The 59,121-nt window shown below is 38.9% G+C and overlaps 2 protein-coding genes and 1 long non-coding RNA gene across 3 annotated transcripts; all 3 read left to right on the forward strand.

Annotated features, from left to right (window-relative positions):
• The first annotated feature begins 6,802 nt into the window (after window positions 1-6,802).
• Window positions 6,803-10,805, forward strand: LOC133612649 (induced myeloid leukemia cell differentiation protein Mcl-1 homolog). The gene is made up of 3 exons (XM_061970260.1): window positions 6,803-7,225; window positions 9,914-10,164; window positions 10,247-10,805. The coding sequence occupies exons 1-3, from the start codon at window positions 6,949-6,951 to the stop codon at window positions 10,361-10,363; spliced, it is 645 nt and encodes a 214-aa protein (XP_061826244.1). The 5' UTR covers window positions 6,803-6,948; the 3' UTR covers window positions 10,364-10,805.
• Window positions 10,806-23,072: 12,267 nt separating this feature from the next.
• On the forward strand, window positions 23,073-46,809 carry LOC133612647 (protein-glutamine gamma-glutamyltransferase 2-like). The gene is made up of 14 exons (XM_061970257.2): window positions 23,073-23,238; window positions 23,826-24,056; window positions 28,322-28,440; window positions 28,665-28,793; window positions 28,863-29,040; window positions 32,580-32,721; window positions 32,786-32,889; window positions 34,955-35,097; window positions 35,209-35,308; window positions 38,630-38,775; window positions 40,624-40,753; window positions 40,854-41,014; window positions 46,125-46,261; window positions 46,345-46,809. The coding sequence occupies exons 1-14, from the start codon at window positions 23,076-23,078 to the stop codon at window positions 46,502-46,504; spliced, it is 2,043 nt and encodes a 680-aa protein (XP_061826241.1). The 5' UTR covers window positions 23,073-23,075; the 3' UTR covers window positions 46,505-46,809.
• Window positions 46,810-55,500: 8,691 nt separating this feature from the next.
• On the forward strand, window positions 55,501-58,274 carry LOC133612160 (uncharacterized). Its single transcript, XR_009816089.1, has 3 exons — window positions 55,501-55,720; window positions 55,848-55,914; window positions 58,167-58,274. It is a non-coding gene; the product is annotated as an uncharacterized lncRNA (long non-coding RNA).
• Window positions 58,275-59,121: the final 847 nt, after the last annotated feature.

Here is a 59,121-nt window from a genome sequence, read left to right on the forward strand (position 1 = left end):
ATCATGACTCTTTTTGGACGTCGCCACATCAAAAAATCAACACAAGATGCCAAAACTGTCAGGTGCCCAGGGAAGAAAAAAGAGAAAAGAAGAGGAGGAGAAACGAGAAAAGACAGAGGTAGCAGGTAGGTAACGTTAGCCTACATGAAATTATTTGTCTGTTACAGAATGTGATAGTAACCTGGCTTTTTAGCATTAAGCTAATGTTACATGATTCGGCAATTGCTAATCAATAAATAGCTAGTTCTGTTTTAACATCGGGTTAATATTGTGGAGGGGGCTAAATTGTTATGGAAAATAATAATGAAACGTTAGGTAATTACAGTACTCCCACCTTACATTCCTCAGGGACATTTCTTTCTTTCTTTAGTTTATTTCGAACATGAACACACTTACATCATAATACATCACACAATTTCATATCATTTCAATTTACATCATGCCCGAAAAGGAGTAGGAAGAAGCAAAGCTTATTTAATCCTACCCCTTTCCCACTTCAAAGCGTTTACAAATATATAGAATCATTTACTGACCTTTTTATATAATAAAATAACATCTATGAATTAGTATACAACAGTTTTGTAATATGTAATTAATTAATTAATTCAGTCATTATTAACATACTGAGATGAAGAATATCTTATTTTCAATAAGGTTGAAAGTATTTCTCAAAATTCTTCTTCTTTGTACTCTGTAAGCACTATTATTTTGAACAACCTCTTAAACTGGATCATATCAGTACAATTTTTAACTTCTTTACTTAATCCATTCCATAATTTAATTCCACATACTGATATGCTAAAAGTTCTAAGTGTTGTACGTGCATATAAATGTTTGTATTAGATCTTTTAAGCAGGTGTTTTTTGTTTACATTGTTATATTGCCTTCTGGTTAGCTAATGTTTGCCCTGCAGGTAATCGTCACTTTTCCACCCCTTTATATATTAGGTATAGTTGTAAGTAAAAAAAAAAAGGTCAAAGACAAAGCTATTCGGGTTCTTGTGAGTATATACACTTCACTGCCGATGTGGGGGGGCGCCACCTAAAATCTTGCCTAGGGCGCCAGATTGGTTAGGGTATACCATTGCTTATCGGTATACCATTACATTATTATAGTCAGCTTGTGTTTATTTCATAATAATTGCTCGGAAATATTCATTTGTGAAATATTTGCCTAGTAAATTAGCCATAAAACTGACACATGTTTCCTTATAACAAAAATGCCTATTATAACGCCATGGTGAATTCCCACTTTTATTTTCAGTTTTCACATATACCAGGGGTCGGCAACCCAAAATGTTGAAAGAGCCATATTGGACCAACAATACAAACAAGTAATCTGTCTGGAGCCGCAAAAAATTCAAAGAATTATATAAGTGTTATACTGCGATGAGGTGGCGACTTGTCCAGGGTGTACACCGCCTTCCACCCGATTGTAGCTGAGATAGGCTCCAGCGACCCCAAAGGGAATAAGCGGTAGAAAATGGATGGATGGATATAAGTGTTATAATGATGGCAACACATGATATAAATATGCCTGATTAGCACTCCATAACAAGTCAACAATATCAACAAAGCTCACCTTTGTGCATTCACGCACAGTATAAAATGTTTGGTGGACAAAATGAAACAAAGAAGGAGTGGCATAAAACACATCTTTCTGTGGCAGCGTCGGAGAAAGTTGTACATGTAAACAAACTGTTGAGTCACAGTCCACACAACGGTGAGTTCAAGGGCCGCTGAAATGAGTAAGACAAAACAGCGCTCGCCAAATACTCTCATTAGTGAAGCAGAACACAAACATATTAAACAGTTGGCTTTCTAACAATTAGGAAGGTTTGCGTCATGTTTGTCCACCTACAGAAACCATATTACAACAAAAAATATATTTTTCACCCCATTTTTTTCCATTTCCATACATTTTGTGAAAAATGGAGCCACCAGGGCGCAGCTCAAGACTAGAGCCACGGGTTGCTGACCCCCGACATATACTAATGTAACCTGTAAAATTGTACTCTATTTTGCCCTCCATCCATCCATTTTCTACCGCTTATTCCCTTCAGGGTCGCGGGGGGCGCTGGAGCCTATCTCAGCTACAATCGGGCGGAAGGCGGCGTACACTGGACAAGTCGCCACCTCATCGCAGGGCCAACACAGATAGACAGACAACATTCACACTCACATTCACACACTAGGGCCAATTTAGTGTTGCCAATCAACCTATCCCCAGGTGCATGTCTTTGGAGGTGGGAGGAAGCCGGAGTACCCGGAGGGAACCCACGCAGTCACGGGGAGAACATGCAAACTCCACACAGAAAGATCCCGAGCCCGGGATTGAACCCAGGACTACTCAGGACCTTCGTATTGTGAGGCAGACGCACTAACCCCTCTTCCACCGTGCTGCCCATTTGCCCTCATTTTATTATATTTGTCCACTAAATGGCGCTACTTCCCAATTCAAAGACATCTTACTGAATCACCTTTTACCATTTTTCTGCAAAGGAGTCTCGTTCCTGAACTGATAGATAATTTGTCTCCAACATGTGGAATGGTTTCTATAAAATGATAACCAAATAAAAGTGTACTCTATATTCGTGTTTGTGTGTTTTGACTTAAGCTTTGTATTTTTGTCCATAAAAACAGCGGAGTTAGCAAACATTACGGCCTTTAAATAGTTAAAATCCCCCAAAAATGAATAAGAAATAATGAATAAGACAGTCTCGTTTTAAAGTAAAACACTTTAACATAATTCTAACATTATACTTTATAAATCAAAGATATTTGTACATACAATCAATCAATCAAACAGGCCAATATGCAATGCATTTTATACTGAAATTTTTTTTTTTCTCCGATAAACATTGGACTAACCTGCAAAATAAATAAATAAAAAACATTTAATTAATACAAGTTTGGCGCGTTTTAAAATTATGGGGACAAGCGGATGGATGGATATACAGTTTTGGGAAATATGAAGCCGGAAGTGAAGGAGCGCAAGTAGTATATCGTCATTGCAACGTTCTAAAATCCTCCAAAAATGAATGAAAAATAAACATCTGTCTCGATTTGAAGTAAAACACTAACATAATTCTAAAATTATACTTTATTAATCAAATATATTTGTATATACAGGCCAATATACAATGCATTTTATACTGAAATTATTGTTTTTTTCTCCGATAAACGTTGGACTAACCGGCAAAATAAATTGTATAATTTAGACTGGGTCACTTTTAAAATACATTTAATTAATACAAGTTTGACGCGTTTTAAAATTATGGGGACAAGCGGATGGATGGCTGTACAGTTTTGGGAAATATGAAGCCGGAAGTGAAGGAGCGCAAGTAGTATGTCGTCATTGTAACGTTCAAAGGAGCGCTACTGTCAAATAATGTTTTGACTTAAGCTTTGTATTTTTGTCCATAAAAACAGCGGAGTTAAGTCAACATATCGGTCTTTAAGTAGTTAAAATCCCCCAAAAATGAATGAAAAATAAACGACTGTCTCGTTTTGAAGTAAAACACTAACATAATTATAACATTATACTTTATTGATCAAGTATTTTTGTATATACAGGCCAATATACAATGCATTTTTCCTGAAATTATTGTTTTTTTCTCCAATAAACATTGGACTAACCTGCATACTTGCCAGCCCTCCCGAATTTTCCAGGAGACTCCCGAATTTTAGTGCCTCTCCCGAAAGTCTCCCGGGACAACCATTCTCCCGAACTTGTCCCGCTTTCCAGCCTTAAAGACACTGCCTTTAGCGTCCTCTCACCTGAAAAGGAGACTATTATATATGTCTCCGTTATACATAGGTTTATCTATAACCAGGGGCGCCGCTAGGGATTTTGGGCCCCATGAAAAGAATCTTTACAGGGCCCCCAACACAGTGTCATTATTTTTTCTGTATTATCATTTCATCATCATTAGGGGCCTCTCTGGGCCCCCCTCCATCATGGGCCCCTAGAATCCGTCTCCTTTACCCCCCCTTTTCGGCGCCCCTGTCTATAACCCATAAAGTAGGCAGGCACGGAGCTATTTCTCAGCGTGTGTTTATTCCAGCCGGCACGTTACTACACTGACGCACAACATCCGGATTCCCATCATGCATTGCTTCGAAACTACGGCAAGTAGTAATGTTCAAAATTTCCAGCTGGACAAACAATATTAGGGGCGTGCCTTAAAGGCACCCCCACCAAGGACTGTTTTCACTGCTGGACTCTAGAAAGAGGTTCCGCAGCCTCCGAAGCAGAACCTCCAGGTTCTGTAACAGCTTCTTCCCTCAGGCCGTAAGACTCTTGAACGCATCATAATTAAATTATCCCCTCAACTCCCCCCAAAATGGATTAACTTGTTGGAATAAAAAAGACAATATAACATACATCCATTAACGTGGATGCATGTGAAAAGTGCAATATATTTATCTGTACAGTAATCTATTTATTTATTTTTATATATTTATATATATTTATTTATTTTATATATATATATTTATTAGGGATGTCCGATAATGGCTTTTTGCCGATATCCGATATTCCGATAATGTCCAACTCTTTAATTACCAATACCAACCGATACCGATATCAACCGATACATACAGCCGTGGAATTAACACATTATGCCTAATTTGGAAAACCAGGTACAGTGAAGATAAGGTACTTTTTTTTAAATTAATAAAATAAGATAAATAAATTAAAAACATTTTCTTGAATAAAAAAGAAAGTAAAACAATATAAAAACAGTTACATAGAAACTAGTAATTAATGAAAATGAGTCAAATTAACTGTTAAAGGTTAGACTATTAGTGGACCAGCAGCACGCACAATCATGTGTGCTTACGGACTGTATCCCTTGCAGACTGTATTGATATATATTGATATATGATATAGAAACCAGAATATTAATAACAGAAAGAAACAACCCTTTTGTGTGAATGAGTGTAAATGGGGGAGGGAGTTTTTTTGGGGTTGGTGCACTAATTGTAAGTGTATCTTGTGTTTTTTTATGTTGATTTAATAAAAAACAAAACGATACCGATAATAAAAAAAACGATACCGATAATTTCCGATATTACATTTTAACGCATTTATCGGCCGATATCGGCCTGCCGATATTATCGGCCGATAAATGCGTTAAAATAAAATAGACATCTCTAATATGTATATATTATTTATATATATTTATTTATTTATATATGCACCTTATTGCTTTTTCATCCTGCACTACTTATTGCTTTTTTATCCTGCACTACCATGAGCTAAAATTTCATTCTTGTCTGTGCTGTAAAGTTCAAATTTGAATGACAATAAAAAGGAAGTCTAAGTCTAGGTCTATGTATATATATATATATATATATATATATATATATATATATATATATATATATATATATATATATATATATATATAAGAAATACTTGAATTTCAGTGAATTCTAGCTATAAATATACTCCTCCCCCCTTAACCCCGCCCATCGGCCCCGCCCACCCCCAATCTCCCGAATTCGGAGGTCTCAAGGTTGGCAAGTATACTTGCCAACCCTCCCAGATTTTCCGGGAGACTCCCGAAATTCAGCGCCTCTCCCGAAAACCTCCCGGGACAAATTATCTCCCGAAAATCCCCCGAAATTCAGGCTTTCCCACAATATAAACGGCGTGCCTGCCTAATCACGTTATAACTGTAGAATGATCGAGGGCGAGTTCTTGGTTTCTTATGTGGGTTTATTTTTAGGCAGTTTCATTAACGTCCTCCCAGCGCGGTAACAACACACAACAACAGCAGTCACGTTTTCGTCTACCGTAAGTAGTTCGTCTGCCGTAAACAGCAATGTTGTGACACTCTTAAACAGGAGAATACTGCCATCTAGTGCATTTGATGAAAGCACTTTTGTGCGTGCCACACAGCAATGCATCATCAGAGAGGGTGTTCAGCATGGTTAGAAAAATAGTGACAGAGAATAGAACAAGGATGGACAATTCAACCCTTAACTCAACAAGTATATGTGTAAATAAATGAACACTGAAATTCAAGTATTTATTTTATTTATATATGTATATATATATATATATATATATATATATATATATATATACACATACATACATACATACATATATACATATATATATATATATATATATAATAAAATAAATATATATTTATAGCTAGAATTCACTGAAAGTCAAGTATTTCTTATATATATATATATATATATATATATATATATATATATATATATATACACATACATACATACATACATATATACATATATATATATATATATATATAATAAAATAAATATATATTTATAGCTAGAATTCACTGAAAGTCAAGTATTTCTTATATATATATATATATATATATATATATATATATGAATATATGATGAGGTGGCGACTTGTCCAGGGTGTAAGCGCCTTCCGCTCGATTGCAGCTGAGATAGGCTCCAGCAACCCCCGCGACCCTGAAAGGGACAAGCGGTAGAAAATGGATGGATGGATATATGAAATACTTGACTTGGTGAATTCTAGCTGTAAATATACTCCTCCCCTTTTAACCACGCCCCCAACCACGCCCCCTACCTCCCGAAATCGGAGGTCTCAAGGTTGGCAAGTATGCAAGTATGCTAACATGCAAAATAAATTCTATAATTTAGACTCGGTCACTTTTAAAATACATTTATTTGATAAAAGTTTGACGCGTTTTAAAAATATGTTTTTTTCCCCGAAGTGGACAAGCGGATGGATGGATATACAGTTTTGGGAAATATGAAGCCGGAAGTGACGGACGGGAAGTAGTAAGTCGTCTTTGTAACGGTCGAAGTAGCGCCACTTTTAAATACATGCTCAAGCATACTCTGACGACACGAGAGACATCAACTTGTGGCAGACGGAACTTTCCTGTTTTCTTCACGCCAAGAAGAGACTATCTTAACCAACACGATGCCGAGGACAGGCCGTATCACACGGAAGGTCACGACTGGAGTTTCACGCCGTTTAACTTCTTGCGTGGGACTTTCCGTGTCGCCGCATGTTGGGCCGGGAGCCTGCGGGGATGCTGACGGCCGCTCGCTGGACAGCGACACAAGGCAGCTCATTAGCCGCTTTCTCAGCGACTTCACTGGGCTGTCCAAAGCGAGCTGGACGCCAAGCAAAGTCCAGACTTTGACAAAAAGGGTGGTGACAAACCTGGTGGACAAGCACCGGTTCGTCTACAATGGTAAGTGGACGTTTCACGTACGTTAGGTGTCGTTGTTTGAAGGTTCTCTCAACCGTTAACGTCCGTTATTAACGTCGTACAGTTAGCCTGGACGCCATTTTTAAATGTCTACTAGCCTGCTCTCTAATGGAATACTTCTGTCAGTACACTTTAATATGTATACTTAATTTCAAAGCGTGCAATTAATATTCAAATCATCAAATAGTTGCATCTTAAAGTACATACACACGCGTTAGAGGGGCACGTAAATGTGACGTCATCATGTAACTTGTAACGGAATACCCACATCAAAGAGCTAAGTAAACGTTATCTAACCATGAAACAGCCTTAGTGAGGAGCTCACAACACTGTTCAAACATTGAGCATTTGAAGAAATTGTACAAATTTAGTATTTTGGTTCAGTATAGTGAGGTCTATAGGCTTTACTTTTTATTAGAGATGTCCGATATTATCGGCCGATAAATGCTTTGAAATGTAATATCGGAAATTATCGGTATCGGTTTTTATTATCGGTATTGTTTTTTTAAAATGTATTTTTATTTTTTATTAAATCAACATAAAAAACACAAGATACACTTACAATTGGTACACCAACCCAAAAGACCTCCCTCCCCCATTTACACAAAAGGGTTGTTTCTTTCTGTTATTAATATTCTGGTTCCTACATTATATATCAATATATATCAATACAGTCTGCAAGGGATACAGTCCGTAAGCACACATGATTGTGCGTGCTGCTGGTCCACTAATAGTACTAACCTTTAACAGTTAATTTTACTCATTTTCATTAATTACTAGTTTCTATGTACCGGTAACTGTCAAAGTAAAGCCGCTGCTCCTCCACATCGAGAGGAGCCAGATGAGGTGGTTCGGGCATCTGGTTAGGATGCCACCCGAATGCCTCCCTAGGGAGGTGTTTCGGGCACGTCCGACCGGTAGGAGGCCACGGGGAAGACCCAGGACACGTTGGGAAGACTATCTCTCCCGGCTGGCCTGGGAACGCCTCGGAATCCCCCGGGAGGAGCTGGACGAAGTGGCTGGGGAGAGGGAAGTCTGGGCTTCCCTGCTTAGGCTGCTGCCCCCGCGACCCGACCTCGGATAAATGGAAGAAGATGGATGGATGGATGTTTTTATATTGTTGTACTTTCTTTTTTATTCAAGAATTTTTTTTTAATTAATTTATTTTATTATATAATTTTTTTTTAAAGGACCTTATCTTCACCATACCTGGTTGTCCAAATTAAGCATAATAATGTGTTAATTCCACGACTGTATATATTGGTATCGGTGGACATCGGTATCGATAATTAAAGATTTGGACAATATCGGAATATTGGATATCTGCAAAAAGCCATTATCGGACATCCCCAATGTATACTTATTTTCCAAAGCGTGCAATTAATATTCAAATCATCAAATAGTTGCATCTTAAAGTACATACACATGCGTTAGTGGGGCACGTAAATGTGACGTCATCATGTAACTTTTAACGGAATACCCACATCAAAGAGCGTTATCTCTAAACATGAAACAGCCTGAGTGATGAGCTCACAACACTGTTCAAACATTGAGCATTTGAAGAAATTGTACAAATTTAGTATTTTGGTTCAGTATAGTGAGGTCTAGGCTTTACTTTTTATTCATGTAAGTATGTAGAAGTGGCTGGTTGCATCAGCTCTGCTCTTTTAATGTCCTTTGATGTTTCCCTCTTACACACATGTAAGAGGGATGTGTGCTATGGCTATGAGTTGTCTTTTCCCTTGGCCTCAGTCTGTACCCCCTCTCCAGGGGCCCAGGCTTAGACCGATTTTTTTTCTCCTCCCACCCCCCATTGTTTACCTGTATCTCACCTTTTTCGTAAGGGGCGCCGGAAGTTGGCAGACCCGTCAGCGATCCTGTTCTGTCTCCCTGTAATGTTTGTCTGATCTCGAATGGGATTGTGCTGAATATATATATATATATATATATTCATATTCAATTGGATGTTTCGATTAGGGTTATTGCAGCCAATAACGATCAAGATTAGCCAATACCAATCACATGTATTTACCGGGAGGTGCTATTAACAGTTTAACAATATCAACGCAATATTTAAACATTTTCCTTATTCTTTTATTACATTTCACGGGAGCTTTTAACCGAGTTTGTAAACAAAACAAAACAGATATTTTGAGGAAAGCAATTATCAACCTAATCACTCAAGTATTGATCATGTACTGAGTCTGATACTGTATACTACCCTTGGTATTGACACCGCCAATTTATGGATCGATGTGACCTCCTCTTACGTGTTGTGTACTGACTGTGACAATACAATACTACAGTTATTATATTGTCCAATCTAATTATCCATTTGTGGTGGGGGTTTTTAAAGCCATAATAAAGGCCGGCCGCCTCACCTTATCATACATGTGATTGTTTGTAGTGTGAATCATGTGTATTAAAAAAGACAAAATATTGTGTTATTTTTAGGGTAGTGATTGTACTCACGTGAGAGTCCTTCAATGCACACTTTCCGGGATTCAAACTGTATGCATGCACAGATGAGTGGGGAGCAGTTGGTGTCAAGTTTGTGGCAGACCGCTACAAAATAAAGAATGAATGAATGTATAAGAAACACTGAGGTAATCAATACAAGAAGAAGCTACAGGAGCATGGTAATTAATAAGGTTTCCATCTCTCTTGAAGGCATCATCCAGCAGCTGTCATTGGACCAAAGAGGCAACGACATGGCCTTTGTCAGCGAAGTGTCCCAGAGTATGTTTGCAGACGGCATCACCAACTGGGGTCGCATCGCCAGCCTGATGGCCTTTGGAGCCGTGGTGTCTCTGTACCTGAAGGAGAAGGGGCGAGTGTGCTGTGTGGAGATGGTGGCCCAGGAGATCTCCTCCTACCTGCTCTCACACCAGCGCATGTGGCTGGTGGAGCACAACTCTTGGGTAAGTAACAGCAGCATGGTGTCATGTGACCTTGCTCCTCACCACTCCACAACTCATCCCATTGACCTTTTTGTCTCCTCAGGACGGCTTTGTGGAATTCTTCCAGGAAGCTGATCCAGAGTGTGCTGTGATCAACTCCCTCCTGACCTTTGTTGGAATGGCCAGTATTGCTGCTGTGCTGCTCCTTTGGTTGCGGTAAACTCTGACACTTTTGTCGCCTCATTTGGACTTTTTACAAGAGGAAAATAGTTTGACAATCCATGTGCAACAATGTTTGCGTTCCGTTTGCACTAAATCTAACTTAATACAAGATTTATTCTCAGAATGTTTCAAAATGACTGTTTGTTTTACAAAAGCACACCATTGTTTATTTTTTTCATTTCACATTATTTTTGTTTGACCAAATTCATCTTTGCACCGAAGCTAATGTAGTTTAAGATTTATTTTACAAAAGAACAGCACTTGTTATCTGTTCATTGCACCTTATATTTATTGTTTTAAAGGTATTTGCACTGAAGCTAACTTTATCTTTTATTCACAGTGTATTTCTAATGAAAGTCTATTTTAAAATTGAAATGTGCTCAATATTACTGTGAGCTTCCCTCTTAATGTGAATGAATGAATAAACTATGAAAATGAAATCAATTTGTCAGTTGTCTATCTGTTAAATAAATGATTGTAGGGTTAGTGGTTGACCCATAAACGACATCCTACTGTACATATTACTGACACTGTTAGCAATTAACTTAAAATACATATCACACCAAGCTTAATAGTGTTGTGGGGAATTAGGTAATCAGAATGATCACATATTTGGAGGAGAGATAATTGCAACTTTAGTGCAATTATTGAGTACAAATGAAAATAAGCATACTAAACTGTATAGATCACAGTTAATTTAAATTAATATAATAAAAAACAAGGGCGGTGTCATTCAAGATGAACATGACTTGAGTATATACACTCCCCCCAGGGCTGCGTCCTGAGTCCACTGCTGTTACCGTTGATGACCCATGACTGCTGCGCCAGGTCCACTACTAACCACATTGTGAAGTATGCGGACGACACGACAGTAGTGGGCCTCATCCGTGACAGCGACATGGACTACAGGGAGGAGGTGAAACATCTGGTTGACTGGTGCAGAACCAACAACCTGGGGCCGTATTTATCAAGCGTCTTAGAGTGCCATTTTACACTTAAGTCCTGAGAATTTGCGAAATTTAGTCCTACTCTCAAACTTAAGAATAAAAGCTAATTATCAACTTTCTTAAGTCGAAGAATCACTCCTACCCTCCACGATATTTAAGAGACCTTCAGAGGTGTCCTAAGTGGTTAGGAGTTGCCAGCGGGGGATGGCACTGAGGCGAGAGAGACGTGCGTGAACGTTCAGGGAGCGGAAGGATGTCCTGGCTTTGTTTGATGACGAGCAGCTGATCAAACGGTATCGTTTAGACAGAGCGGGTATTATTTTTGTCACAGATTTAATAAGGGGCGTCATCTCATCAGCAACATCACGCAGCAGAACTAAAGGTCATCACAATGCTTCGATATCTCGCCACTGGGAAAATGAATTGGAAAGAAAAGAAAACATTTATTTTTGATTCATTGCCAATATTGTTTGTTTGTTTTGTATTATTTTGTAGTTTATTGTCAAAATATACACTCCCATTGTCCACTTAAATATTTCTAAGATATTTCTTTATTCTTAGACAAGGGATTCCCTTCCGTGATTGGTCATTTCTATGGACACAGAAATGACGTCACCTAAAATTCCGTTTACGGCTCATAGTAATGTCGTAATTCAGCTCTGAGTGTGACACTTAAGATTCAGTCCTACACTTCGCTGAAAGCGTGAGTAAGACGCCTGATAACTAACTTTTAAGTGCAGCTTTCAGCGAAGAATTTCTTTACTCATAAGTCAACTCTTAGCAGACTTCTTAGGAGTAATTCTAAGACGCTTGATAAATACGGCCTCTGGTCCTGAATGTCAACAAGACCAATGAGATCATCGTTGACTTCAGGAAGCACCAGTCCAGCCACACTCCACTCTACATCAACGGCACAGCGGTGGAGATAGTAAGCAGCACCAAGTTCCTGGGGGTGCAAATAACTGACAATATAACCTGGTCCCAACACACCGGAGCTCTTGTAAAAACAGCTCAGCAGCGCATGCACTTTTTGCGTCGGATGAACAGAGCACAGCTCCCCTCCTCCCTCAGCACATTCTCCAGAGGCACTATAGAGGGCCTGCTGACCAACAGCATCTCTGTCTGGACTGGAGCCTGCAATGCCTCAAGACTGGAAGTCTCTCCAGAGAGTGGTGAGGACGTCAGGACTCCTCTTCCTCCTATCCAGGAGATCGCAAAAAGCCGCTGCCTGACCAGGGTTCTGTAACAGCTTCTTTCCTCAGGCCATAAGACTCTTGAATGCATCATAATTAAATTATGCCCCCTCAACTCCCCCCAAAATGGATTAACTAGCTGGAATGAAAAAGATAATATAACATACATCCATAAACGTGGAAGCATGTGAAAAAGTACAATATATTTATCTGTACAGTAATCTATTTATTTATATATATGTATTTATTTTATACATACGTATATTATATATATTATTTATATATATTTATTTATTTATATATGCACCTAATTGCTTTTTTATCCTGCACTACCATGAGCTTATGTAACGAAATTTCGTTCTTATTTGTGCTGTAAAGTTCAAATTTGAATGACAATAAAAAGGAAGTCTAAGTCTCTAAGTCTTATGACTACCGTACACTATGTAATCATACGGCATTCAATCATAGCTAAACATAGTCTAGTGTAGTACAAAACATATGGAGAAGTGTGTTTATATTAAATAACTGATTGACAAATAGGAATATAATATGTGCAACCAACCTTAACAGGCCTGTTTTGTAAAAGATGAAATACAAATGTGTTTGAATATATGTTATTTGGCCGACAGTACACCTTAAAAGTTTGTGATTTAAACACTATTCAGCTACCTTATCATGCAAAGTTGTTGGAGATGGAGGTTTTCTTGCCTGTGTAAGCCTGAATATAATAAATGCCTCCTCTGGTCCTAATATGACTAATTTTGCTGACTCAGGTGTGTATAAACGTATGTTGAAAACAACAAAGAACTTCCTTTTGCGTCACATTATTTACATTCCCGTGTGTGTGTGTGTGTGTGTGTGTGTGTGTGTGCTCGCGTCACTTCCTCACAAGCGTGCGATTCTGTTGGCATCTTGGTGTGATCAATATGCTGAGGTCAGCAAAAGACCTGGTTTCATTGAAATATGACTGTCAGTAAAGAGGAGGATGACCACACCCACTAGTGAAATAGTTGACAATACTTTTCCAATGAAATTGCTGTCAACTTGCATTACTGTCGTGTTGATTCATGAAATGTAAATGTCATCTGACGTTTCACCAGTAATGTTATTCATGGATGTTTATGCAATATTATATTTTACTACATAGTCATGTGCATGGAAGTTTTAACATATTTAATACTGGGGTGTCTAAAAATGACCCTCTTTATTTATTGTATTTCATTCTGTTACTAGCAAAAGACAAAGAGCGCAGACCTCCTTCAGACCCTACCTTCCAAAGATAAAGTCCTAAATCCATCTTTGTTTTCTACCTGTCAACTGTCAGTTTAGCATCTTTGTTTTCTACCTGTCAACTGTCAGTTTAGCATCTTTGTTTTCTACCTGTCAACTGTCAGTTTAGCATCTTTGTTTTCTACCTGTCAACTGTCAGTTTAGCATCTTTGTTTTCTACCTGTCAACTGTCAGTTTAGCATCTTTGTTTTCTACCTATTAACTGTCAGTTTAGCATCTTTGTTTTCTACCTGTCAACTGTCAGTTTAGCATCTTTGTTTTCTACCTGTCAACTGTCAGTTTAGCATCTTTGTTTTCTACCTGTCAACTGTCAGTTTAGCATCTTTGTTTTCTACCTGTCAACTGTCAGTTTAGCATCTTTGTTTTCTACCTGTCAACTGTCAGTTTAGCATCTTTGTTTTCTACCTATTAACTGTCAGTTTAGCATCTTTGTTTTCTACCTGTCAACTGTCAGTTTAGCATCTTTGTTTTCTACCTGTCAACTGTCAGTTTAGCATCTTTGTTTTCTACCTGTCAACTGTCAGTTTAGCATCTTTGTTTTCTACCTGTCAACTGTCAGTTTAGGCTGCTCGCCGGCTCCTCATCACCACTTCAAGATGGCGGCCCGATTTCTCGCGTCACAGCAGCCAATGCTGCGTCTACTTATAAGATGTCTATGTATAAATCAATCCACCACTGGGCCTCCCTTTTTTACAGGGTACGTGGAAGCCACGCTCACTTCCTGGGGGGTCAGAAACCCCCCTCACTTCGGGTCATAAAACAATCCCCCGCAACCCCCTCTGGCCCCCATTTTTTGGAGGTAGTCTATCTTCTGACAATTATTTATAATAAATATATATAATATATATAAATAAATAAGGGAATAAGCGGTAGAAAATGGATGGATGGATGGAAGTACATTGATATTTATTGAAACTATTTTACAATATCAATGTTAACTTGCTAAGGCCATTTCTTTTTGTTTTTTGCATAGAGACCCTTTTGTTTTTCACTTGTATCTTTGTAATTGATGTCTTTCCAGTGTGGTTCTAATCATTTTTTATAATGTTGTGAAGCAGGACATTTTTAATCCATGTTTTTTTAATTTTTATATATATATAATATGCCATCGTCCAACAAAATATGAGATGCAGGCCTTCAGTGGCCTCCAACGGCAGACTTTGGAAGTCACTGCTTCTTCTGTTATTTTGATAATAAACTGTATTTATATTATTCACATGTGAATAATGCTGTATAATAGACTGTATTTATGTTATTCACATGTGAATAATGCTGTATAATAGACTGTATTTATATTATTCACATGTGAATAATGCTGTATAATAGACTGTATTTATATTATTCACATGTGAATAATGCTGTATAATAGACTGTATTTATATTATTCACATGTGAATAATGCTGTATAATAGACTGTATTTATGTTATTCACATGTGAATAATGCTGTATAATAGACTGTATTTATGTTATTCACATGTGAATAATGCTGTATAATAGACTGTATTTATGTTATTCACATGTGAATAATGCTGTATAATAGACTGTATTTATATAATTCACATGTGAATAATGCTGTATAATAGACTGTATTTATGTTATTCACATGTGAATAATGCTGTATAATAGACTGTATTTATATTATTCACATGTGAATAATGCTGTATAATAGACTGTATTTATGTTATTCACATGTGAATAATGCTGTATAATATACTGTATTTATGTTATTCACATGTGAATAATGCTGTATAATAGACTGTATTTATATAATTCACATGTGAATAATGCTGTATAATAGACTGTATTTATGTTATTCACATGTGAATAATGCTGTATAATAGACTGTATTTATGTTATTCACATGTGAATAATGCTGTATAATAGACTGTATTTATATTATTCACATGTGAATAATGCTGTATAATAGACTGTATTTATATAATTCACATGTGAATACTGCTGTATAATCGACTGTATTTATGTTATTCACATGTGAATAATGCTGTATAATAGACTGCATTTATGTTATTCACATGTGAATAATGCTGTATAATAGACTGTATTTATGTTATTCACATGTGAATAATGCTGTATAATAGACTGTATTTATATAATTCACATGTGAATAATGCTGTATAATAGACTGTATTTATGTTATTCACATGTGAATAATGCTGTATAATAGACTGTATTTATGTTATTCACATGTGAATAATGCTGTATAATAGACTGTATTTATATTATTTACATGTGAATAATGCTGTATAATAGACTGTATTTATATTATTCACATGTGAATAATGCTGTATAATAGACTGTATTTATGTTATTCACATGTGAATAATGCTGTATAATAGACTGTATTTATATAATTCACATGTGAATAATGCTGTATAATAGACTGTATTTATGTTATTCACATGTGAATAATGCTGTATAATAGACTGTATTTATATTATTCACATGTGAATAATGCTGTATAATAGACTGTATTTATGTTATTCACATGTGAATAATGCTGTATAATAGACTGTATTTATGTTATTCACATGTGAATAATGCTGTATAATAGACTGTATTTATATAATTCACATGTGAATAATGCTGTATAATAGACTGTATTTATGTTATTCACATGTGAATAATGGTGTATAATAGACTGTATTTATGTTATTCACATGTGAATAATTCTGTATAATAGACTGTATTTATATTATTCACATGTGAATAATGCTGTATAATAGACTGTATTTATATAATTCACATGTGAATAATGCTGTATAATAGACTGTATTTATGTTATTCACATGTGAATAATGCTGTATAATAGACTGTATTTATGTTATTCACATGTGAATAATGCTGTATAATAGACTGTATTTATATTATTCACATGTGAATAATGCTGTATAATAGACTGTATTTATATTATTCACATGTGAATAATGCTGTATAATAGACTGTATTTATGTTATTCACATGTGAATAATGCTGTATAATAGACTGTATTTATATAATTCACATGTGAATAATGCTGTATAATAGACTGTATTTATGTTATTCACATGTGAATAATGCTGTATAATAGACTGTATTTATATTATTCACATGTGAATAATGCTGTATAATAGACTGTATTTATGTTATTCACATGTGAATAATGCTGTATAATATACTGTATTTATGTTATTCACATGTGAATAATGCTGTATAATAGACTGTATTTATATAATTCACATGTGAATAATGCTGTATAATAGACTGTATTTATGTTATTCACATGTGAATAATGCTGTATAATAGACTGTATTTATGTTATTCACATGTGAATAATGCTGTATAATAGACTGTATTTATATTATTCACATGTGAATAATGCTGTATAATAGACTGTATTTATATAATTCACATGTGAATAATGCTGTATAATCGACTGTATTTATGTTATTCACATGTGAATAATGCTGTATAATAGACTGCATTTATGTTATTCACATGTGAATAATGCTGTATAATAGACTGTATTTATGTTATTCACATGTGAATAATGCTGTATAATAGACTGTATTTATATAATTCACATGTGAATAATGCTGTATAATAGACTGTATTTATGTTATTCACATGTGAATAATGCTGTATAATAGACTGTATTTATGTTATTCACATGTGAATAATGCTGTATAATAGACTGTATTTATATTATTTACATGTGAATAATGCTGTATAATAGACTGTATTTATATTATTCACATGTGAATAATGCTGTATAATAGACTGTATTTATGTTATTCACATGTGAATAATGCTGTATAATAGACTGTATTTATATAATTCACATGTGAATAATGCTGTATAATAGACTGTATTTATGTTATTCACATGTGAATAATGCTGTATAATAGACTGTATTTATATTATTCACATGTGAATAATGCTGTATAATAGACTGTATTTATGTTATTCACATGTGAATAATGCTGTATAATAGACTGTATTTATGTTATTCACATGTGAATAATGCTGTATAATAGACTGTATTTATATAATTCACATGTGAATAATGCTGTATAATAGACTGTATTTATGTTATTCACATGTGAATAATGGTGTATAATAGACTATTTATGTTATTCACATGTGAATAATTCTGTATAATAGACTGTATTTATATTATTCACATGTGAATAATGCTGTATAATAGACTGTATTTATATAATTCACATGTGAATAATGCTGTATAATAGACTGTATTTATGTTATTCACATGTGAATAATGCTGTATAATACTGTATTTATGTTATTCACATGTGAATAATGCTGTATAATAGACTGTATTTATATTATTCACATGTGAATAATGCTGTATAATAGACTGTATTTATGTTATTCACATGTGAATAATGCTGTATAATAGACTGTATTTATATTATTTACATGTGAATAATGCTGTATAATAGACTGTATTTATATTATTCACATGTGAATAATGCTGTATAATAGACTGTATTTATGTTATTCACATGTGAATAATGCTGTATAATAGACTGTATTTATGTTATTCACATGTGAATAATGCTGTATAATAGACTGTATTTATATTATTTACATGTGAATAATGCTGTATAATAGACTGTATTTATATTATTCACATGTGAATAATGCTGTATAATAGACTGTATTTATGTTATTCACATGTGAATAATGCTGTATAATAGACTGTATTTATATAATTCACATGTGAATAATGCTGTATAATAGACTGTATTTATGTTATTCACATGTGAATAATGCTGTATAATAGACTGTATTTATATTATTCACATGTGAATAATGCTGTATAATAGACTGTATTTATGTTATTCACATGTGAATAATGCTGTATAATAGACTGTATTTATGTTATTCACATGTGAATAATGCTGTATAATAGACTGTATTTATATAATTCACATGTGAATAATGCTGTATAATAGACTGTATTTATGTTATTCACATGTGAATAATGGTGTATAATAGACTGTATTTATGTTATTCACATGTGAATAATTCTGTATAATAGACTGTATTTATATTATTCACATGTGAATAATGCTGTATAATAGACTGTATTTATATAATTCACATGTGAATAATGCTGTATAATAGACTGTATTTATGTTATTCACATGTGAATAATGCTGTATAATACTGTATTTATGTTATTCACATGTGAATAATGCTGTATAATAGACTGTATTTATATTATTCACATGTGAATAATGCTGTATAATAGACTGTATTTATATTATTCACATGTGAATAATGCTGTATAATAGACTGTATTTATATTATTCACATGTGAATAATGCTGTATAATAGACTGTATTTATATTATTCACATGTGAATAATGCTGTATAATAGACTGTATTTATGTTATTCACATGTGAATAATGCTGTATAATAGACTGTATTTATATTATTCACATGTGAATAATGCTGTATAATAGACTGTATTTATATTATTCACATGTGAATAATGCTGTATAATAGACTGTATTTATATTATTCACATGTGAATAATGCTGTATAATAGACTGTATTTATATTATTCACATGTAAATAATGCTGTATAATAGATTGTATTTATATTATTCACATGTGAATAATGCTGTATAATAGACTGTTTTTATATTATTCACATGTGAATAATACTGTATAATAGACTGTATTTATATTATTCACATGTGAATAATGCTGTATAATAGACTGTATTTATATTATTCACATGTGAATAATGTTGTATAATAAACTGTATTTATATTATTCACATGTGAATAATGCTGTATAATAGACTGTATTTATATTATTCACATGTGAATAATGCTGTATAATAGACTGTATTTATATTATTCACATGTGAATAATGCTGTATAACAGACTGTATTTATATAATTCACATGTGAATAATGCTGTATAATAGACTGTATTTATTTTATTCACATGTCAAAAATACCAAAGTGTTTATTGTTTATTGTGAGCGAACTGTGGTGCTGAATTTCCCCCAGGGATCAATAAAATACTTTCTATTCTATTCTATTCGTTTGGATAAAGCTGTTGATGTTGATCACTGCTTGAAAGGAAGGTTTCAGTGTGAGAGACTTCAATCAATCAATCAATCTTTATTTATATAGCCCTAAATCACAAGTGTCTCAAAGGGCTGCACAAGCCACAACGACATCCTCGGTACAAAGCCCACATGACACTTAGTGTCAAATGCAAAATAATTGCTATTTCTTTCTGTTCTCTATTGGATGTTTATTTGGCAAATGTTTTCTTATTGTGAAATAAACTATGTGAATAATTGTTTTCTGTCATTCTGATAAAGCTGATAAAAAGCAATATAGAAACGATGATGGTGCAATTAAAAAAAGAGCAGTGTGCAACGGTCAACGGCCTTTGACTCATTCCAGTCAAACCGTTTACCATAACAGGCAGGAGTGAGCACTGAGAGATAAAGTACGGTCAAATTGAAGTCATAGCCAGCAATAGTTTGGGAAATGTTTGTAAAAATAGTCTCAGCATTGAACAAATAGTGGGTGAAACTGCAAGTAGTGTTACAGAAAGGACATGACACTATATTTAAATCAACATTATGAATTGGAGGGTTTATATTAAAGGGTTTTCAAATACAGTTTTGCATAAAGTAACTGATGATTTTTTTTAAAACATTATTAGTTTAGCAAAGAGTGCGATTACACTTAAATATTTTTATGAGCCTGTGAGGCATAACACGTTTTGTTGATGAAATGATCATTTAGAAAAAAGATAAGCCTACTTACTACCAAAGAAGTACTCTATTAAGACCACACTGAAAAGAAAAAATGTATATGGTAAATGGTGTAGCTTTTACATGACGAAAGCATATTTTGCATATTTTCAGGGGAAAAAAAGATTTTGGTAGAATGAAGATGTATTTTATGTGTTATGTATTTTTGCAAATTTGCATAGAGAGACCTAACTTCACAAATATAAAGTGTTAGTTTTTTGACAGTAAAAGTGTATATTTTTAAGAGAAAAAAAATCACAATGTGTATTTATGAGAATATAAAGTTGTATATTTTTGAGAATATATTGTAATCTTTTGAAAATACAAATAATATATATTTTTAGAATACAAATTACAATAAAGTGATTTTTTTAGAATATAGTAGTACATATTTAAGAATAATTGCATATTTTTATAATAATATTGCCTATTTTTTTTATAATAAAGTTGTTTATTTTGTAGAATAAAGTTGCATATTTTTAATCAATAAAAGTGCCTATTTTTGAGAATAAAGTTAAATATTTTTCAGAAAACTAATTTAGATTTTAAGATAATGAAGTCATAATATTTTTTCTTTAAATAGAAAAGCATAAAGTTTAAGTTCAAGTCAAAGTGCAAGTTTGAAATAATAACTATAATGAATTAGTATTTAACATATGTTGATATTTTGTATTTTTAATTTTACACATGAAGTTGCATGAATAAAAACATAAAAATATACAGGTATAAATAAAAACAATTCAACAATACATAAGTGTATATTATAATATCCACATATATTATGTAATATTATAATATCCATCTATTTTTGTTTTTTGAAGGTTGCAGAGATGTGACATGAGTAGAGCTGAAGAATTATGCTAAATAAAGAAAATAATAATAAATCTAGCCCTATTATATTTTAATAAATACAAAAATTGCATTGCATTTCAAATTAAATGCAAGCAAACACACTTTAGACCTGCGGTATGTCATTTACTGTACTTTAATGTGTGTGTCTTAGCGGGGGGGGAAAAAACATTGACCCCAGTGAAGAGTAATAAGTTCTGACTAGTAGACAGCAAAAAGTAACACAACAGTAACACACCACCATTAAGAAGTGTGTCAACAAAGAGTCCAGTATGTCTGAAAAATGACCACGCTAACGCTCGTGTACACACACCAGGATGCAGATACCGGCAGAGCAGTCTTTTTGGGAAGTGATGTCAGAGGTCATGCTGGGTTTGTGTGTGTGTGGGTGTGTGTGGTTGGGGGTGTGGTAGAGTGAGGATGTTTTGGGGTGTGTGTTGTGTCATAGATGTGTGAGCTGTATAAATACTGGTAGACTGGGATGCACACTGATACAAGATACTTGATGACAACAAGCTTCATTATCTATCATGGGTGAGTATCTATCTATCTACAGTATATATATATATATATATATATATATATATATATATATATATATATATATATATATATATATATATATATATATATATATATATAAAAACAGTATATATATATAAAAATACAGATACATATATACCTGTATGTATATGTGTATATATATATATATATATATATATATATATATATATATATATATATATATATATATATATATATATATATATATATATAAGGGCTGTGAATCTTTGGGTGTCCCACGATTCGATTCAATATCGATTCTTGGGGTCACGATTCCATTATAAATCGATTTTTTTTTTTCAATTCAACACGATTCTCGATTCAAAAACCTTTTTTTTTCCCGACTCAAAAGGATTCTCTATTCATTCAATACATATGATTTTAGCAAGATCTACCCCAGTCTGCTGAAATGCAAGCAGAGTAGTAGATTTTTGTAAAAAGCTTTTATAATTGTAAAGGACAATGTTTTATCAACAGATTGCAATAATGTAAATTTGTTTTAACTATTAAATGAACAAAAAATATGACTTATTTTATCTTTGTGAAAATATTGGACACAGTGTGTTGTCAAGCTTATGAGATGCGATGCAATTGTAAGCCACTGTGACACAATTGTTCTTTTTTTTATTTTTTATAAATGTCTAATGATAATGTCAATGAGGGATTTTTAATCACTGCTATGTTGAAATTGTAACTAATATTGATACTATTGTTGATAATATTCATTTTTATTTCACTACTTTTGGTTTGTTCTGTGTCGTGTTTGAGTCTCCTCTCAATTGCTCTGTTTATTGCAGTTCTGAGTGTTGCTGGGTCGGGTTTGGTTTTGGAATTGGATTGCATTGTTATGGTATTGCTGTGTATTGTTTTGTTGGATTGATTAATTAAAAAAAACAAATTGGTTTTAAAAAAATGAGAATCAATTCTGAATCGCACATTGTGAGAATTGCGATTCGAATTCGAATCGATTTTTTCCCACACCCCTAATATATATATATTTATAAATACAGGTATATATGTATGTATAACCGTATGTTTTGACCTGTTAGCTGTCATTATGGATGTGGATCCAAAATGTCGTGAGAACAATTCAGCTCACCACACCAAGGACATCGATCGAGAGCGCTTGATTGTGCGCCGGGGTCAGCCCTTCTCCATCTCGGTGCATTGCTCCGAGTCTTTGCACCGTGACCACCACCTGGCACTGGTCCTCCATCTTGGTGAGTAGAGTCCGATCTGCAAAATATTATAGCTCTTATAGGTCTTCTTAATTGAAGATGGAACGCAGCTGCCTGCAGCAGTGAGAGTGACGCGTGCGCGAGCGCGCTTGGAGGTGCGCTCAGCGCGGCTCCCAGATGATTGCGCACTGGTGTGCGTCTGGGCCGTGACAATGAGTTGGGAAATTGTGTTGGATGTAAATATAAACGGAATACAATGATTTGCAAATAATTTAGATATAGAGATAATTCATCTTACTTAGATTTCAGTTTTTGCAGTTTAATATTTCGCAAAAAAATATGTGAAGCAGAGTCTATGCCTAATATTAGGCAAATCTGCACAGTGGTTTTGCTTACTTTGTGTAGACTTTTGTTAGCAGTGTGAACATTTACAATTTAGAGTGGAAGCAATTGGAAAAAAACTGTAATTACCTCTTGCTGAGCTTTTCTTCCTGTCACTCACACACACACCAGCCAACCTGAAGAGACCTGCTGAAAGAAAGTGTGTCGGAAGTCACACGACCCCAATGACTTTGGTCTTGTGATGTAAATACATGAACGCGTTGTCATACTTCCCATTGGTTCTTCAGGCAAGCGAGGGGAGAAGGTGATCAGAGTTGAGAAGGAGCGCAGCAGCAAAGAGGGATGGCGCTTCACGCAGGAGGGAGACCACAATGGCGTGCTGTTGACTCTACACAGCCCGGCAGACTCCATCGTCGGCCATTACCGTCTAGACATGTTGCTGATGACTCCTGATGGACGCGTGTCGGAGAAGAATGAGAAGATTGACTTCCATCTGCTCTTCAACCCGTGGTGCAAAGGTGAAAGCTGTTCAGTCTCCAAAATGTTGAAAGAGCCATATTGGACCAAAATTACAAAAACTAATCTGTATGGAGCCGCAAAAAAATAAAAGCCATATTACATACAGATAGTGTGTCATGAGATATAAATTGAATTAAGAGGACTTAAAGAAAACTAAATAAGCTCAAATATAGCTACAAATGAGGCATAATGATGCAATATGTAAATACAGCTAGCCTAAATAGCATGTTAGCATCGATTAGATTGCAGTCATGCAATGACCAAATATGTCTGATTAGCACTCCACACAAGTCAATAACATCAACAAAACTCACCTTTGTGGATTCATGCACAACGTTAAAAGTTTGGTGGACAAAATGAGACAGAAAAAGAAGTGGCATAAAACACGTTCTAGAAAGTTATACATGTAAACAAACTACGGTGAGTTCAAGGACCGCCAAAATTAGTAGGACAAAACGGCACTCGCCAAATACTGGAATCAGTGAAGCATGTTTAATACAAACAGTGTGATTTATAACAATTAGGGAGGTTTGTGTCATGTTTGTCCTCCTGAGTGACACAGCCCAGATGTGCATTTTCATCCGTATGGTGTTTAGTGATATCACTACAAAAGAAGAGCTATTAACATTACTGCCCATGAAAGAACAGACGCGAGGAGAGGACATATTTCAGTCGTTTAAAAACTTTGTGGAGAAAACTCAGCTCCCAGTGTACAAACTGATGTCTATCACCACGGATGGAGCTCCCGCAATGGTTGGCCGCTTGAATGGATTTATTGCCAAGTGCAGGCAGGACGATGATTTCCCGGACTTCCTAAATTACCATTGCATAATCCACCAACAAGCGTTATGCGCTAAAATGCTCAACATGAAGGAGATCATGGATGTTGCAATGAAGATCGCCTGTTCTATTCGCGCCAGATCTCTTCAAAGACGGTTATTTCGTGCACATCTGGAGAAGGCTGACTGCGACCACTCTGAGTTGTTGCTGCACACTGACGTGAGATGGCTTAGTCAAGGGAAATTCCTGCAAAGATTTCGAGAGCTCTGTCCAGAGATTAAGGAGTTTTTCCGTGTAGCAGCTGGACATGCAGAATACACGCAACTAAAGGACGGTCAGTGGCTGTTAGACTTGGCATTTTTAACCGATCTGACCAACATGTTGAATGATCTTAATCTAGAGCTGCAAGGAAGAGACAAAACAGTGATCAATATGATCAGCTCAGTTAATGCTTTCAAACGAAAGATGAAACATCTCTCCTCAAAGCTGCAGCGCCATGATTTGGCAAACTTCCAGAACCTGGCGTCAGAGCTGGAGATGCAAGGGAAGGCCTGTGTGCAACTTGACAGTGCACGCTACACAGAGCAGATTGACAATTGTCTGTCAGAGTTTGACAAACGCTTTCAAGACTTTTCTTTGCTCAAGCCAGTTGCTACATTCATGTGCTATCCTTTTCGGGAAGATGCTGAGGTTGATTCCCTCGCATCACAAATTGCAACACTATTTCACCTGAACTCTTCTGGAGTGGAAGATGAGATTTTGACACTGCAAGCCGACATTGAGCTGAAGTCCAGAGCTCATGGACAGTTCTGGAACTTACTCACAGAGGTAAAGTACCCCAACATCAGGAAATGTGCTACCTCCTTGACTGCATTATTCGGCTCCACTTATTTATGTGAGTCAGCCTTTTCCCACATGAAGATCATTAAGTCCAAGTACCGTTCCACCATGACTGATGAACATTTGGAAGTGTGCTTGAGGCTGGCTGTCAGCAGCTACTGACTGATTCAATTCAGTGCAAGTCATCAGAGTAAACTCGGGTAATGACAAAAAATGTACATAGTTAATTGTGTTGTGTTGTGCAATATTGGCTCATGCGGTTATGCATGTACATCAACATACATTGTTGATATAAAGAATCCTCAATATATTTAGAAATAAATATATGTTTTGCATTTTTGTAGTAGGTACATCATTTTGACTTGATCATTTTATAAGTAGCTTGCATGCTGAAAAAGTGTGAGCACCCCTGATTCTTGTATTATCATTAAACACCTTTAATTTATTAACAATATTAACTATATGTGTTAAACATGCTTGCATTATCATTAAACACCTTTAACTTGTTAACAAAAACATATATTTCATAAATAAGTAAATATAAATTATATATATGAATGAGGTAGATCCCCACGACTTGATCAATTGAAAAGTAGCTCGCCTGCAGAAAAAGTGTGAGCACCCCTGGTCTAGCCCTAAAACACAACGGCAGGGACTGGGATGGCGGGCATATCAGGAACCCCCCCGCCCGCCCCCCCTCCCCAAGTTTCTGGACGGCAGCTCTATCATCTGAACCATGCTGCTCCATATTCAATCATTAATAGAATATTCCAATGCAAGTAATTTTCTATGTTGTTTATAAAACGAAGGTCTCAGTTGGTGGTTCTAGCTTCTTACCACCACATCAGCTCAGGGTCAACAAAAAAACAAAACAAGCTGTGGGTCCCAAATGACCCCCAGCCCAAACTTTGGGCACCGCTGAGAGTTTCCCAGTAGTCATATTGTATAAACTACCCTTCAAAATGTAAAACACTGGACAAGAAGTGAGTATTTAGTGCAGGGATGTCAAACTCCTTTTCACATCGCAGTTATGGCTGCCATCAGAAGGCCGCTTTTAACAGTGAATAATTTACAAATTTGTCTATGCATTTTATTATTAAATGTATTTTTTTACGTACGCTGTAAAAAAAATAATCTAAAAAATCTGTATATTTCACAATAAAATTCTGGTCACCATGTTTTTAATGCAAAATCTACAGATTTAAAAAAAAACATATTACAGTAGATGCTTATTTACCATTTTAAAATTTACGGTAAAATACCGGCAGCTGAGTTGCCAGAATCTTACTGTAAAATTTAAGGTAGTTTGTTCAACATATTACTGTAAATAGAAAAACAGTACCACTGTTAATTTTCAATTCTGGCAACTGAGCTGCGAGTTTGTTACCGTAAAATAACTGTGGTACCATTTTTCCATTTACAGTAACAACAACCGGAAATTTTACAGTAAAAAAAAAAAAAACAGTGGTAGAGTTATTATCAATTTACAGTTTTCAATTTAATATGCTGTAAAAAAAACATCGTAATTTTAACATAACATCTGTTGTCCTTTTGACAGCGTACAATTTGATGGATAATTTGCTTTGAAACCATAAGTCAAGCAGATATTGAAGTATTAATTTTTATTTTAACAAATAAAAATGTGTGTAAACTGTGGTAATATATTATTTGTTGCAATATTGCAGAATATTAACATTTAAAAGGCATGCAATTTCATGTAGTGCATATATATATATATATATATATATATATATATATATATATATATATATTTTTTTTTTTTTTTTTTTTTTTTTTTTGTCAAAATATAAGTACGAAAAGATAAGGTACTTCATTGATGCATATTTTTCTAGGGCAGGGTTCGGCAACCCAAAATGTTGAAAGAGCCATATTGGACCAAAAATACAAAAACAAATCTGTCTGGAGTCGGAAAAAATTAAAAGCCATATTACATACAGATAGTGTGTCATGACATATACATTGAATTAAGAGGACTTAAAGGAAACTAAATGACCTCAAATATAGCTACAAATGAGGCATAATGATGCAATATGTACATATAGCTAGCCTAAATAGCATGTTAGCATCGATTGGCTTGCAGTCATGCAGTGACCAAATATGTCTGATTAGCACTCCACACAAGTCAATAACATCAACAAAACTCACCTTTCATGCACAACGTTAAAAGTTTGGTGGACAAAATGAGACAGAAAAAGAAGTGGCATAAAACACGTCTTAGAAAGTCGGAGAAAGTTATACATGTAAACAAACTACGATGAGTTCAAGGACCGCCAAAATTAGTAGGACACAACGGCGCTCGCCAAATACTCGAATCAGTGAAGCATGTTTTATATAAACAGTGGGCTTTGTAACAATTAGGGAGGCTTGTGTCATGCTTGTCCTCCTACAGAAACCAAATTAAAACAAAAATAGATTTTTTTTCCCCTCATCTTTTTCCATTTTTCATACATTTTTTAAAAAGCTCCAGAGAGCCACTAGGGCGGCGCTAAAGAGCCGCATGCGGCTCTAGAGCCGCGGGTTGCCGACCCCTGTCCTAGGGCCATATAAAATGATGTGACGGGGCCAGATACGGCCCCCGGTACTTGAGTTTGTAGTTGATTGGGTTTTGTAATTGATCTTTTAGATGATACGGTGCACCTCAGCGAGGAGAAGCTCCTTCAGGAGTACATCATGAATGAGCATGGAATGATTTACACTGGCTCATGGCACTCCATCAGAAGCATCCCTTGGCATTATGGACAGGTGCGTTGGCATGCGTGTGGTACGTCACAGCAGGGTGACAGCAGACACTGTCCACCAGATCTTAAATCCTGACAGTTGGACGGAGGAAGCTTCTGGAAGGAGAGTGTGAGAGTGGAAGCAGACCGCACAAACAAGAGCGTCACCCTTCGCAGTTAGATGGGAAAATGCTTGCTTTCCGTCATCCTCCATTGTGTCTCACACACTCACTACCGTCCTTCTGTTAGTTTGAGGACCACGTGATGGACATCTGCTTTGAAATCCTGGACAACTCCAATGATGCCTTGAAGAACCCGGAGAAGGACACGGAGCACAGATGGGACCCCGTCTATGTCAGCAGGATCATCTCTGCCATGGTACGATGAACTAAAGAACGTTTCTATCACGTAACGGAACAGATGCCTAATGTTGTGTGACTTATCCAGGTGAACTCCAACGGCGACAGGGGTGTGTTGGCGGGCCGCTGGCATGAGCCGTATTCTGACGGAGTCCCGCCTAACCGATGGAACGGCAGCGTTCCCATCCTCCAAAAGTGGAGCCGAGGCAGGGCCAGGCCGGTCAAATACGGCCAGTGTTGGGTCTATGCTGCTGTCGCCTGCACAGGTGAGTCTGAGGGCCATCACCACACCCATTTTTGTAGACATAGCACAAGCGATCGGTGAGCTTCATTGGTTAGTCTACATCAGCACACACAGCAGTGACTAGTTCAGCATGACAGTCTTTAATCTGCCGACCATTACATACCACATCAGTGATTGCTTGGACATTATTCGTTGATCTGTGTACAATTCATTGGTCAGTCTACATGTCAATCATAAGATGACATGTCCTTCATTCTACAATGGCCAGTATACATGTCATGTGATTCATTCCTACATGTCAATCATAGGACATAGGGCTGTTGATTGGTCAGTCTACATGTCATGTCCTTCATTCTTCATTAGTTAGTCTAGATGTCACGTGATTCATTCTTCATTGGTCAGTCTACATGTCACGTGATTCATTCTTCATTGGTCAGTCTACATGTCATGTGATTAACTCTTCATTGGTCAGTCTACATGTCACGTGATTCATTCTTCATTGGTCAGTCTACATGTCATGTGATTAACTCTTCATTGGTCAGTCTACATGTCACGTGATTAATTCTTCATTGGTCAGTCTACATGTCACGTGATTCATTCTTCATTGGTCAGTCTACATGTCATGTGATTAACTCTTCATTGGTCAGTCTACATGTCACGTGATTCATTCTTCATTGGTCAGTCTACATGTCACGTGATTCATTCTTCATTGGTCAGTCTACATGTCATGTGATTAACTCTTCATTGGTCAGTCTACATGTCACGTGATTCATTCTTCATTGGTCAGTCTACATGTCATGTGACTCATTCTTCATTGGTCAGTCTACATGTCACGTGATTCATTCTTCATTGGTCAGTCTACATGTCACGTGATTCATTCTTCATTGGTCAGTCTACATGTCACGTGATTAACTCTTCATTGGTCAGTCTACATATTATGTGATTAATTCTTCAATAGTCAATCTACATGTCATGTGTTTAACTCTTCATTGGTCAGTCTACATGTCACGTGATTAATTCTTCATTGGTCAGTCTACATGTCATGTGATTAATTATTCATTGGTCAGTCTACATATCATGTGATTCATTCTTTATTGGTCAGTCTACATGTCATGTGATTCATTCTTCATTGGTCAGTCTACATGTCACGTGATTCATTCTTCATTGGTCAGTCTACATCTCATGTGATTAAGTCTTCATTGGTCAGTCTACATGTCATGTGATTAACTCTTTATTGGTCAGTCTAAATGTCACGTGATTAATTCTTCATTGGTCAGTCTACATGTCACGTGATTCATTCTTCATTGGTCAGTCTACATGTCATGTGATTAACTCTTCATTGGTCAGTCTACATGTCACGTGATTCATTCTTCATTGGTCAGTCTACATCTCATGTGATTAAGTCTTCATTGGTCAGTCTACATGTCATGTGACTCATTCTTCATTGGTCAGTCTACATGTCACGTGATTCATTCTTCATTGGTCAGTCTACATGTCACGTGATTCATTCTTCATTGGTCAGTCTACATGTCACGTGATTAACTCTTCATTGGTCAGTCTACATATGTGATTCATTCTTCATTGGTCAGTCTACATGTCATGTGATTAATTCTTCAATAGTCAATCTACATGTCATGTGTTTAATTCTTCATTGGTCAGTCTACATGTCACGTGATTAACTCTTCATTGGTCAGTCTACATGTCACGTGATTAATTCTTCATTGGTCAGTCTACATGTCATGTGATTAATTATTCATTGGTCAGTCTACATATCATGTGATTCATTCTTTATTGGTCAGTCTACATGTCATGTGATTCATTCTTCATTGGTCAGTCTACATGTCACGTGATTCATTCTTCATTGATTAGTCTACATCTCATGTGATTAAGTCTTCATTGGTCAGTCTACATGTCATGTGATTAACTCTTTATTGGTCAGTCTAAATGTCACGTGATTAATTCTTCATTGGTCAGTCTACATGTCACGTGATTCATTCTTCATTGGTCAGTCTACATGTCATGTGATTAACTCTTCATTGGTCAGTCTACATGTCATGTGATTAACTCTTCATTAGTCAGTCGACATGTCATGTGATTAATTCTTCATTGGTCAGTCTACATGTCACGTGATTCATTCTTCATTGGTCAGTCTAAATGTCACGTGATTAACTCTTTATTGGTCAGTCTACATATCATGTGATTCATTCTTTATTGGTCAGTCTACATGTCATGTGATTAATTCTTCATTGGTCAGTCTACATGTCACGTGATTCATTCTTCATTGATTAGTCTACATGTCATGTGATTAACTCTTCATTGGTCAGTCTACATGTCATGTGATCAACTCTTCATTGGTCAGTCTAAATGTCACGTGATTAATTCTTCATTGGTCAGTCTACATGTCATGTGATTAACTCTTCATTGGTCAGTCTACATGTCATGTGATTAATTCTTCATTGGTCAGTCTACATGTCATGTGATTAATTCTTCAATAGTCAGTCTATATGTCATGTGATTAATTCTTCATTGGTCAGCCTACATGTCATGTGATTATTTATTCAATAGTCAGTTTACATGTCATGTGATTAATTATTCATTGGTCAGTCTCCATGTCATGTGATAATTCTTCATTGGTCAGTCTACATACCATGTCATGTGATAATTCTTCATTGGTCAGTCTACACATCATGTCATGTATTCTTCATTGGTCCGTATATTTGTCACTCATAACACAATGATTGATACTCACTATTCATTGGCAAGTCCATGTGTCAGTCAATACACATAACAGTCTATATGTCATTCAATTTACTCTTCATTGGTCAGTCTGTGTATCAATCTATATCACAAAGGACTAGTAAAGCGTATTACTCACTCTTCATTGGTCAGCGTACGATACATGTCATTAGGTCTTCATTGGCTGGCCTTTGAGTCAGTCATTACAGATAGAAACTGTTACATAACACTAGTTATTGGCTGGGCATCGCACTCACTTTTTAATTGGTCAATCTACAGGTCATTCCATTCCTCCATTGGTTACAGTCTCTGAGGAGATGCAACACTATTGATTGGTCAGGCAAATCATACGAGTCATTTAAGTGTTAATCATTACACATAATTACAGTTAAAGTACCAATGATTGTCACACACACACTAGGTGTGGCGAAATGATTCTCTGCATTTGACCCATCACCCTTGATCACCCCCTGGGAGGTGAGGGGAGCAGTGAGCAGCAGCGGTGGCCGCGGCCGGGAATCATTTTTGGTGATTTAACCACCAATTCCAACCCTTGGTGCTGAGTGCCAAAAAGGGAGATAATGGGTCCCATTTTTATAGTCTTTGGTATGACTCGGCCGGGGTTTGAACTCACGACCTACCGATCTCAGGGCGGACACGCTAATAGAGATGATAGGTCGGGGATACACTGACTCTTAGTCAGGTCGCTCTTGAGAAAGAGATGTCAATCTCAATGAGTCTTTACCTGGTTAAATAAAGGAAATTGATAGTTGATGTTCATCGGGGTGTGGATAAAGTTCCCTTCTGCTGTGTGTTTATTTACAGTGCTGCGCTGCCTGGGTATCCCAACACGCACCATCACCAACTTCTGTTCTGCCCATGACACCGATGGAAACCTTTCTGTGGATTCCCTGGTTAATGAAAAACTGGAGAGCCTGGATACGAGTGGGAAGTCAGACAGCAGCTGGTAGGTCAAGAAGCACAAACACACATCACCTAAATCTTACAACCTGTTCTAACTGCTCTGTTAGGAACTTCCACTGTTGGGTGGAGTCCTGGATGAACAGAGTTGACCTCCCAAAAGGAAATGATGGCTGGCAGGTTTTGGACCCAACCCCTCAAGAACTAAGCGATGGTACATTCCAATTATTTCTTAACTGTCCAGCACTATCGAGTAAGACGATTTGAACCTTTTCTTTGTTATTACATGTTTGTAACTTGCTGTAATGCACCTATATCAGTGACGTGCAGTCACTAGAGGCAGGTGAAGCGGGGTCTCACGTGCCATCATGGAAAGAAAAAAAAAGTAAAAAGAAAAAAATTAAATTGTTATATGTATCCAGTGGTTATACTATACAGTTATTTTCCATTTAACGTCACCAGTTTTAGATAATTTTTTATTCAAAATCGCAGAATTTTCACATTTGCCGTTCAAATACTGACATACTTGCCAACCTTGAGACCTCCGATTTCGGGAGGTGGGGGGTAGGGGGGGCGTGGTTGGGGGCGTGGTTACGAGGGGAGGAGTATATTTACAACTAGAATTCACCAAGTCAAGTATTTCATATATATATATATATATATATATATATATATATATATATATATATATATATATATATATATATATATATATATAAAAGAAATACTTGACTTTCAGTGAATTCTAGCTATAAATATTTATATGTATTTTATTATATTTATATTATTATATATATATATATATATATAAATAAGAGAAATACTTGAATTTCAGTGTTCATTTATTTCCACATATACACACACATAACACTCATCTACTGCTTTACGGTAGACGAAAAGGTGACTGCTGTTGTTGTGTGTTGTTACCGCGCTGGGAGGACGTTAATGAAACTGCCTAACAATAAACCTACATAAGAAACCAAGAACTCGCCCTCGATCATTCTACAGTTATAACGTGATTGGGCAGGCACGCTGTTTATATTGTGGGAAAGCGGACGTGAAAACAGACTGTCGACACGTCACTCAGGTCTGCCTGAATTTCGGGAGATTTTCGGAAGAAAATTTGTCCCGGGAGGTTTTCGGGAGAGGCGTTGAATTTCGGGAGTTTCCCGGAAAATCCGGGAGGGTTGGTAAGTATGAATACTGAGAAGAGACTTGCGGTGAGTCAGCAGCCAGTTGAGGCACGTCACTGAGTTGAGCCTCACCATGGATTGCGCAATGACTCGGCTAACTGCTGGCCTGCTGTGCAGTGAGACCGTATTGCTATATGAATTATATTACACATTTCCATAGTTTAGTTAGCTGAGGTATATAATGTACAGTGTATTTTGTCAACAACTGTATGTGTGTAACGTATTTCTTGTGCTGAGCAATCATAAAACTGCTGCGAAGACGCACTGTGTGAGGCTCGCAGTAATCCCGCCTCCTGGTGGTAGAGGGCGCTAGTGATCCCAGGGAGCATTTCTGCGACTGCTTGGCTGCAGAAGAAGTGACAACAAGCAGAAACAGTTAGCAGCGATTGTTTATTTTTTCCTCTCGCCTGGACTATTAACATGGAGGATTACATATCTAAAATAAAACAGTTTTCTAAACTGGACTTCCAATCGAAGCAGGAGGTAATACTTAAAGGAAGATCTCCATCGAGACAGAGAGACTTTTAAAACTGAAGAAAGATAAGGAAGACTTCTATAAACAAGTTATCAATGCTTTTGTTCAAAAAGAGCTGCGTATGGACTTCATTTATAAGTAAAGGTAAGACCATAATAACGTTTTTTTTTTAATTAAATGTGCTTTTTTGTGTGCTACAGTTTGTATGTGTAAAGTTAAAGTTAAGTTAAAGTACCAATGATTGTCACACACACACTATGTGTGGTGAAATTTGTCCTCTGCATTTGACCCATCCCCTTGTTCACCCCCTGGGAGGTGAGGGGAGCAGTGGGCAGCAGCAGCGCCGCGCCCGGGAATCATTTTTGGTGATTTAACCCCCAATTCCAACCCTTGATGCTGAGTGCCAAGCAGGGAAGAATGCTGGTATGAGCTTTTAAACATAACCCGTTAACTGCCGCCAATCAAATGGTGAATAAGATACTCTTTAGGGTTCATATGTTTGTAAATCTGACTGTGATGAAGTCAGTGCCTCACCAGCCATCAACCTCACCGACCTCTATCCTCTTTCCTGAAGTTGCTATTTTGGAATAAAGTGACTTTTTGTCACACAGGTGAGTACTGCTGTGGTCCATGTCCTGTCACGGCCATCAAGGAAGGAAATCTGGGCGTCAAGTTCGATGCTCCGTTCATATTTGCTGAGGTGAACGCCGACATCATCAAGTGGATGGTCCGGAAAGATGGTCAAAGACAGAAGGTGACTGCTTCCACTTTTTCATCAACATCCATTTACCACCAGTTAGCGTTCACAAATGTTTCACATAAACATCCGTGGCGGTAACAGCAATGATGACGCTTATTTTTACAGCTCAATGTGGACCAAAACAGCGTCGGAAGGAACATCAGTACCAAAAGTCCCTTCAGCGACCGCAGGGAAGATATCACTCTCCAATACAAATATCCAGAAGGTAAGTGAATCCAATCTATACTGAGCTAATTTTACTGCTCAAACGATCCATGATGAGTAGACCGATAAAGCATACTTTTATAGTCTTTTGAAGTATCTTCATTCATTTGTCTATAACAGTGGTTCTTAACCTTGTTGGAGGTACCGAACCCCACCAGTTTCATATGAACCCTTCTTTTGTGAAAAATAAAATGTTTTTTTTTTTCAAATTCAAGAGAAAGTTATATGTTTTTGGTAACACTTTAGTATTGGGAACATATTTTAAGTAACAAAGACTTAATTTAGAGTTATTTGGTTAGGGCCAGGGTTAGAGGGTTAGGGTTATAATAAGGCCATGCCGAATAAGGCATTAATAAGTACTTAATAATGACTAGTTAAGAGCCAATATGTTACTAATGTGCATGTTAATAAGCAACAAATTAATGGTGAATATGTTCCCCATACTAAAGTGTTACCATGTTTTTTTTACTGGTGCATAAAATGAACCGTGCATGAACATCACCTTGTTCAAAGAACAAAACCAACACAGTGCATAAACTCACAACAAATTACACACCTGCAAATCATTCTGACTTCTGCTGTTGCCGTATCCGTAATACGCCGATAGGGAGAAGTTTTTATTTACACGATGAGTCGGGTGTGTTTTGACCTCCGCCGAACCCCTGAGGCCGACTCACCGAACCCCTAGGGTTCGATCAAACCCAGGTTAAGAACCACTGGTCTATAAGGACAAACCATGTGTAGACTAGTCAATCAACCACTACAGTATCTACATATGAAATATTATTTCTATATTGGGGTATGTTTAGACAGCTACAGTGATTTTTGTTGGGTTTTTTTTAACAGAAAAAACTAGATTAACACACAAACACTTTTTATTTTGCGTACACATCATTACCTAACACCACTACACTTATATCATATTACTAGCTAGGTATGAAATTGTAGTGCATGGTTTGAGATAGGAAAAAGTAGCACCATCTGGTGGACAGATATATAAAAACTAGGGGTGTCCTGATCCAATATTGATATTGAATATCGGTCCGATATCAGCAAAAAACAAACAAAAAAAATGATATCGGCATCTAAAATCTCCAATTTAAGCTCCAGTACAAGCACACTTGCAGCGTGTTTACTTGTGCAAAGATGGACAACCAACATCTAAATGTCCTCCAATGAGTTCTCAAGTTTGGTCTTTTCTTGTATTTTAGGGAAGTCGTTTACAAAAATGTAAACATGATAAGCTATGGGCTACCAGGAGCTAGCAGCTACACAACAGCTAAGCACACAATAGCACACAAGCGAGACATACGTAACAAGTGTCCCAATTAAACAATATTGCAGTCTAAAACACAACATTTGTCAGTATAAACGGATATCAAATATCCATCCATCAATCCATCTTCTTCCGCTTATCAGAGGTCGGGTCGCGGGGGCAGCAGCCTAAGCAGGGAAGCCCAGACTTTCCTCTCCCCAGCCACTTCGTCCAGCTCTTACCGGGGGATCCCGAGGCGTTCTCAGGCCAGCCGGGAGACATAGTCTTCCCCGTGGCCTCCTACCGGTTGGACGTGCCCTAAACACCTCACTAGGGAGGTTCGGGTGGCATCCTGACCAGATGCCCGAACCACCTCGTCTGGCTCCTCTCGATGTGGAGGAGCAGCGGCTTTACTTTGAGCTCCTCCCGGATGACAGAGCTTCTCACCCTATCTCTAAGGGAGAGCCCCGCCACCCGGCGGAGGAAACTCATTTCGGCCGCTTGTACCCGTGATCTTGTCCTTTCGGTCATAACCCAAAGCTCATGACCATAGGTGAGGATGGGAACGTAGATCGACCAGTAAATTGAGAGCTTTGCCTTCCGGCTCAGCTCCTTCTTCACCACAACGGATCGATACAGCGTCCGCATTACTGAAGACGCCGCACCGATCCGCCTGTCGATCTCACGATCCACTCTTCCCTCACTCGTGAACAAGACTCCTCCACTTGGGGCAGGGTCTCCTCCCCAACCGGGAGATGGCACTCCACCCTTTTACGGGCGAGAACCATGGACTCGGACTTGGAGGTGCTGATTCCCATCCCAGTCGCTTCACACTCGGCTGCGAACCGATCCAGTGAGAGCTGAAGATCCTGGCCAGATGAAGCCATCAGGACCACATCATCTGCAAAAAGCAGAGACCTAATCCTGCAGCCACCAAACCGGATCCCCTCAATGCCTTGACTGCGCCTAGAAATTCTGTCCATAAAAGTTATGAACAGAATCGGTGACAAAGGGCAGCCTTGGCGGAGTCCAACCCTCACTGGAAACGTGTCCGACTTACTGCCGGCAATGCGGACCAAGCTCTGACACTGATCGTACAGGGAGCGGACCGCCACAATCAGACAGTCCGATACCCCATACTCTCTGAGCACTCCCCACAGGACCTCCCGAGGGACACGGCCGAATGCCTTCTCCAAGTCCACAAAGCACATGTAGACTGGTTGGGCAAACTCCCATGCACCCTCAAGGACCCTGCCGAGAGTATAGAGCTGGTCCACAGTTCCACGACCAGGACGAAAACCACACTGTTCCTCCTGAATTCGAGGTTCGACTATCCGGCGTAGCCTCCTCTCCAGTACACCTGAATGAACCTTACCGGGAAGGCTGAGGAGTATATCAAATATATTTGGTTGAATATGTGTGGATGTGAGTGTGAATGTTGTCTGTCTATCTGTGTTGGCCCTGCGATGAGGTGGCGACTTGTCTAGGGTGTACCTCGCCTTCCGCCCGATTGTAGCTGAGATAGGCTCCAGCGCCCCCCGCGACCCCAAAGGGAATAAGCGGTAGAAAATGGATGGATGGATGGATGATACAAGGTCTCCAAAGGAGATGCGTATTAGTCCAATAGGCTTCTGCAGAGTATCAAATAACAGTGTTTAATTTAATAAATTATTGTGACCACTAAGTGTCGCCAAAAACAATTAACAAGCTGCAAAAGTATAAGTGTTATATTAGACTTTATCAAAACTTTTCTACCATTCCACACTAAAATGTAATACAATTATGTACTATATGATTCATTCTGATATCATGATATTGTGGGAACACTGGCACAAAAGAGGCGGGATCAAGTCAACATGAGCATTTTTCAGTGTCAGAGGTAGCATCACATCATCACACTAGATGACGATGCAGAAATCCTCGAATTATCTGATGGTTACATGAGAATCGACATCCATACAGTATGTGAAAGCGAATAATTGCTACGCGGACAACCAATGGAGTGATTTTCTGGTACAGGCAGTTTAATAATGCACTATTAAGGTCAAATTTGTGTCTTCTTCTCAGGTTCTAAGAAAGAGAGAGAGATCTGCGAGAAGGCAGGACGTCGAATAACAGAGCCGACCACTGAGAGAGAAAAACCAGGGAAGCTGCAGATGACAATCAAACCCACAAATCCTCTATTTGGAACAGACTTTGACGTCGTTATTGAGGTATTCAGACGTTGATGAACGACTTCATGAATGAGTTCATTATTGGCAGACTTACAAGACTGTGTGAAAGTCTTGACGCACTACGAGCTTCCTTGATTTATGTCTGTGTCGATCTTAGTCACCCAGGTCATGGTACTCTGGTTGAATTGAGGCAACTGGACCTTTCTTGTTTGCTGACGTTTCACATTTCGTTCTAAAGACTTCTTCAGTTGTAAAGTTTTTGGTGTCTGGTGGGTTTGTCCCCTGACGATGGTCACAATAGGGTTTTTGAAAAGATGTAAAAAGACAGTATGTCTAACTAAAGAGGCTCTAACCTGTCCAGACATCTCTCCCCTCCAAAGATAGACTCATTCCAATTTATGGAAAAAAAACTTATTGGAAAGATAGATTTTAAAGGCAATAATTGCATGTATTTCTTATAATTATAAAAACACACCAGGACTATTCAACTAACTTCTTTTGTGGGCCACATTTCCAGAAAGCCAGGGACTGTGGACTTCTACATTTATTATTATTCTTGTTTTGTATATTCCCAGGAATCTGCGTGCTTTGCAGTGGACTGATCAATGACAAATTAATACCATGACAGACTAAACGATGTAGAATGACAGACATGACATGTAGACTGAGTCACTGACCAATGAAAAGTGACTGATCAGTCATTGGTCTTTTGTGTTATGACATGTAGACTGACCAAACAATGAATTTCTAGAAAGCTAAGGACCTTTCACTAGTATTTATAGTTCATATATTTCTGAGAATTGGTGTCCTTTGACAGTGGACACTTGATTTTTGTCTATTTATTTTTGCTCGAGTTACGAAATTTGGAGAAAAATAGCCATCCAGTTTTTAAGGACCTAATCCTAAATCAGTCTACATCAGGGGTTATTTACATTTTTGACCTCAGGGCCAAACTTTTCCACTACCCACTCAAATATTACACTGAATTAGTAACCTTACTCTTGATTTTAATCGTATTTAATAATTATATCTGACCTACTTAGAGTTTAACAGGTTACCAACCTTGTTACCATGAATTGATTAACGTGGACCCCGACTTAAACAAGTTGAAAAACTTATTCGGGTGTTACCATTTAGTGGTCAATTGTACAGAATATGTACTGTACTGTGCAATCTACTAATAAAAGACTCAATCAATCAATCAATCAATCAAAGTCAAATGGTACAAAACTATGTGTTATTCACAAATATTATTGTTTATTTACTGTAACACATAAACCTTAGGCTTATGTCAGGTTGATTAGAAAAATAAGTTTTAACCAAATATACTGCAAAAGAATGGACTCATAAATAACTGATGAAAAATAGATATATACACATAATTATGTAGTGCTAAAATAAATCAACTAAATTATTAATAAATATGTTTATTAACTAAACTGTCAATAAAATCTAAGTGCAAATAAAAATACAGCTTCACCACTTAAGTCATAATTTTTGCACAAAACTTCTCTACTGTATGACTTTAGCCCCAGACTTCTTCTGTTTGTTTGGGATTGTCATTACTGCCACAAGTGGTAGAAAAGTGTATTGCAACCGAGTATCTCCGCGGCCCATACGGACCACAGCTGAGAAACAGCCATGTGGTTAAGAAACACTGGTCTACATGACAGTGCTTTTGGGAATCGGCAGCAAAAATTTTGGCTTCTTCCAATTTTTTTTCATAACTGAACTCATGGGCTTGGCTGGTGTCATTCCCGGGCCGCCCAAATAATAAAAATACAAAAATTGTATTTTTTTTTTTTTTTCAGGAGATTATTCCTCAAGACTTTTTGCATGATACAGTTCATAGAAAATAACACTCTGGAGTGAATTGTTTGTCTGCAGTTGAAAAACAACGGCGGCGTCGAAGCTCACGCTCAGCTGACCATGCTAGCCATGGCTGAAACTTACAACTGTATACACCGAGGGGAGATTGAGAGGCAAACCAAGAAGGTCAGCGTGCCTGCCTACAAAGGTTGGTGAAAAATCCCACCAAAATAGACTTTTTTTCCTGATACGTCAGATTTTTTTATGAAACGTTACCAACGTACGTGTGTGTGTGTGTGTGTGCTCAGTTCACAAGGAAGTGCTGCGCGTGCGCTACAATGACTACGCCAAGTGTGTCTCGGAACACCATCTGATCAAGGTGATGGCCCTCCTGGAGGCCCAAGGAGAGAATGAACCCAACATGGTCGTGGTCAAAATCCCTCTCATCTTGCCTGAGCTCCTTGTAGAGGTGGGTGCTTGCTGACAAGGTGCAAATATGATGTAGCGTATTTTCCGGACTATAAGGCGCAGTTAAAATCCTTTTTCCCCCCTCAAAACTCGACAGTGCGCCTTATAACTGTGCCTAATGTACGGAATAATACTGGTTGTGCTTACCTACCTTAAAGCAATTTTATTTGGTACATGGTAAAATGATAAAGGTGACCAGTAGATGGCAGGCACACATAAGAGATACGTGTAGACTGCACTTTGATGGCAATATGACTCAAGTACGTTCCATTGAAAATATAGAACATTACACACGGCGCTTAAAAATCAATCAAAATGTTTTAGTACGACTTTGGTAAGCTATGAAGCCGCACCGCATGATGGATTGTGCTGTGCTTCAACATACGAGTATTATTATGTGTGTGTATAAGGTAAGACATTATCTGGCGTTTTGTTTTGCAATATTATGCAAAAGCAACTTTTCTTACCTTCTGTACCTGCTGATCTAAATTTGGGATCTGCATAAGTCCTGAAAATTTGCACGCGTCCGCCTTTGTAGTCCGTGAGACGCCGTAGTCGATAAGATTCTTCTTTTTATGGGATATTCATCCTCCTCTGTTGCCATTTGTAATAAAAAAGTAGTGTAAAGTTCTTACTTATAGATATCTGTCAGTAAACTCGCCATGAAAGCGCTAAAACATACCGGTGTAGTGAGTTTACATTATTCACCCAAGGAACTTTAGTTATTAGAGAGTTCCGGTCGGACGGTTTTTCACGGGACACATTGTTGTTTCCGGATGAGGAGATGCTGCTCCGTTATTGATTTAAGTAAAGTGTGAATGTCATTAAAACAGTTAGCTCCATCTTTTGACACTTCTTCCACTCCCGTCCTTGCACGCTACACCGCTACAACAAAGATGACGGGGAGAAAACCGAAGGTGAGCCACGTAAATAAACGGCGCATCCGGTAGCGACTGTCAGAAAGCGACTTGAAGATGATCTGTAAAACATCATCTATGCCACATTTTGACCAAAGAACCACCATTACATGTTATGTAGACCACAAGGAAGTGTTGAACATTTCGGAAAAAAAAAATATGACTCCTTAATGCGCCTTATAATCTGGTGCACCTTATATATGAAAACAGATCAAAAATAGACCATTCATCGGCGGTGCGCCCTATGGTCCGGAAAATACGGTATGTAAGACACCAAACATAAAACTGTACACGGTAAAATGGACATACAGTCGGTATGGGAACCCGAATCCTGGTAGTGTAATGGTACTTGCAAAATGCCCTTTTCTTTTGAATTTTGACAAAAGCTAAAGACTAAAACAAAAACAAAAACAAAAACAGTGGCTTTGCAGCTGTTAATATATCACAAGTAAACGGCAGTCTACCCGAGTTGACTTGGCAAGAATACATCCTGGACAGGTCACCAGAACACCTAGGACCAATCTATGGACCATTGAACATCCACAAATACCCTAACTTGCAAGTTTTTAAGACGGTGAAAGTGTGAAGCACCATGAGCAAACCAACACTACCAAATGCAGTACATGCCAACACAAACCCAGAAACTCCTGGCTGTGAAAGAGACGTGCTAACCACACAATCCACCGTGTTGCCCATGTGCACTCTCAAAACAACCATGGTGGATAAGCATTGGGTGTGCATGTGTAACGGATGCCTTCGAGTGTAAACCCCACTTACAAATGCCTAAAGAGCTGTGTTGGACAATGAGTTGACACCTTATGGCCTTTAGCTAATTGGCTGGTACTGCTGGAATAAGCCCGTGTGCAGTAAGGCGCTGGCGTTCTCTCCAAAATGGAGTCACCAGTCACATGCTTATTACAACAGTTTGGGTTTACAACCATCCATCCATCCATCCATCTTCTTCCGCTTATCCGAGGTCGGGTCGCGGGGGCATCAGCCTAAGCAGGGAAGCCCAGACTTCCCTCTCCCCAGCCACTTTGTCCAGCTCTTCCTGTGGGACCCCGAGGCGTTCCCAGGCCAGCCGGGAGACATAGTCTTCCCAACGTGTCTTGGGTCTTCCCCGTGGCCTCCTACCGGTTGGACATGCCCTAAACACCTCCCTAGGGAGGCATTCGGGTGGCATCCTGACCAGATGCCCGAACCACCTCATCTGGCTCCTCTCGATGTGGAGGAGCAGCGGCTTTACTTTGAGCTCCTCCCGGATGGCAGAGCTTCTCACCCTATCTCTAAGGGAGAGCCCCGCCACCCGGCGGAGGAAACTCATTTCGGCCGCTTGTACCCGTGATCTTGTCCTTTCGGTCATAACCCAAAGGTCATGACCATAGGTGAGGATGGGAACGTAGATCGACCGGTAAATTGAGAGCTTTGCCTTCCGGCTCAGCTCCTTCTTCACCACAACGGATTGATACAGCGTCCGCATTACTGAAGACGCCGCACCGATCCACCTGTCGATCTCACGATCCACTCTTCCCTCACTCGTGAACAAGACTCCGAGGTACTTGAACCCCTCCACTTGGGGCAAGATCTCCTCCCCAACCCGGAGATGGCACTCCACCCTTTTCCGGGCGAGAACCATGGACTCGGACTTTCAGTTTGGGTTTACAACGCAACAGAAATCCCATTTGGGTCAGTGTAAACATGGTTATACTGCAAATTGGTTTGTACAACAAATGTGGTCTGATCTCTTGCTTAGTAAACTTAGTAAGAAAGTAGAGCTTCACGAGAATTCACTAGAATTCAAATTCACCTGCAGTGTGAACAAGACCATAGAACGCATATACTGTAGACACACGTTCATGACGACAGTAGGGTTGTACGGTATGCCGGTATTGGTATAGTATCGCGGTACTCATGAATCAAAAACGGTACTATACTCTGTTTGAAAAATACCGGTTCCCGGGCATGACGGCGCGTCGTCACGTCGTGACATTGCTGGTTTTGCGAGCAGAGGAGCATGTTCGGCAGCGCACAATCACGGAGTACTTACAAGCAGACACAGTGTGTAGACAGAAAAGGGAGAACAGACACAATTTGGCCTAAAAACTAACGATAAAAGTGAAGTTACAACACTGAAATGCCCTCAAGGAAGAGGTGTTTTAAGACGTGGCTAGCTAGTTAGTGTCATGACTTGGTCCTGGGTGTTTGCTTTTCCGGAATGCAACGGAAAGTTGGCTCGGGCGAGACGGGAATGTGAGTACATATTTATTTAATATTATCAAAAAAAAGAACAAACTAAAGGTGCGCACAAGGCGGAAGTACAAACTTGACAAATGAAATAAATACATGCACGTGGGCAGAAACTGTGAACAATGAAACAAAAAAAAACTAACTGTGGCATTAATAAACAAAAAAACTTACTTGGCTTGGACTAAAGTAGCAGCATGAAAGATGGACATGAAAACAAGTGTCAGGAATGTGAAGAGCATAAATGTGGGATGTCGCCAGAACGACAAACTGAAAACAATGAACTTAAATACTATAGACATGATTAGTGAAAGCAGGTGCGTGACTCAAAACGTGAAACAGGTGTGTGACGTGACAGGTGAAAACTAATGGTTGCTATGGTGACAAAACAAAACAAAAGTGCACAAAAAGTCCAAAAACAAAACCGAACATGACTAAAACAAAACATGATCACACAGACATGACAGTTAGCGGCTAACGTCCATCCGCAGTCTGCAGTGTTTTAGCTACTTCTAAATCACTAATCCTTGCCTCCGTGGTGACAAATAAAGTGAGTTTCTTACAAGTATCATCCCTGCAGGACGAGGAATAGCTAAACATGCTTCACTACACACCGTAGGAGGATACGATAGCTAACCGCTAACAGCAAGCTAGCACCCCTGAATGTAAACAAATGCCATGGGTGGCTCTACACCGTAATGATACCAAGTACAGGATCGAATCTAGTTGATACTACTATGATTACATCAATATTTTTTATCGTCACAAAATCTTTTTTTCCTTTTCTAAAAATTCATATTATGTTTATAAACTCAGTAAATTCGTCTCTGGACACTTGAGGACTTTGAATATGACCAATGTATGATCCTGTAACTACTTGGTATCGAATCGATACCTAAATTTGTGGTATCATCCAAAACGAATGTAAAGCATCCAAACAACAGAAGAATAAGTGATTATTACATTTTAACAGAAGTGTAGATGGAACATGTTGAAATGAAAAATAAGCAGATATTAACAGTAAATGAACAAGTGGATTAATAATCCATTTTTACAGCTTGTCCCTCATAATTTTGACAAAATAATAGAATGATAAATGACACAATATGTTGCTGCATATGTCAGCAGACTAATTAGGAGCATTTGTTTGTTTACTTACTACTAAAAGACAAGTTGTCTAGTATGTTCACTATTTTATTTAAGAACAAAATTGTTCTTCGATTGCAATAAGAAATATATGTTTAATGTACTGTAAGATTTTTTTGTTAAAATAAAGCCATAATGACATTTTTTGTGGTCCCCTTTATTTAGAAAAGTACCGAAATACATTTTGGTACCAGTACTAAAAAATTGGTATCGGGACAACGTTTTAATCCAACTTGAGTTTAGTTCTCTTGGTGTTGTTCCTTTATCAGGTCAGGTGTGAACACAAAAATGGAACTTGGGTGCAGAACATTACCACTTGATTCCAAACAGACTCTGGTGTGGTTTGGATTGTGGTGAGAAAACAATCCAACCAACACCAGCCAGCAATTCCCGATCAATCGCCCCGTAATTTAGCTGTGATCAGTCCAGGGTGTATCTGCCCCTTATCCTATGAATCAAACTGGATAGACATCTGCCTCCCTGTATCCTCCATAAAAGCATAACTTATCAATCAATCAATGTTTATTTATATAGCCCTAAATCACAAGTGTCTCAAAGGGCTGCACAAGCCACAACGACATCCTCGGTACAAAGCCCACATAAGGGCAAGGAAAAACTCACCCCAGTGGGACGTCGATGTGAATGACTATGAGAAACCTTGGAGAGGACCGCATATGTGGGTAACCCCCCCACCTCTAGGGGAGACCGAATGCAATGGATGTCGAGTGGGTCTGACATAATATTGTGAGAGTCCAGTCCATAGTGGATCCAACATAATAGTAAGAGTCACTTGTATTTCTGCAGATTCACGGGCAAGCCGCAGTTAACATACCGTTAAAAGCCTCAATCTCCTTCACCAACCCTCTCCCGGTGCCACTGAAGAGGGGTCTTTTCACTGTGGAGGGGGCCGGCCTGGTGTCTCCCTCGGAGGTCAGGATGAAGTAAGTACCGACTACTTTTCACTTCATGGATGGATGAAGCTGAACTAGATTGACGGCACTTAAAGTCACCTTTTCTGTTGCAGTGGTGAAATAGGTCCAGGCCAGAAGGTGAGCGTCAAGCTCACCTTTACACCGACTCGGACCGGAGCGAGAAAGCTCCTGGTGGATTTTGACTCCGACAGGCTCAAAGATGTACGGGGAGTCGCTACAGTTTTTGTTGAGAAGGGTTTACTCTTATACTGAGTGAGCTTAGACACAAACATGTACTACTACTGACTATTATAGTGTTTACTAACAAGCATTGAACTACGCTTTAGCTTCCAAAGGCAAACAAATCAAGAAAATCTAAGCTTTTCACTTACATTCCATTTGAAGGCATTGAGTTTTGCATATAAAAATCACCACTGGCCCGATATTTAATGAATAAGAAGGATTCACTCGAGGGAGTACTTGAGGGTGCTCCCCCGGGTGATTCCCTCGTTCTACTGGGGGACTTCAACGCTCATATTGGCAACGACAGTGAAACCTGGAGAGGCGTGATTGGGAAGAATGGCCGCCCGGATCTGAACCCGAGTGGTGTTTTGTTATTGGACTTTTGTGCCCGTCACGGATTGTCCATAACGAAGACCATGTTCAAGCATAAGGGTGTCCATATGTGCACTTGGCACCAGGACACCCTAGGCCGCAGTTCCATGATCGACTTTGTAGTTGTGTCATCGGATTTGCGGCCTCATGTTTTGGACACTCGGGTGAAGAGAGGGGCGGAGCTTTCTACCGATCACCACTTGGTGGTGAGTTGGCTGCGATGGTGGGGGAGGATGCCGGACAGACCTGGCAGGCCCAAACGCATTGTGAGGGTTTGCTGGGAACGTCTGGCAGAGTCTCCTGTCAGAGAGAGTTTCAATTCCCACCTCCGGAAGAACTTTGAACATGTCACGAGGGAGGTGCTGGACATTGAGTCTGAGTGGACCATGTTCCGCACCTCTATTGTCGAGGCGGCTGATTGGAGCTGTGGCCGCAAGGTAGTTGGTGCCTGTCGTGGCGGTAATCCTAGAACCCGTTGGTGGACACCGGCGGTGAGGGATGCCGTCAAGCTGAAGAAGGAGTCCTATCGGGTTCTTTTGGCTCATGGGACTCCTGAGGCAGCGGACAGGTACCGACGGGCCAAGCGGTGTGCGGCTTCAGCGGTCGCGGAGGCAAAAACTCGGACATGGGAGGAGTTCGGGGAAGCCATGGAAAACGACTTCCGGACGGCTTCGAAGCGATTCTGGACCACCATCCGCCGCCTCAGGAAGGGGAAGCAGTGCACTACCAACACCGTGTATGGTGCGGATGGTGTTCTGCTAACCTCGACTGCGGAAGTTGTGGATCGGTGGAGGGAATACTTCGAAGACCTCCTCAATCCCACCAACACGTCTTCCTATGAGGAAGCAGTGCCTGGGGAATCTGTGGTGGGCTCTCCTATTTCTGGGGCTGAGGTTGCTGAGGTAGTTAAAAAGCTCCTCGGTGGCAAGGCCCCAGGGGTGGATGAGATCCGCCCGGAGTTCCTTAAGGCTCTGGATGCTGTGGGGCTGTCTTGGTTGACAAGACTCTGCAGCATCGCGTGGACATCGGGGGCAGTACCTTTGGATTGGCAGACCGGGGTGGTGGTTCCTCTCTTTAAAAAGGGGAACCGGAGGGTGTGTTCCAACTATTGTGGGATCACACTCCTCAGCCTTCCCGGTAAGGTCTATTCAGGTGTACTGGAGAGGAGGCTACGTCGGATAGTCGAACCTCGGATTCAGGAGGAACAGTGTGGTTTTCGTCCTGGTCGTGGAACTGTGGACCAGCTCTATACTCTCGGCAGGGTCCTTGAGGGTGCATGGGAGTTTGCCCAACCAGTCTACATGTGCTTTGTGGACTTGGAGAAGGCATTCGACCGTGTCCCTCGGGAAGTCCTGTGGGGAGTGCTCAGAGAGTATGGGGTTTCGGACTGTCTGATTGTGGCGGTCCGCTCCCTGTATGATCAGTGTCAGAGCTTGGTTCGCATTGCCGGCAGTAAGTCGGACACGTTTCCGGTGAGGGTTGGACTCCGCCAAGGCTGCCCTTTGTCACCGATTCTGTTCATAACTTTTATGGACAGAATTTCTAGGCGCAGTCAAGGCTTTGAGGGGATCCGGTTTGATGGCTGCAGGATTGGGTCTCTGCTTTTTGCAGATGATGTCGTCCTGATGGCTTCATCTAGCCAGGATCTTCAGCTCTCACTGGATCGGTTCGCAGCTGAGTGTGAAGCGACTGGAATGAGAATCAGCACCTCCAAGTCCGAGTCCATGGTTCTCGCCCGGAAAAGGGTGGAGTGCCATCTCCGGGTTGGGGAGGAGATCTTGCCCCAAGTGGAGGAGTTAAAGTACCTCGGAGTCTTGTTCACGAGTGAGGGAAGTGGATCGTGAGATCGACAGGCGGATCGGTGCGGCGTCTTCAGTAATGCGGACGCTGTATCGATCCGTTGTGGTGAAGAAGGAGCTGAGCCGGAAGGCAAAGCTCTCAATTTACCGGTCGATCTACGTTCCCATCCTCACCTATGGTCATGAGCTTTGGGTTATGACCGAAAGGACAAGATCACGGGTACAAGCGGCCGAAATGAGTTTCCTCCGCCGGGTGGCGGGGCTCTCCCTTAGAGATAGGGTGAGAAGCTCTGTCTTCCGGGGGGAGCTCAAAGTAAAGCCGCTGCTCCTTCACATCGAGAGGAGCCAGATGAGGTGGTTCGGGCATCTGGTCAGGATGCCACCCGAGCGCCTCCCTAGGGAGGTGTTTAGGGCACGTCCGACCGGTAGGAGGCCACGGGGAAGACTCAGGACACGTTGGGAAGACTATGTCTCCCGGCTGGCCTGGGAACGCCTCGGGATCCCCCGGGAGGAGCTGGACGAAGTGGCTGGGGAGAGGGAAGTCTGGGCTTCCCTGCTTAAGCTGCTGCCCCCGCGACCCGACCTCGGATAAGCGGAAGAAGATGGATGGATGGATGGAGAAGGATGTGAATCGTAACTTGTATGCTTTGTTAAAGTGGTTTAATACTAAAAATGTGTGAATGATTGATGTACACAGCATTCTTCTATTAATAAAGGTTTGTTGATCTAAACCCATTCTACATGTTGACTTTGAGCCTGCTCATGATGAAGTCTTGTGCAAGAGTCCGCGGCAAGGAGTTTAACGTAGACTAGACAAGGTTGTGTGTGTCAGTCAGTGTGTAAATGACACACTCATGATATTACTCAGATGACTTTCAGCTCATTGCACAACACGTGCAAGAACTGCGGCGGCCCGAGCGCAGGACTATTCAACCACTTTGTGGCTCCAGGATGACCACACTGGCACGGCTTGTCCTTTACTTACAAACCCCGTTTCCATATGAGTTGGGAAATTGTGTTAGATGTAAATATAAACGGAATACAATGATTTGCAAATCATTTTCAACCCATATTCAGTTGAATATGCTACAAAGACAACATATTTGATGTTCAAACTGATAAACTTTTTTTTTTTTTTTTGCAAATAATCATTAACTTTAGAATTTGATGCCAGCAACATGTGACAAAGAAGTTGGGAAAGGTGGCAATAAATACTGATAAAGTTGAGGAATGCTCATCAAACACTTATTTGGAACATCCCACAGGTGAACAGGCAAATTGGGAACAGGTGGGTATAAAAGTAGATTCCATGAAATGCTCAGTCATTCACAAACAAGGATAGGGCGAGGGTCACCACTTTGTCAACAAATGCGTGAGCAAATTGTTGAGCAGTTTAAGAAAAACCTTTCTCAACCAGCTATTGCAAGGAATTTAGGGATTTCACCATCTACGGTCCGTAATATCATCAAAGGGTTCAGAGAATCTGGAGAAGTCACTGCACGTAAGCAGCTAAGCCCGTGACTTTCGATCCCTCAAGCTGTACTGCATCAACAAGCGACATCAGTGTGTAAAGGATATCACCACATGGGCTCAGGAACACTTCAGAAACCCACTGTCAGTAACTACAGTTGGTCGCTACATCTGTAAGTGCAAGTTAAAACTCTCCTATGCAAGGCGAAAACCGTTTATCAACAACACCCAGAAACGCCGTCGGCTTCGCTGTGCCTGAGCTCATCTAAGATGGACTGATACAAAGTGGAAAAGTGTTCTGTGGTCTGACGAGTCCACATTTCAAATTGTTTTTGGAAACTGTGGCCGTCGTGTCCTCCGGACCAAAGAGGAAAAGAACCATCCGGATTGTTATAGGCGCAAAGTTGAAAAGCCAGCATCTGTGGTGGTATGGGGGTGTATTAGTGCCCAAGACATGGGTAACTTACACATCTGTGAAGGCGCCATTAATGCTGAAAGGTACATACAGGTTTTGGAGCAACATATGTTGCCATCCAAGCAACGTTACCATGGACGCCCCTGCTTATTTCATCAAGACAATGCCAAGCCACGTGTTACATCAACGTGGCTTCAAAGTAATAGAGAGCGGGTACTAGACTGGCCTGCTTGTAGTCCAGACCTGTCTCCCATTGAAAATGTGTGGCGCATTATGAAGCCTAAAATACCACAACGGAGACCCCCGGACTGTTGAATAACTTAAGCTGTACATCAAGCAAGAATGGGAAAGAATTCCACCTGAGAAGCTTAAAAAATGTGTCTCCTCAGTTCCCAAACGTTTCCTGAGTGTTGTTAAAAGGAAAGGCCATGTAACACAGTGGTGAACATGCCCTTTCCCAACTACTTTGGCACGTGTTGCAGCCATGAAATTCTAAGTTAATTATTATTTGCACCAAAAAAAATAAAGTTTATGAGTTTGAACATCAAATATCTTGTCTTTGTAGTGCATTCAACTGAATATGGGTTGAAAAGGATTTGCAAATCATTGTATTCCGTTTATATTTACATCTAACACAATTTCCCAACTCATATGGAAACGGGGTTTATAGATGATCCAATGCTGTGAAAACTACAGGACATGACAAACAAAAACTTTAGGCACTTTACAGAGTTACAGGACACGTGCTTGATAAAAGAGAACTACCGAGTGGCCGCCTGCTTCTTTGGAGGTCCTTGGCAAAGAATCTTAAAGGGGAACTGCGCTTTCTTTTTTAAATGTTACCTATCGTTCACAATCATTATGAAAGACATGACGGATGGATTTTTTTTGTCAAAGGATTCTAAATATTAAATAAACGTAAATAAAAGTCTGCTTACAGCGGAGCCAATTTCGCTCATGAAATTCAATAAATAACCATTCAAAAACAACACTCCATTTACATTTCATGATTGAAATATTTACCAAGTATTAGTGATATTGTTATTAGAAGTGCTAACGCAGACAAACTATTTAGAGGCACTTCGTGATCACAAGCTTGTGTTCCTATGTTTACAACCATCAAGTGGTCTGCTGCTTCCTCGCTTCCTTGCTCCCTGCAAGTTTATTGTAGATCATAAATCATGCATCTCACCTGGACAGAAGAAGTCTGAGAAAGTAATCCGACAAGCTGGTACACTTTGACAGCCAATTAGGGCCCGGAAATGGCGAGAAAGACACAAAAAGACTGGTTTCTTTGTGAGGATTATGATTCATTCTTCATCTAAAAGGGACAATATGAACATCATAGCAGTCGGCAACCTAATGACAGCAGACATTGTACAGTAAGTGAAGTATTATTATGTTTGTTGGCTTTCATAAAGTCTGCGGTGAGAATTAATCAGTGATGAAAGAAAACAAAAGTAAATGTGGTGTGTTTTTGAAAAGAATGCGCTGCATATGTTAAAATGATCAAAATACGTAACGGTTCGCTCCCTGTACGATCAGTGTCAGAGCTTGGTCCGCATTGCCGGCAGTAAGTCGGACACGTTTCCAGTGAGGGTTGGACTCCGCCAAGGCTGCCCTTTGTCACAGATTCTGTTCATAACTTTTATGGACAGAATTTCTAGGCGCAGTCAAGGCGTTGAGGGGATCCGGTTTGGTGGCTACAGGATTAGGTCTCTGCTATTTGCAGATGATGTGGTCCTGATGGCTCCATCTGGCCAAGATCTTTAGCTCTCACTGGATCGGTTCGCAGCCGAGTGTGAAGCGACTGGGATGGCAATCAGCACCTCCAAGTCCGAGTCCATGGTTCTCGCCCGGAAAAGGGTGGAGTGCCATCTCCGGGTTGGGGAGGAGATCTTTCCCCAAGTGGAGGAGTTCAAGTACCTCGGAGTCTTGTTCACGAGTGAGGGAAGAGTGGATCGTGAGATCGACAGGCGGATCGGTGCGGCGTCTTCAGTAATGCGGACGCTGTATCGATCCGTTGTGGTGAAGAAGGAGCTGAGCCGGAAGGCAAAGCTGTCGATTTACCGGTCGATCTACGTTCCCATCTTCACCTATGGTCATGAGCTTTGGGTTATGACCGAAAGGACAAGATCACGGGTACAAGCGGCCGAAATGAGTTTCCTCCGCCGGGTGGCGGGGCTCTCCCTTAGAGATAGGGTGAGAAGCTCTGTCAAAGTAAAGCCGCTGCTCCTCCACATCGAGAGGAGCCAGATGAGGTGGTTCGGGCATGAGGTGGTTTGGGCACCCAAACGCCTCCCTAGGGAGGTGTTTCGGGCACGTCCGACCGGTAGGAGGCCACGGGGAAGACCCAGGACACGTTGGGAAGACTATCTCTCCCGGCTGGCCTGGAAACGCCTCGGGATCCCCCGGGAGGAGCTGGACGAAGTGGCTGGGGAGAGGAAAGTCTGGGCTTCCCTGCTTAGGCTGCTGCCCCCGCGACCCGACCTCGGATAAGCGGAAGAAGATGGATGGATGGATGGATGGATGGATGGACGTTGTATTTAATATTTAGAATGCAAACAAAAACAAAACATCCATCCTCTTGTCTGTTACGGCGCACGCGCAGTCTGCTTCTCCCTCCACTGCGGGAGCACCTAGAGGCTCCGCTGACAGCGCGCTCGGACACGCCCCTGCTCACGCTGAGAGCAGCACGCCTACACAGCTACAAGCCTGCAGACGATCAGCAATCTGCACACCTGGAACTGATGAGGGCGAGCTGCTAAAAGGACCAGTGGACCCGGGGATCCTTGCGGGAACTCAAATGGTGTACCGTAAGCGACAAGCTTTATGCTCCATCCTTGTTTCCTCTCCATGGCTTGATTTGTCCCTTCTCTTCTCCCGTGTTTCCACAGTGTTTTCCTTCCGTTGCCCTGGATCTCGACTGCGTCTCTCGTTCCTCGACTCCTCGCTCGCCCCTGGACTCTGACGCCTCTCTCTCGCCCCGAATCACCTGCCTGCCCCATGGACTGCCTCGTTCCTTCGCTCTCATCAACACTTGGTAGCACACACTACAGCTAACTACACACATAGCCTCACACACACACACACACACACACACACACACACACACACACACACACACACACACACACACACACACACACACACACACTTGGGTTTGACACACTCCATTTCCTTGGGTGAGTGTATTAGTTAGTATTATTTATTATTATTATTATTATATATATATTGACTATATATATAATCAATTATTGAACATTACTGCCACCTGGTGTCTGTTGCTGTCATCTTCCTTTAGTAAACCATAACATTGTCTCTTATAATGATTGTGAACAATAGGCAAAATGTGCAGTTCTCCTATTGTTCACAAGACAAGAAGACAGATGTATTTTTTTTAAATGCATTCTAACTTGTAAATAAAAGTCGGCTTACAATGGAGTCAATGGGAGGTCCTCTATTCCGCCCATAAAGTACCTGAAAATAACGCGCTGTGATTAGAGAGAGCTAACTAGCTTGTTGCCGCCATGTTGACGTCAAGAACCGGTGAGCTGCTTTCTCGCTAGTTTATTCTAGATCAGGGGAGTCCAAATTGTTTGACTTGGGGGCTGTTCACTCGGGTTGATGCTAATAACTACACAAATGGTGTGTCACTAAATCTACCCGGGTAGTTTTTGGTGGAAACACAGGGAGAACTTTATTTACCCAGAGCATATCCAGCAAGAAGCACTATTTCAGTAAGTGCTAAACAAGACATATAAACTACAAACATAATCAAACAAACACTTACTGAATAATGTCTGCTCTCACTTGGATGCCGACTGATGGGATGTTTATATTTTCCCGCTTGGACGAATGAATTAATTATAATCTTTACACAGTTTAAAGCAGTTTAGCTTTACAGGCGGAAAAGATCGTATCCCCATTACCTGCATTGTTAACCGCCTCTTGCTAGCAGTTTTTTTTTTACTATTTAGTATGCACAGAAAAGAGTAATATATGTGTTTTTGTCTCACATAATGATAGGCATTTTTTTTTTTTTTAAGTGCCGTTACCCTTTAAATCACAGGTGTCAAACTCAAGGCCCGGGGGCCAGATGTGGCCCGCCAATTCATTTTATTTGGCCCTCGAAAGCCTGGAAATAACATGTATCAATAAAGTACTGTAACTTTTCTTACTAAATGTATTCTTTCTTTCTATTTTGGGAGGGGAAAAAAGGTACTCCATGTAATCGCAAATCATGTTAACTTAAATATTGTCTAATTATGCAAAAATATATGATCAAATACTCAAACCATTTTTTTAAATAGAAATAAATACTAATAATGATTTCAAAGCAAGTTATCTATCAAGTGGTGCAATGTAAAAGTAGCAATAGATTTCATGGTAAAACTGTCAAATTTACTGTGGTTTTTACTGCATTTTTCTCCAAATGAAAAAAACTGTACTTTTTTTACTGTAATAAACTGTGGTGCCGTTATGGCATTTACAGTAATACCCCGAAAAATCTACAGTTGTTGATTTGCTGTAAAAAATAAAATAAAATAAAAAAAACTGGCAGCTCAGGTGCCAAAATTTAACTGTAAAATTGCAGGGTTTTTTTATTTACAGTAAAAAAAATTATACATTTTACAGTAAAAAAAACCTTTTTTTTTGCCGTAAAACAGCAGTATTGTTTTTCCATTTACAATAATATACACTACATTTTGAGGTGAAATTATTGCAACTTACCATATATTGTTTTTTACATTTTAGTTTTTAGAAAATCTATTCATAAAATGCATTTAAAAAATGGTGTAATAATAGTAGTCACCGTTAGAAGCGGCCCTCTGGGGACAAACACAACTGCGATGTGGCCCTCAGTGGAAATGATTTTGACACTTCCCCTTTAAATGGTGACACTGCGTTCACCTTTTGCCTGCGCCCCTCCCACTTGCCAAACATGTTTTTGTGTGGTGTGGCGTGGGGATTAGCCAGAGGGAAGAACAGCGAGAAGATGGCACTCACTGTGCAAGTGTGTGTGCGAGAAAGCCATCCTCCTTATGTCAAATATATGAACGTGGAAATTTCCCTGGCTGCTCTGAAACGGCTTTTACTTTGTTGTTTATTCTTGTTATTGTTAGGTTTCTTTCTTACTTCTTTCTTAACCGTTAAATGTGTACTACACTTACAGGATCTGAAGAACAGGTAAATATGAATCCTCATCAAAAACAAAGTCAACATTTATCATTGCATTGTCGGTCCAGTGATTTTTAATGCTCATTATGTATCGCTTTTGTGTTTGTTTTTGCATGATTATACACCATCATGGCAGACTATTCCTCCCAGGTAACAACAGAGACCAACTAGCGTGATCAATCAGGAGCATGGCGGCTCAAATAGTGAGTGGAATTTGACTTTTGTTTATGTATTTTATTGATATTTCTGCATTTTAACCTTGTTTCTTGACAAGGTCCTAACATGCAGGACCCTCCTGCTCTAATATCATGAATGATATTTCACTTTTCAAAAGTTTAGAGGTTGGAATGAAGTTTGACAAGTGTCTGTATTGATTATTTTAATTATGTGTAATATTTTAATTAGTAATTTGCAGCAGCATATTTATTTGTATAGTCGGGGCTAAGGATCATTTCAAACTTGCACCCTGTAATGCGTCTTAATCAAATGTTAGGTAGTTTTACTCCCTTTGTGCGGTTTGCCACCACACTAACTATGGAGTGCCAAAAGTACAAATTCAATCACACTTGTCTCGCTTTTATAGTTCAAATATTTAACCCACTTTTTTCACATTTGAGGTAAAAGGTGTGGATAAATGTTAAATCTAAAAAAAATTCATTGAAATGGTCAATCTAAATGTTAAGTATAAATCTTAAATCTAACTATTAAATCCAAAAGTTAAATCTAAATACTAAATAAAAATGATAAATTTAAATGTTCAATAGAAATGTTGAATAGAAATATTAAGTATAAATCTAAATGTTAAGTGTTATGAGTGTGTAGTCATCATTAGTCATAAGTTCGAATCCGGTTGTTGCGGATATGTTCCTTTATCATGTTACATTTTCATTTTCGTTCCTTCTCCTTACGGTTCATCCTCTTCCAAAGCACGGTCGTTGGCGTTGTGGGCGTGTCTTTGCGCTGAGAAGCGTGGGAACAGTGGGATATTTGCATGTTTTTAAATATTCGGTTTTAGACCAGGAAACACATTTAGATTTAATATTTAGATTTAAGAGTAGATTGAAATTCAACATTTGTATTTAACATTTATTTTCCGACTTTTAACGTTCACATTTAACATTTAGATTTAGATCTGACATTTAGATTTAACATTTCACATTAATATCCAGATTTGATATTTGCATTTAACATTTCGATTGTAACACTTAGATTTGCCATTTAACATTTAGATTTAGATTTAACATATAGATTTAACGTTGGCCCTGCGAGTAGGTGGCGACTTGTCCAGGGTGTGTCCCGCCTACTGCCCGAATGCAGCTGAGATAGGCTCCAGCAGCCCCCGCGACCACAAAAGGGACAAGCGGTAGAAAAGCGATGGATGGATGGATTTATATTTAACATTTGGATGTAACGCTTAGCATTGTTATTTAGATTTAACATTTCAATTGGACATTTACCATTTAGATGTTAGAGGGTCCGCCCTGAGGTCGGTAGGTCGTGAGTTCAAACCCCGGCCGAGTCATACCAAAGACTATAAAAATGGGACCCATTACTTCCCTGCTTGGCACTCGGCATCAAGGGTTGGCATTGGGGGTTAAATCACCAAAAATGATTCCCGGGCGCGGCCACCGCTGCTGCTCACTGCTCCCCTCACCTCCCAGGGGGTGATTGAGGGTGGTGGGTCAAATGCAGAGAATAATTTCGCCACACCTAGTGTGTGTGTGACAATCATTGGTACTTTAACTTTGGCTTATAACTCTTAGATTTAACATTCACCATTTAGATTCATGTTTTTATTCAACATTTACATTTCCCACTTAGATTTAATGTTCAACATTTAACAGTTCAATTTACTGTTTAAGATTTATATTATATTATATTTATAACATACGATAAAACATGTATATTTAATATTTATATTTACATGAACCATGTAACATGTATATTTAGATTTAACATTTATATTTACTATTTAGATTTAACCTTCAGATTCACCATTTTATTTCTTCCATCCCATTATTTAATAAGTAAGTAAGTCATATATTGAAAATATGTCAGCTCAAAGTGTTGTTACATTTACATTGGGCCCTCCTTGAGGAACTGTTAGATATTATTACTGTTTAAATGATGGAATTAGTACTTAAATGTTGACATTGAATTCAGTCTGATCACAATAGTCTCTCACACAAGGTTTCCATGAATTGATTAACGTGGACCCCGACTTAAACAAGTTGAAAAACTTATTGGGGTGTTACCATTTAGTGGTCAATTGTATGGAATATGTACTGTGCAAGCTACTAATAAAAGTTTCAATCAATTTCAATCCAAAACAAACACACACATTAATAATGCTCTGTTTGTTCTTGTATTTAGTGTTAGATATGATTGATTGAGCCATTCTACCACTCTGTCCAGTAGAGTTTCTTTTATCGTTAACTTTGACTTTCCTCTGCAGAGCCACTTTCATTTCCTGAGAAAAGGTGTGGCAAGCTGTGATGAGGCTCGACTGTGTTTTCCATTCAGAGACTTGGACCTGCTTGAATACAAATTGTAAACCTTTCAACTGCTGTGTTTATTGACTACTTATCCAATACATTGTCCCAAGAACCAGAAAGGAAAGCTAAAGAACTCTCTTATTTACCTGGGAAAATCTAAAATATTCTCCTGTTTTCCCACCAAAACTAAAGATCCTAAGTCTCGAAAACCCCACCCTCTCCAAAAGTGGCATCATTTATCTTTTGAAAATGTACAGTTAAGTATATATCATAAAGTCCTCAGTGCTATGTTTTTCCCCAGACACGGTCGAAAAGAAACTTCATAAAGATTAGATTCACCCGGCCACAACTTTAGGTACACCTGCACACTCTTTGATTTAGACTCTGCATCGTAAAAGCTGTTTTTAGCAGCATTTATGTCACTGCATTTCCCACGTCGGTGTGAAAACAACACATTATTCTACCTTTTTTGTGCGCTTTACTTATTTTTTTTCCTACATTTAAAACACTTCCTTGTGGTCTACATCAGTGGTTCTCAACCTTTTTTCAGTGATGTACCCCCTGTGAACATTTTTTTAATTCAAGTACCCCATAATCAGAGCAAAGCATTTTTGGTTGAAAAAAAGAGATAAAGAAGTAAAATATAGCACTATGTCATCAGTTTCTGATTTATTAGATTGTATAACAGTGAAAAATATTGCTCATTTGTAGTGGTCTTTCTTGAACTATTTGGAAAAAATAACTAAAAACTTGTTGAAAAATAAACAAGTGATTCAATTATAAATAAAGATTTCTACACATAGAAGTAATCATCAACTTAAAGTGCCCTCTTTGGGGATTGTAATAGAGATCCATCTGGACTCATCAACTTAATTCTAAACATTTCTTCACAAAAAAATAAATCTTTAACATCAA

Source organism: Nerophis lumbriciformis, linkage group LG10 (genome assembly GCF_033978685.3).
Source record: "Nerophis lumbriciformis linkage group LG10, RoL_Nlum_v2.1, whole genome shotgun sequence".
NCBI lineage: Eukaryota > Metazoa > Chordata > Actinopteri > Syngnathiformes > Syngnathidae > Nerophis > Nerophis lumbriciformis.

Bases quoted from the DNA above. Each gene is read 5' to 3' on its own strand.
- LOC133612647 (XM_061970257.2), top strand. From the start codon at position 23,076: ATGGATGTGGATCCAAAATGTCGTGAGAACAATTCAGCTCACCACACC. The intron at 23,239-23,825 runs GTGAGTAGAGTC...TTGGTTCTTCAG, and splicing joins GGCACTGGTCCTCCATCTTG to GCAAGCGAGGGGAGAAGGTG. The intron at 32,722-32,785 runs GTAGGTCAAGAA...CTGCTCTGTTAG, and splicing joins GGGAAGTCAGACAGCAGCTG to GAACTTCCACTGTTGGGTGG.
- LOC133612649 (XM_061970260.1), top strand. From the start codon at position 6,949: ATGCCGAGGACAGGCCGTATCACACGGAAGGTCACGACTGGAGTTTCA. The intron at 7,226-9,913 runs GTAAGTGGACGT...TCTCTCTTGAAG, and splicing joins GCACCGGTTCGTCTACAATG to GCATCATCCAGCAGCTGTCA. The intron at 10,165-10,246 runs GTAAGTAACAGC...TTGTCTCCTCAG, and splicing joins TGGTGGAGCACAACTCTTGG to GACGGCTTTGTGGAATTCTT.